Below are 72,089 nucleotides of genomic sequence, written 5' to 3'. Positions count from 1 at the left end.
AAAGATCTAGATCTAAAACTTGGAAATCATTAAAAGACAGTCAATGCTACAACTACCATGAATATGGGCATCTAGCAAACAAATGTCCTAAGAAGGACAAGTTTAAAAAGAAAGGTATGTTGGCTACATGGGATGAATCTTCCTGCTCTGTCTCTTTTGAGTCAGAAGATTCTGAAACCGAGTTGGCTAATGATATAAAAGCCCTAATGACTCTAGCCAAGTTCACTTTTTAGATAATGATGATTCAACCAGTGAAGAAAATCTGAATAGTGACCATGAAAATGAAGAAGATCTTCAAGATGCTTATGATGCCCTATACAAGGAAAGTTACAAAATTGTTGTAAATTTAAAACTTCAGAAAGAAAAGTTTTCAAAACTAAAAGAAAATTTTGATAATCTAGTCTTAGAAAAATCACACATTTCAGATTACTTTGAAAAAACTAAGTGCGACTTAGATTTCAAAACCTCCTAAGTTGAAAACATAAAATCTGAAAATGAAAAGCTAAAACTAGAAGTCTCTTCACTTTTAAGTTTGAAGGACATATGGAAGTATGCCCAAGGTGATCCTAAATTAGCAAAACTTTTATTAGGATCCAGAAAACGTGGCGATCGATCTGGATTAGGCTATGATAAATGTATTCCTCCCAAATATAAGAATACTCCATCTAAATTTGTTAAAGGGAAATCTTCTAACTAAAAAGGGAAAAGTTTAAATCAAAATTATTCTAAAAATTATAAAAAATTTCAGACTTTTAATCATAAAAGTAATCATATCAAATATAGAAATCAAAATCGTAACCCTTTGGTTGAGAAAATTGTTGATTTACTTAAGGAGCTCTTAAAATCTAACTCAGTGGGTAGGTCTTATAACAACTACAAACATAAGAAGACCAACTATACTCCTAAACCCAAAACTGTAATGAAATGGGTCCCTCAGGTTACTTATTTAGTTGCCCACACTGCTTTCAAAGCTTTGAGCCATTCAAAGTGGTGCCTAGACAATGGTTTCTCCAGACATATGACAGGTGACAAAGGTCTGTTCACTAATCTTAAAGACATGACTGATGATTCGGTCACATTTGATGATGGTAGCAACTATAGAATTATTGGCTAAGGTACGGTTCAACTCTTTAACCTCCCTCTATTTAAGAATGTTTTATATGTAAAAGGGTTAAAACATAATTTATTAAGCATCTCTCAAATATGCGATAATAATCATAGTGTAAATTTTACTAACCAAGGGTGTGAAATTTTAAATAAGAATGGTTTTGTAATATTAAATGGTCACAGAACTTCTGAAAACTGCTACATTGTTTGTGATTTAAGCTCATCTAATCTATCATGTTACATGGTCCAAACCAATGAGACTGAATTATGGCATAAGCACCTCAGACATGTACACTACCGCAACTTATATAGATTGAGAAAAAGAGAGTTGGTAAGAGGTCTACCTAAAGTAAAGAAAGTAGACAAAATATGTGGTGAATGCCAGATTGGTAAACAAACCAAGAGTACTCACAAAAAGGTGAACTCTAATACCACATCTAAACCACTCGAACTTCTCCACATAGATCTCATTGGACTAACTAGAATGGAAAGTTGAGGTGGTATGAAGTATATTCTGGTGATAGTAGATGACTTTACCAGATATACTTGGGCAGTCTTCTTGAGAGAGAAATCAGAAACTCTCGATAAAGTAAAAAGGGTACTTAAATGTATCCAAACTGAAAAAGAATAACAAGTCACTAAGATCCGTAGTGATCATGCTTCTAAGTTTGAAAATAGCAGTTTTGAGAAATTTTACAATGGTTAGGGAATATCACATGAATTTTCTGTGCCCAAAACACCACAACAAAATGGTGTGGTGGAAAGAAAAAATAGAGTGCTTTAAGAAATGGCAAATGTAATGCTAAATAGCATGAAGCTTCCTAAAAATCTTTGGACTGAACCCATAAATACTGCTTGTTATATAATTAATCATGTTTACACTAGAAAATCAAATAGTAAAATGACTTATGAAATGTGGTTTGATAAGAAGCCTACTGTCAAATACTTTTGAGCTTTCGACAGCAAGTGCTACATTTTACGTGATCAAGAAAATCTGGGTAAATTTGATACCAAAAGTGATGGAGGGATATATTTAGGGTATGCTCTAAATAGTTGACCGTATTGGGTTCTTAACAAGAGGACTAGTGTAATTCAAAAGTCCAGTAATGTGGTTATAGACGATCACTTGAATACACCTGTCTCAAGTTCAGAAAATGATGAAGTTCTTTTAATTAATAAACCAGACTCTTCATCAAGTCAAAATAATACTGAATTGAGAATAGTTAAAGACCATCCATCTAATCAAATCCTTGGAAACCCTCTCACTGGTGTGCGCTCTCATAAACAACTTGAAGATATGTGTAACTACGTGTGCATTACATCTCAGATAGAACCGGCTAACGTAAAAGAAGCTCTTATTGACGAAAACTAGATTGTAACAATGTAAGAAGAGCTCAATTAGTTTGTTAGAAATGATGTTTGGTATTTAGTTCCAAGACCAAAAGATAAACACATTATCAGAACAAAATGGATTTTAAAAAATAAGTCTAATGAACTTGGTGATATGATAAGAAACAACGCTAGGCTGGTTGTATAGGGGTACACTCAAATTGAATGCATCAATTATAATAAGACCTTTGCCCCAGTAGCTCGTCTTGAATCAATCAGACTATTTATATCCATTGCGTGCTTTAGAAAATTCAAAATATACCAAATGGATATAAAGAATGTGTTCTTAAACGGTGACTTGCATGAAGAAGTGTATGTTGAACAACCAACGGGTTTTAAAGACCCTAAGCATGCTAATCATGTATATCGCCTGAAAAAGGCACGTTATGGTTTGAAATAAGCTCCCAGGGCATGGTATGAAAAGTTGACTAAGTTTCTACTAAGTCATAACTTTATAATGGAAAGTATTGATAAGACATTGATTGTAAAGAAATATAATAATCACATACTAATAGTACAAATCTATGTTGATGACATTATCTATGGATCTACCTATGCTAACATGACTGTTGAATTTGTAGATCTTATGAAATCTAAATTTAAAATGAGCATGGTTGGAGAACTAAACTATTTCTTAGGGTTGCAAGTCAAATATCTCCCTGATGGTTTCTTTATCTCTTAAACCAAATATGCTCTGAACTTAGTTAAAAAGTTCTAATTTGAAAGTGGGAAAAATTTTGATACTCTAATGAGTACTACTCTAAAACTCTTTAAGGATTCAACAAGTAAGAGTGTGGATCCTAAGTTGTATCACAGTATGATAGGTAGTTTACTTTATTTAACTACAAGCCAACCTGATATTGCATTTAGCGTCAGAATTTGTGCTAGTCACATCTGATAGCTGTTAAGTGCATTTTGCGATATGTTGCTAGTTTAGCTAATCTTGGTCTCTGGTATCCACATGATACTAGTGTGCAATTAGTTGGTTTCACGGATGCTGATTGGGCTGGTAACATTGATGATCGTAGATCGACTAGCGGTGGTTGTTTCTATGTTGAGAACTATTTAGTTTCTTGGCTAAGTAAGAAATAAAGTTCCGTATTGCCCTCCACAGCTGAGGCTGAATTTATTGTTGCGGGTAATGCTTGCACTCAGCTTGTGTGGATGAAAAGAATGTTAAGCGATTATGGAATTATGCAAGAATCCATGGTTTTATATTGTGATAATTCAAGCATAATTAATATCTCTAAAAATCTAATTCAGCATTCACAAACTAAGCATATTTACATTAGATATCATTATATTCGTGAACTGGTGGAAACCAAGACAATTTCTTTGGAATATATTCCGATCGAGACTCAACTTGCAGACATATTCACAAAACCACTCGACAAAAACAGGTTTGCAAAATTGAAATTTGATCTTGGTATGTGCAATATGAACTAATGATTAGTGCCTTTCTATATCATAATATATATGTTTATTATTTTAAAATTTTTAAATTCAAATTAATGAAAAATTGTAAATTTTCTAGGCTGCACGACCAGTCGAGTACACACTCTACCAATCGCGGCTTGACTGGTCGAGTATGTACTCGACCAGTCGTGAAAGTCGGGTTTGACCATTTATTTAGAGAAAATCTTCTTTTTCTTCATTTGAGTCTTCTTCTCCAATAAGCCCTACCACGACTGGTCGAAGCCATCTTCGATTCCTCTATGGTTAGTGCATTATTTTCAATTTTCTTCTAGATTTTAGTCATCTGCACTTCATTTTCTTCATTTGTGTGGTTTATATTCATGTTTTATGATTATTTTGAAGATTTTCTATTAGAAAATCTGATCTACTAGAAACCTTCTTACCTCTTTTGCAATCTCTTTATTCTTTGATTTCTTTATTGCATTAGAGGGTAGAACCAAGAAGAAAGGATCTCGTGGTCTCTCTTCTTCTTGTTCGGTTCCTATCACCGTGTGCCATTTTCGGTCACCCGAGGAAGATCCCGAGTTTGTGCGCGATATTCACTTGCGCAATGTGATAGCTGAACGGACTGTTAATGTGATAGTTGAACGGACTGTTAATTCTGATCATTTGGCACCATTTAGCATTATTCCTCTCCTTCAATCTGTAGGATGGGATAACATATTACATTAGGGTGGACCGACATACTGCTCCATTACGCAGGCTATGTATGCTTACATTAGTGACTTCTCTTCTGAGAATCTGACGTTTACAATTACGACTAGAGAAGGTCCAATTGATGTAGACCGTCATCTTATTTCTATGTTAATGGATATACCTGTCAATGATGATGGTATTCCCATTAGTTCTCTTGTTGCAAAACCTTCTGAATCTGAAAAGAGAATGCTCACTCAAGTTTTATGCAATATGGATGTGGAATAGAGTACTGAGAATGCGCTCACCTCTAAGTTTATGTTACCCAGATATGGGGTTCTCCATCGGATTTTTATTTCAAATGTCTACCCTCGATCGGGTAACAAAACCGAGTTTACTACATTCATGGTTCGTATTCTTCATTCTATCATTTCTGGAGTCTCTGTGTGTCTTCCTTCTCTGATTTGTTATATCATGATTCAGTTTTGTCTCCACCCAGGTTACAGTGACATACCCTTTGCTTATTTTGTGACTGTTTTAGCCACCCATAATTTAGTGCCTATGTCTATTGGAGAAGCTCCCATTCACCATCTACCCTTCAACAACTCTAACATTAACAATATGAATTTGAAGTTGGCCTTAGGCCAAGTTGATGTGGGTGCTAGTGGAGCTGCTGAAGCAAATGAAGAGGAGGGTGATTTGCCTCCAAATGATATCAATATGGATGACCTCTTTGATGAAATTAAATCTGATTCTATTGTTGATCCTGATTATCAGCCATCTGATTTTGATGTGCGTTTGTACTCACTTGAGGAAAAGGTTGAAGGTATGCATGTGTCCCAAGAAATGCAATTTAAATATATGCACAAATATCTTAGGCGCATTAACAAGGGACTTCATCAAATTGATCCTTCCATACCTGTTCCTTCTAGTTCAGATTAGCTTTGAGAATCTGCTATGTAATAACTTTTAATACTTGAATTTCTTCTTGTGATTGGATATGTTTTTAATGGTTAGCTTGTCTCTGTGTTATCTTAACCTTACCTCTCTCAATACTCTTGTGTTTCCATCATAATTTATCATTTCTTTCCTTTGTCATATTGTGATAAAAAGGGAGAGAATTTATTTTGAAATACCTATTTCATCATGATTCATTATGATAAATGTGGAGAATGAATGTGGAGCTGCGGAGAATGTGATTAGGTGAAGGTAGCAATTTTAGCAATTTTTTCTCCTCTTAGATTCTATGCAGTATGGTATTAAGGGGGAGTATTGATGAGTATTAATTTGACCAGGTTGTAACTGGTGCATGATTCTTTAACCAGGTAGTAACTAGTGCATGATTCTTTGACCAGGTTGTAACTGGTGCATGATTCTTTATTGTGTGTATTATGCTTATCTTATTTTTATTTATTTTGTTTTATCACGAATTTGAGAAAGGGGGAGATTCTAAATACTATTCTATCTAGCTCCTATGATTGCCAAATTTTGTAGTGTTAAAACCTCTTGGAATCTGTCTCTTGTGTAGCTCATCTTCATATTCAAGATCAAACAATTCAAATACAAGTTCAAGATGTTTCAATTCAAGATTCAAGCAGCTCAAGTATAAGAACAAGAGATTCCTATATAAGTTTAAGTATAACATCAAGTGATAGATCAAGCTTTCAAGCTTCAACTATGTCAAGATAATGTGTTTTACTTTGGAACTCAAATCTCAAGTAATCTTCTTAAGTTGGAACTCAAAGTTACAAAGTCACTACTTCAAGCACATCTTCGAAAATACAAGCTTCATGTACTTCAAGATAAACTATCAACCGAAGCAAACAATGTTTCAATGTTCAAATCTCACTAATAAGGTATGAATGACCCTAGATTGACCATAGGTTAGGTCATATTGATTGCATACTTAAATTGGGTTACTATATAATTTTATAGGCTTTTTCTCGACTAGTCTTAGCCTATGTTCGACTAGTCCTAGTACTGGCTCGACTAGTCCAAGAATTTTCTCGACCAATCCAAGGTTTGTTTTGGATTTTTTAGATTTTTTGTTAGAGCCTCGACTAGTCTTGGAGACTGCTCTACTAGTCGAGTGAACAATGCTCGACCAGTCGAGCAAGCTCGACTCAAATTCCAGCAATCATTTTTGGTCCCACTCGACCAGTCGATTGCAGGGCTCGACCAGTCGAGTAGGCCACTCGATCGGTCGTACCAACTACTCGACCAGTCATGGACCTATCTTATCTTATCGCGCCTGAAATTTTAAAAGTTTGTTGGTCCTTCGAGCAATCGAATCGACCACTGGACCAATCGAGTGAATAGTAATTTTACGTATAAATTAAGCACGATTTTCAGAGTTTTGTATTCAATTCAAGTAAAATCAAGACACTACTCTGAGAGATAAGTTTGTGATATTCTTAAGCTATTTAGTGCTCATTTAATATTCTCTTTAATTTAGCTTTTTGCATTTAATTTTGAGTTTTATATTCCAATCTTATTTGAAGAAGGGATTTAAGTTTTTCCCTTTCTTGGAATCAAAATCAAATCAAGCTAACCTAAGGTTATTTAATCTAAAAATTGTTTAGAACCCTTTCATAAGTGAGTGTGGATATTGAACATCTACTTCGAATTGGTTCTACCAGACTTCATCAAAGGAGAATATCCAGATAAGTATATTTACATTTTTTTGTAAATCTCTTTTTGGTTTTTGAGGTTATGCCAGGAAAAATCTCTTTTTGGTTTGTCTAAGGTGATCTAAAAAATCTCAGAGTGTGGGGTTTTTGAATTGTGTAAGCCCATTTGAAAGACACAATTGTGAAGGTTTTAGGTGAACCTTGAAAAACCTATTTCATAGTGAACGCCAATATCCACTGTGTGAGGATATTGGGAGTGGAGTAGTTGTGTAGCTATGTTTCTAAATAGTTGGTGTGCACACAAGCGAACCACTATAATTTTTGGTGTTGTGGTGGATGGTTGATTGTGGCCTTCTGTGAATGTTATAATTTCTTTTTAAGCCTTTGTGGAGAAGTTGTAATCTCTTTTATGCAAGTGTGGGAATGCTGTAATAGCTTAGTTTATTTTCTTTGCTATTTTTATTCTCCTCTTTATTGGTTTGGGATTTTAATACAAAGACCATTCTAGAAATCAGGTTGTCCTACCATAAGCAATTGGCTTTTGGTGTAAGGTTGTCCTTAGAATAACATCTGTATCAACCTCTCAATACTTGTACATTTGAGGTTGCTATTCATTTATGCTTTGTGGAATTGTTAAGTGCTATCTTTATTTATATCTGTCTAATTCTGTATTAATTTCTTTTTAATTTGGCATAGTCCTATTCACTCCCCCTCTAGGACTCTTAGCTTGGCCTTTTCAAGTGGTATTAAAGCTTAATAGCTTAATTTATTTTTGTGCTGGCGTGATCTAAGCCCTCCGCCTGAGTTCCATGAATGATCTCAGCCCTCCACGCTAGGGCAACCACTGCTCTAGCCTTCCTCCCCGAGAAAATCTCCCTCCATGCGAGAAAAGAAGCTGCGATAGAATTTCTCTCAAGTCGTTGCACTTGGGTGAAATGCGATGAAGTTAGTGGACCCCAAAATGATCAGTGGTCCCATCCAGCCCATCCAGATGGCTTGGATGGACATCTTAGACTGATGATAACTTGCCATGAGAGGCGACTCCATCTTCCTCGTCCAGCTGGGAAACCCACTATGATGTTGCATGCCCTAATTTAAGATCTAAGTCATTTATCTGGTGGCTCATAGTGTCAGATGATGATCCACGACTATAAATTCCATCCATCTAAGCCAAAACGATAGGTGTGACTGTACATTCGAACTGCTTATGGTGTGAGATAAATGGCTGTTGGGTGCGGTTAAAAGCCTACCCTAGCCTATAAAGGGTTGCATTCTTCTCAGGATTGTAGCCAAGAATCCCTGGAACAAAGGAGAGAAAATAGGAGAGGATGGTGAGAGAGAGAAAATCAGCTAGTGGCTGTGTACCACACCACATCGAGTTGACTGAACAGTTCGACTTGGGCTGAGTCGAGGCGCAACCAGTAGCCCTGAGCTCTGGAAAAGAGAGGGAGAGAGAAAAAGAGAGAAAAGAGAAAGAAAAAGAGAAAGAAAAGAAGAGAAGAAGAAGAGAGAGAGAAAGAGAAACGAGGAAGGGATTCGTTGCTAGTGCAAGCTGCGTCTGTCGGGTTGGCTCGACTCACTGAGTCAACTCTCCTAGCTATCAGTTCACAGCAGCGGCTACAGCCACTGAGTTGTTCATGCGCCCTCCTTAGACTCAGCACAGGTAAGTTCAACTCAGTAACAATCAGTTCCAGTTAGCAACCGCAAAGCCCAACTTGATAACTCGTTGAGTTTTAGGTTGCCTTAAAGGCGGGCTCAACTCGAACATTAGCAACTCCACCACTCATTCCTAACCCAAGGCCCGATCTCCTAGTTGGGACACCATTCCACCAATTCGTGGCTTCAACTGAGTTGAACTAGAAGAATGACCTGACTCTAGGGTTGACTCAGTAGGCCATGCCCATGTGGACAGGGCCAATTAACCAGAGATCAGATCCATAGCGACATTGGTTGGCTCCATCCCAATAGTTCAAGTACAACAACAATGACCCAATAAGCTAATGGCTCGCCTGAGTCAACTCGGATTGGCTCGGTTAAGTCCCTCTTAATCAATTCATGAAAGGGGAATTCATCGAGATTTGGAATCATGCCACCATTTAAACTAGTAGATAATCGGGCCAGGCAACTTCTACTCCATAACCTTATAGCTAAGTTTCTCTTAGTTTTGGAGTAGAGGGTTGTAGGTTTCGTTCACCCTTAGTATACTAGACTTGCGGGTTAGTGATGATAACTCTCTAATCCTTTATATGGAATTGGTTGAGACGCAAGCCTAATGAATCCTAATTTTACTCGAATGATAGGTGATCGAATTTTTCTAAACTCTAAGTACCTTGGAACTAGAAGCTTCCTTTGTAGAGGTGATGATTTCTTCCCCTTAAGCTTTCCATTTCTAAATTAGTTTAAGAAATAGTTTTTTTTTTTTTTGGAATTACAAATGTATCTTATAGCATGTGGACACTTATATTAGTTATCAGCTCTTAAGGCATGACTTACATTTGAAATACAGTTGATAGTTGTGAACCATAAATCACATGCAATAGTTACTTACATGATAGCTTCCATCTAAATTTCAATTGATAGTTTACATGTTTGATTTATGATTTATTGTAATAGTTATGAACTTAATGTTTGACGTATATCTTGCATGTTGTAACCATACATCTTCATATGTCAATGAATTGTTGTAAGTCTCTTGCAACTCATTTCACTACACCTACTAGTGGAAAAATTCCACTTGTGTATGTGAGCCCACGCTTAGGGTGTAACGAGACAGATTGTGCAAAAATAGATCCTCAACTTGGAGGTTGCTTTGGTGGTGGGTTATTGATGTGGGTTTACCATTCATGGGATGTTTTCGTCTACATGGCCTTGAGATGAATTCTTTATCGCCTTGATTTAACGTTGTCCTACCATCTCAATTAAGTGTTTATATCGTACGTCCTTTTTCCTCTACCGATTCATTTTATCCCAGGATTTGGTATTTGCCCTTACGGCTTCGATGATTCATTCCCACTCAACCATGCAATGGTAATTTCCTCTATATTGAATTTGATTTACCACTATTCGATGGGTTCTATTAAACATCCTAAGTTGGAAAACCTCATGTGTAGAGGATGGTGGTCATGGGACACTATGCCCGAGCTATCGGCCTACGCTAGGTGACGAGTGATGAGCCCCCCCCCCCTAATGACCATTGAGTTACTTAAATCGGCTAATTGTAATTGGAATAATAATGGTTCGGCTAATCATGCATTCATAGCATATTGGCGATGACGGGTGGCTAATTTTGGATGTTGTAGCACATGGCCTTAGTTTAGTAGGGTATCGTTTCGCTAACTACCAGACTATCAACTATCGACCTACGTATGTGATGTACGATGACTTGGTCGCTATGCTATACAAGATATGCTACGCTGGTGACCATTCTTATGCATGGGTGACGAGCCCAAGTCCGACTGGATGAGCATCCCCAGGTAAATGCGCATTCACGCATCCATGCATCTAAACAAGACTGCATCATGTATTATTTTAAATATCGTGTTGTTTTTAATTATGCTTAGCTTGAGGGGAATTCACACTGAGATGGCCACTCATCCATCAAATATATAATCGTACAGGTAGCACATGTGGCTTAAAAGACACTCATGTCCAAAGTGATAAAGTACAAGGTACAATTATCAAGGATGCATGGTTCTATTTGATAGGAGAAGCTGCGCAATCTTGCGGCCTAAGTTTATATGCATTTTAATATTTCTCTTCTATAAATTATGTAATCCTTGTATCTATTAATATTGAGACATTGGTTTGTATAAGTCGTTATGGGCAACGACTTGTATATTCTTGATGTAATGCAAATTTTTCTTTATGTTTTAATTTGTCCATCTTTCGCTAAACTGCTAACTCTTAAAGAAAAAGAAAATAAAAAGAAAAATACCGAAACTTGACTATCTTTAAAGGTTAACACTCGAGTTTTTGGACGGCGAGTCATATACTCGGGTTCTGAAAATTTGGGGCGTTACAAGATGTTTCTCTAAAAATGACATGGAAGGGTTTATAGATATCCTTAGTGGAGTCGCCATTTTTATTGGAGAAAATTTCTATTTTTATTTTTTATTTTTTTTATTTTCTTGTGTTTGTTTCATAGAGAATCAAGTTACCTGAATTAGAAGTAGTATTGGTTGATTAGGAGTAGTGTTTTGAACTTTCTTTTACTCTCAGGGCATTTTATATCTCATATAGTCATAATTGGTGTCATGGGCTGACCATGAGAGGTAGTAGCATCAAATATCCACTTAGTTAGGAAGGGTGGGAAGGGATAATTTATGATAAAAGATTTCAGAGTTTCTTGATCGCATCGAGGAGTTATTGTTGTCCTTGAATGATTATTGGGTATTTTGATTCTTATTTTCTCATGAATGTGGGCTTTTATTAAATTTTGGGGTCTTTACATTCTTAAGCCTTGGTTTGGCATGGGACTTTAATTACGTCTATGTGAAAACTCCTTGATTAAAAGGTAATAAGAGAAGAGTCTCCTAAGGGGGACCTTAGACGTGTCTAGATGCTTGGTTCTTCGTCTTTTAAGTGTTTAGAATAAAAACAGTAGTGATGCTTGGTTCTTCATCTTTATAGTGTTTAGAATAAAAAGAGTAGTGATGGCCTTGGCGTACATGAGCAGTTATCCTAATAGTGTTGTAGGGGATCACATGTTGATGATGAATAAGAGGTCGCTCTCTATTTCTCACCATGGGGTGATGAGGTCATATGCACTTATTGTTGGCTTTAGTGGGAGGGTATATGCCTGACTCGGGGCATGGCCATATTAGAGGGTTGTTGTGGGTTGCCTCGCCCTATAGCCGTCTTGCAGACTGAAGAACTCTATGCCTATGCACATATGTTGTTGGTCGATCTACGACATGGTGAATAACTGGATCCAATAGCACATGACGCTTGTCATCGAGGCTTACATTGTGAGGTTCTAACATGTGGCGCAAAAGCTTATCCCTTCATTAGGGTCCCCAGTGCATGGCATAGGCCCATCCCAGTGAAGGGGCCAGAAGTTTAGGCAAGTGAGGCTCACGTAGTGAGCATCTATGCCTAAAAGTTTCAATGATCAAGTCTTGCTAAGTCCTCTTATCCTCGCATTGTAATGTCATCTTTACCTCTCAGTTTTCTTTGTCTAATGAGTGCTAGTAGTATTTATAGGTGTGTGGGCCTTTTATTCTAGGCGCCTATGGGCGTGGTTCTTTGCACTTTCCTTGGCAGTTTGGGCGCAAAAATCTCTGCTAGGTGGAGATCCTTTCATTGGTTTTTTACTTCCTTGTTGCAACATGACGACGTCATCATTTCGTGCAGAGTTGTTAGAGCTAAGTCGATGTGATGCAATAACACTATTGGATGCGTGTAGGCTCGCTTTGGCTAAGTACCAAAATTCACGTGTCAATGGACACATGATGAGAGCTATCCATTGGGTGGACGTTACATGTGTGGGCGTGTGGATGGAAGGGAAATGATGAGGAGATAGTTTTTACCTCTCTCTCTCTCTCTCTCTCTCTCTCTCTCTCTCTCCCCCTCCCTCCCTCTATCTCTCTCTCTAAAGGTGGTGATGCCTGAGTAGTAGAGATGCATGGGATTTTCTCTTTCTTCCTTTGGGATGGAATCTATAGATAAGGAATTAATGTTTTAGGGAGAGATACCAAGTATGTTGCTCCACCATTATATAGATTTTACTGTGCCTTATTAGATTTAACGTATACAATCTTACTTGTCTATGTGTTCATATTCACCTAATCCCTCCATTCACATAACCACCATCTTTGGCCCAATATCCCATGCAAGTCTAAGTGATGGATCAATAGATCTTGAGCATTAGATGTCCACCAAGATTGATTTAAAATAAACCCATGGTTAAAACTAAATTTCTATGGTTGAAAAACCTTAATTAACAATTAGAAAACATAGATACACGAGTCTTCTAAGAAAACACTTGATGAATGGTCCAAATCAAAAGATTAGTCTATAAGCATGTCATAGGCAAACAAGTACATCCCATGTTGAATCATACAAATCTTAATTAGACCCTCACTATAAGAAATTAGCCTTTTACCGACGAACTTATCTCTAACGAAATGTATTTCATCAGTACACATAACTTTCCCCGACGAAATCATATTTCATCGACAAAAGATTCCCACCACGACCAAATATGTTCCCTCCACCATTTACAACGACGTCCTGGAAACTTTTCTTGACGACATTATGTATCGTCGGTGAAAACTATTTTCCTGACAATTATTTCATCGGTAAATGTAATTTTTCCCGACGAACCAAATAGTTCGCCGTTAAAAGATCCCTTAGGGTCCTTTCCAATGACGGAGAGGCTATTTTTACTGACATGATAAAATAGTCGGTAAAGGAACTTTTTACCGACGAAATAGACACATTGTCAAACAAAATGAATAGTGGACATATTATTTCACTTTGTGTGGTTGATCATGGATGTTGATTTGTAATTTTTGCTTTTGGTGTAGCTAATAATTATATTTAAAAACATATGTTGGGAGTGCATCAGGCTGATAGAGCATGGGTGGGTCCAAATATTTTTGAATCTTTTTACTGACTAGTTGTTAGAACTATCACCGATGAAAATTTTTGTCAGTAATAATGTTATGTTTTAAGTCAAAACGACTCTAGCGCCCATCCATCTCTCTCACTTTGCACTCTATCTCTCTCTCGCTCTCTCTCTCTCTCTCTCTCTCTCTCTCTCTCTCTCTCTCTCTCTCTCTCTCTCTCTCTCTCCTGCCGTTACCGCCGTCTGACAGTCACTGCCTTACGTAGTCTTGCCGCCACCCAAGTCAAGTCCGGCCGTCACTGCCTTACGTCGCATGCCGCACGCGCACGTCCGACCATCATCACCTCCGGTAACCCCCCTTTATCTCTCTCTTCCTTCTCCATCTATTCTCTCTCTCTCTCTCTCTCTCTCTCTCTCTCTCTCTTGTTGTCCATTTCTTGTGGGGCCCACCACCGAAATCCATTACCTATGTGTCGCACCATCGCTGTCCATTGCTTGTGGGGCCCACCGTCGATGTCCAGTGCTTATGGGGCCCACTGTCGATATACAGTGCTAGTGGGGCCCCTGTAGATGTCCACTATTTGGTGGGGCCCACTGATTTAGTAAATCGCTAATTAGGGATTTTAATTTTGAAATCCCTAATTTAGGAGTTTCAATTTAAAGGGCTAAAATACTTAATTTTGGGGCCCACCGTCGTTGTCCACTGTTTGCTGGGACACACTGTTTTATAAATCCCTAATTAGGGGTTTCAAATTTTTAGAAATTAAAATCCATAATTTGGGATTTTCAATTAAAATCCCTAATTGTGGGGCCCATCATCAATGTACACTGCTTGTGGGGCCCCCCATCACTGTCCAATGTTTAGTAGGGCTCACTGTTTTGTAAATCCCTAATTAAGGGTTTCCAATTTTTTGAGATTAAATTCCCTAACTTCAAATTTTCAATTAAAATCACTAATTGTGAGGCCCACCATCGTTGTCCACTGCGTGTGGGGCCCATCGATGTTCATTGCTTATGGGGTCCATCGTCGATGTCCACTGTTTGGTGGGGCCCATTGTTTCAGTTAATTTGTGGGTCGTACAATGATGTATATATGTGTTATACACCTTCCATCCACTTTACCATCTCATTACAGAGCATGAGCCATGATGGGGTGCACAAAACAACCCGAATTTGTCCATCCATTTTGACAGATCATTTTAGGTCATGGTCCTAAAACTTAAGCAGATCCACATCTTAGGTAGTGTACCATACCACAAAAAATAGAGGTTATTGACCATTAAAAACTTCTTGTGGGCCACCAAAGTTTTGGATCAAGTTGATATTTGTTTGGTCCCTTCATCTAGGTATCAACAGGTTGGATGGTAAATAAACATTCCTATGGACCCCAAGGAGTTTTTAATGGTGAGTTTTTAATCACCACTAGTTCCTGTGGTGTGGTCCACCTAAGATTTAGATATGCTTCATTTTTTTTGGAACCATGACCTACAATGAGCTGTTGAAACGGGCGTGGATGTAAGGAAAATACATCATAGTGGGCCCCACACTTAATTGTTCACAATATAGTCTCTCAAGTTTGCAAACATCTAATTAGGTAAGTGATTAGACTTGATTCATGATCATGATGATTCTTCCATTTTCATGTGCTTGTGTATTTGGAATTGTTAGAGCAAACCCGGATGTCCGTCGGAGCTATCCGAATGTTGAGCGGGGGTCCCTGAAAGGTGGGAACCGCTGTTATGACCATGATAAAGCTGTCCATTTCCTACAGAAAATAATATGGGTGGCCTGGTCATTTGGACAGGCCCGTGTTTATGTATTAGCTCAGAATTAATAGAGCAGATCCGGATGTGCATCGGAGGTATCCTGATGTTGAGTGGGGGTCCCTGGAAGGTGGGAACCGCTGTTATGACCATGATGAAGCTGTCCATTTCCTATGGACAACAATATGGGCAGCCTGGCCATTTGGACAGGCCCGTGTTTATGTATTAGCTCGAAATTGATGGAGCAAACCCTAGTATAACCCTAAACCTAAACCTACACCTAAACCTATTCTCAAATCCGTAAACCTAAACCTACACCTAAACCTAAACCTATAACCCTAACCTAAACCTAAACCTAAACTCGAAAACCTAAGCTGAAACTCGATCCCGAACCCGAACCCGAATCCGAATCCGTAAACCCTAAACCTAAACTAAACCTAAACCTATTCTCAAATCCCTAAACCTAGCCCTACACCTAAACCTAAACCTATAACCTTAACCTAAACCTAAACCTAAACTTAATTCACTTAACTTAAACCTACACCTAAACCCAAACCAATAACCCTAACCTAAACCTATATGTATTTGTGCGTGGATGAATGGCTAAAGGAAACAATTTCCTCCCTTAATTTACCTCTCTTTCTGCAATGGCCTACTATGGCCCCCCACAGCCTCCGTAGTACCCCATTCTCAGCTCCCAGCGCGCATGCGCCAGATTCCGATCCTGGGATCCTACGAGGAGGATTTTTCTAACGTGCATTTGTCTCATAAGAAGCATAACCACAAGTATACCCAAATCACAAGAATAACATCATCATCGCATATCCACTAATATAAACATTTGAATACAATGCTGAAAGGGGAAATACATATGACAAAATCAAAACTCCAGAAGTCCACTGCACGCTCCCAAGCTCAACGCTGCGGCAACCTAACGCCACCTGCACGCATCTATCGTGCATAAGCTTATAGAAAGCTTAGTGGGTAGTGAAAGTGTGTGTACAAGGTAAGTGCCAAGTATTCAATACAATGCCATCATCACATAATATCGAAATAAGCGCAAGGTCCTGAATCATATGTTATCAGAGTAAGCGAAAATACTGACAAGTCCATGAGTTAAGCAATATCAGAATACGCAATACAAATCAATTATACAAATGAGGAACAGTATCAGAATACGCGATACAGATCAACTATACAAATGATGAGTCATAAAGAGTCAAATATCAGATGTCGTATCTAAACCATATGAATGCAGAAGCACAGGTAACCCACAATGTCATATGTCGCGAATGCAATGCAATATGCGGTGCGAATGGAATGACCATGCTGGAGTGTGAAATCGGGATGATAGTACGTAGTATCGCAGGCTATAGGGTCCATCACAAGGGACTTCTATCCAAACCAGTCCCATACCTAAATTTAGATAGTCGGACTCAATGTGGTAAACCCCTGATCTCAGGTTAGTCGTGCGCCCCAACCGAAATCCTGGCCATTGCGAAGATACACGTAACAAATAGTTGCGCACCACCAGCCCGAGTGGATAGTGAATGAAATGAATGCATGAATATGCAACTCCTACTCAATAAGTCCACATATCAGTACGGTTCCTCTCTGGGAAATCACCGGGGTCTATTACACTCCAAACCAGATTGCCGCCCCATCGCGCGCAACAAGGTGAGTGAAAGAGACCTCACTATCCGCCTGCCAATATCGGGCTCGGCTCGTCAATAGCGGACCCATTCCTCGAGCTGGTCAGACTCAGCCTAGCATTGCCCCCTCCTCTCGGGCAGGTAAGGCCATACCCCCTTCCAACCGACCACGACACAGTGGGAGACGCGGCCTAATGGTATACGGCCCTCATGCGCTCATTCATCCACTCGGTCTAGACGTTGGAGCAACCTCTGGAACCAAGAGAGTTTAGGGACTTTCACCCAGGGATATCTATAGCACCCCATGTAGAATAGATTTCCGGTGTCTCACTAGCCATCCACGAAATACCTGTGGAGGCTACGACCCTGATGTCGCTAGGGCGTACAATAATCACAACACATAATGCATGAGTCATACAATCCAGTCATGCATCAATCCTGTGCATACCGTGCGCTCATGTGAATAACCTCCGCCTATCAGGGAGTCTCATAACAACCTGCCCAATGACGTATGCAATGATCAACCACATCTCATAACAAACATGCAGATGATGCGTATGGGCATGTATCATGATGCTATGTTGTCACATACTCATAAATCAGTATCAATAACCGGCATCGACAATCGACCTGTACAATGTGGACATTTAACCAACATTGCCTCCAAGGAAGGGCCCACATAGAGCCTAACATATAGTGGACCCATGACCTCACCCAAGGACCTAATATACAACATAATAGGCCTTGCTCAAGGCCACATATACACAGCAGCTGGGCCCTGCTCATGGCGAATACATCAAATGGGCCATGCCTCATGGGCCTATTATATATCACAATGAACCTCGCCCATAGGCCACGAATACATCACAATGGGCCTTGCCCATGGACCTCAAATACATCACAATGGGCCCCATTACATAGACCTCTTACTCATCACGTTAGGTCTTAAACACGGGCTGCACATACATTATACAGGCCGAATACGCATCTCAATGGGCATCAACTACATGTCGCATATACATCATATAGGTCTCAACAGTAGGCCTTGGCAATCGAAATCGACCTATACAATTGGCCTCGATAATCAGCCTAAATACTCGGCCTCGACAATCAGAATCAGCCTATACAATCGGCCTCGAAAAATAATCAGAATCGGCCACGATACTCGGCCTCGACAATCGGAACCAGCAATCGGTCACGACAATTTTAATCGATAGATAATCAGAATCGACAAATCGATCACATCAATCGGAATTGGCAATTGGTCATGATAATCGGAATCGGTGAAAATGAGCCTAATCAAGGCCTAAGGGAAGGTCACAATGTGGACGTTCAATCATCATTGCCCATCAATGTGGACATTCAACCAACATTGCTCCCAAGGAGTGGCCCACATAGGGCTAAACGTACAGTGGGCCCACGGTCTCACACAAGAGCCTAATGTACATCATCATGGGCCTCACTCAAGGGCCCAATATACCTCACACTGGGCTATAAATACATCCCATCGGGCCTCATCAGTGGCCACGATTACATCAAGGTGGGCCCCATATAATCTCAATGGGCCACCTACAATCATGATGGGCCACATACGATCTCAATGGTCCTTACACAAGGGTCTCATACATCAAGTGGGCTGCATCACATGGACCTACTACACAACACTATAGGTCGTTCACATGGGCCTTCTACACAACACTATAGGCTGCTCACTTGGGCCTACGACACGTCACTATGGGCCGCATCACATGGGTCCACTACACATCCCTATGGGCCTTGCTCATGGGCCTTAGATTCAAGCAGGTGGGCCCCATCATATGGGCCTTAATTACAAGGCAGGTGGGCCCTATCATATGGGTCTCAAATATACATCATGATGGGCCTCAAGTACATCAAATGGGGCCGCACGACATGGGTTACACAAATATCATATTGGGCCATATATATGGGCCAAGAATACATCAAAATGGGCCTCGTGGATGGGCCGCACCCATGGGCCTCAAGTGAGAGCTTGGATTACACCAAAAGTCACTTTAATAATTGTAGGTGTAACATATGTGTCACTGTACACTATCATTCTATGGGCACATGGCTCACTAATGATGATCAACACTGCTCAAACATTATCCATGTAAATCAGGACTATCCAAACATTGGACATGTAAATCAAGACTGTCTAAACATTGTCCAGCACCGTCCAGCATAATCTGGACGGTGTGGATGAAATGAATACATCAAGGTGGGCCCTACAAATGAACAACGTGGATATACATGCATTAAGGAGGGTTCCCATTTATCAGGGATGGATGGTATGAATATATATATCATATGGGACCCCACGTCCCGGCCCATGTTCAGTATGGGAAAGACACACACATCAAGGAGTCCCACGTGGGACCTAAGATCTGGACGGACGACCTGGTTATACAATACACATCATGAGGTGGGCCACACGTCCAACCTGATGGATGGCGGATATAGGATACATGCATCAAAGGGCGCACTGCCCCGGGCAGATGGACGGTGTGGATATAATAAATACACTAAGGTGGGTCTCACGTCCCTGATGATGGACAGACAGGATAAAATACATATACCATGATGGTCTCACGTCCCACGTGGATGGCAGGGGTGAAACACGCACATCATGGTGGCCCCCACACTGGGTGCAGCACGTCTGCAAGAGAATCCCACCATCCCAGACTGCTGGGCGGTGGGGATAAGACCCATATATGTTAAGGTAGGTCCACGTCGGTGTGGCCCACTAGATATTTGAATCTTCTCCATTTTTATTTTTTATTTTATCTCAAGCCTGAGAACGAGCTCACCAATTGGATGAACGACATAGATAAAATACTTACATTATGGTGTAGCCCCACCGTCCAGTAGTCTGGACGGTGGAGATAAAACACATATATCATGGTGTGGTCCACTGCACGGACGGTGCAGATGGAGCCCATGCATCATCGGCTGGCCCCACTAGTGTTGTTGGATTAAGACCAGCAGCCTTGAGCTGCATGGGACCCTACCATCTGGATGGACGGTCTGATACAACATCAAGATGGGCCACACCCCTGACACACGTGCAGGGTGGGTCCCATGTAAACCATGATCACCCAAATGGCTGAACGGTATGGATTTAACGCATACCACATGACAGGGCCCACGGAATTTGATGACGCCGGTACAGCAGCCATCTGCTGCTGTAAGATGTATGGACGGCATGGCTCCATACGTCAGGTGGAGTCCCACCCTGGGATGGACGGTACGGATCCAAAACAGCAACGTGGGTCCCACCGTCTGAAAAATGTTGAATGGTGTGGATAAATCACGTACGTCAGGTGGGGTTACACCGTCCAGAGCCATGTATGGTGTAAATGAAACACATACATCTAAGCTCCACCGTCCACAGCCGTGGACGGTGTGAATGAAACACATAATTCATGGTGGGTTCCACATGGGGCCCACCACAATGTCTATTTGCAATCCAACCCGTTAATATGATCACACGGCCTGGATAAAAAGGAGAAACAAATTTTCTATTAATCCAAAACTTTTGTAATACCCAAACAGGGTTAACATGGCTGACCTTCAATCCTGCCATTTCCTATGATGTGGGCCACCTGAACTCCAGGTACAGCAGATTTTGAGGTGGAGCTCACAGCAAAAAGGGGCCCACCTTATGCACGGTGGGGATGTCCAACACACACCATGGTGGGCCCACGTATGGGACCCACGTCCCTGCCCGTCTGCATCCAGCGCAGGCGCAGGACGCTGCTACGTCCTGACGCTAGCAGCAGAGGTGCTGCATACCTCATTATATTTTATTTTATTTTTATTTTATTTTTAGGTTTTTCTAAGGTTTTTCATAGGTGGGGCCCGCATCAACAAAATCCACCCTGTCCATTGATTCTTACTAGTCAAGACAGACCAAACGACTCCAATATTGAGCATGTTTCGGGGTACGAAAACAGCAGGGTGATTTTCAATGGTAACAGAACTATTTGCTATGTTATGGTCCCCCAGAACCTCGGATTGACTCCATGTTTTAGCTCAACGCCTATAATGAGGTAGGAAAGGGGGTGGACGGCTTGGATTGAAATATATGTCAAGGGGGGCCCTACACAAGTGGCCCACCCAAATCCTATTTTTTTTTTTTTTTTGGTGCATCAACTGTTAGCTCACACTTAAATGTGAAGCCCATCCAGCGTCCGGGGGACGCTGGAAGGCTGCCTATAACAAATTTAAGGTGGGTCCCACCCATAGACGTGCTACTAGGGTGGGCCACCAAACATTTGGATGATGTGCATAAGACACACATCAAGGTGAGGTCCATTTGATGAACGGTTTGGACATCTCACAACTCATTAAGTGGGCCACATAATTACATCTTTACACACAAAACAAATGAAAAAGAGAGGGAGAGAGAGAAGCACACACCTTCAAAACTACTACTCCTTCTTCCGCACTAGGGCAATGTAGCTCCAAGGAGAAAGAATCAATGGTTGAGATTGGATTTTAGAGGTTGGATGATGGAGTATTAAGCCTCATGGTAGGTGGAAAAATGGAGGAAGGTTTGGACGTGAGTTGCTCTCATGGAGCTTGGGAGAAATGAGGAAGAGAGAGAGAGAGAGGTGATAGGTGAGAGGAGTGATGGATAGGTGTACTTGATGGGTGGAGAGAGAGTGTGTTGACTTTAGGGGTTGGTTGGGGATGGGTGTTTGTACTTGACATGATGGGATGAGTACTTGACACTTGATGCGATTGATGGGACATTCCCATGGGATTGCAACGCGCAGCGTTTCCCTCGAAATGAACACGGGCCCACATCTCCTGGCTCGGGTATCATCTCGGCGCGTGAGATGTGGCATCGGAACCGCGGCGACGGCGCGGTCGCAGGGATACAAGTCTCGGGTCAAGCCGACTTTGGAAAATGGGATACGAGCTTGGGTCGCGCGCAACTGCCGATTATAGGTCGCGAGCTGCCGGAATTCGAACGAGAGGACCGCGGAACCCTACAGAACGGTATGGGCTAGGATACGGGTCAAACAATTTCCTCCCTTAATTTACCTCTCTTTCTGCAATGGCCTACTAAAGTTTTGAATCAAGTTGAAAGTTGGGTCTCAGGGGTTTCATGGGTGCCACATCACATAGACCAGACTTTGGGCCTATAATATATATATATATATATATATGAGTAATGCTCACACACAACTAGTTGGACATTACATTTTCATCCAACTAGTTGTGCATTTAATGAAAACTTTCTTCCTAATTAATGTAAATGCTTCCATTGCATGCTAATTAATGTAAACCTAAACCTATTCTCAAATCCCTAAACCTAAACCTAAAGCCGATCCCAACCATAATGAAGCTGTCCATTTCCTATGGACATCAATATAGGTGGCCTAGTGTTGAGGGTCGAATATTGCATATCAGACGCCAGTTATTGCCAGAATTTACAAACATAGTATTGTTTAACGGCCCGATTTAATCGTGTTTATGATACAGGGTGTATTTACAAGCTTGGACTGAAACAAGGTGCTAAAAGTTGAGATTTAACGATCTGAAATCACCAAGGCAAGCGACGGACCCTAGAAGACCAAGATCGACAGATTTGCATGCCAGGGATCCAAGAAAATCGAGAAATTGAAGCTCAAGTGGCCTGAAAAGTGTCCAGAATGCAAGATCATAGGGTTCCCACCATCTGATCAGTTTAAAACTCCATAAGTGGCCTGAGGACCATAAATGAACTGTACACGTAAAATTTCATCCATTGGATCACTGTAGAAGTGGCCCAACGGACAGATCAGCCCATAATTTGCTGATCTGGGCCCACCTGATCTCTGGATACACCTCATCTTCGGTCTCAACGCCTTAAATCATGTGAAGAACCAGATGGACGGTGCAGATTTCTCGCAAACTTCATACGTGGACCCCATATGAGACGAGTGTGCATGGTGTATACGTGCACTAGCCGTGTACAGCAACGCAGAGCTCGGTCAAACCGTCTCTTGACCGAGCTCTCCCTCTCCAATTCGAATGCTTTCCAGCGCGCAAACAGAGCTCGCGGTTGGGTGAAGTGGGCCACCATCTTGATTCGGCGGTCCAATCTGGACCGTCCATAAGAATTCTACGGCCCATATCACCAAGACCTAGGTGGGGTTTTTCCTGAAAAAACGTGGATCAGATTTTAACAGTCCAAACGTAGGATGGACGGTAGGGAGAAAATTCGGTGGGCCACACCGAAATTAGCCCAAAACTGACCATTCCCAACCGGTTTTTCGAGGGGAGATTAATGGACGGCGTAGATTTCTCCTCCGACACCGATCATGGGCCCACTGCACTTCACAGCGCAAGAAATTCGCAGGCCTGTGTCCGAGAAAATCAGCCGCTGTTGGGCCGTTGTGCGATCATGCTCGTGGTCGAATATGTGATCCGGACCATCCAGAAGAGACACAGGGAGGCCAATACCTTAGCCAAGCTTTCAGAATTGATAGGTAGGTCGATATCATGCCGGAAATACGCTCCAAACACAAGTCGTTTTGTGCTTTTTCTGCGCATACGAACTCAGCTGCGTAAACGGAAGAGAAACCAACTCCGACTCCAGGACGGACGGCAACACACCTCTCCAGGGCCTGCTTACCTATAAGAAAATGAAAGAAAGAAAGAAGGTGGGGTGGCCGAGACGTGAGGAGCTAGGTTGGGACGGAAGAAAGGAAGAAAAAGCTGCTGGACCGTGGGACTGGACGTGGCTGGAGTTTTTTGTTTGGCTGGGATGCTGGCAGCGTGTGGAGAAAAGAAAAGGAAGAAAAGAAGAAAAAGCTGAGGAGAAGCTGGAACGAAGAGAAGAGAGGAGCAGGACCAGAGATGTTGGAGATGAGAAAGGATTAAGGAGGTTGGCTGCCTTATTTTCATCTTTTTTTTTTCTTATTATCTCTTGGCTGTTATTTCTTTCTTTCCTTATGAAGCCTAAGGATTTTAGCCTAATCATGGTCAGCTAAACCTCTTAGCTAGGGCTAAGAGGTGAAGCCTGTAGCGAGATGGGAGAGTCTATTCTATGCATTTAATTTAAATTTCTGAACTTAATTTGATTTTTAAGTTGATTATTAAAGGAATATTTTCTCAGTCCTTAATGGTCTGTTGTGACTGAAATTACAATGGGTTTGCAATGGCTTTGAATATTTCTTTTTCTTTTTTAATGTTTATGACGTCAGGAGGCCCTGTTGTTCACCATCGTCTCCTAGGCATGGTTGGATGATAGTACCCTTCCTAACTTCCAGGCACTGTTGATTGGTTGGTAATTAGTTTAATCCTGTTGTTTACTTTTCTCCTGGGCATGGTTAGATGATGGAATCCATTCTAATTCATATACCTTTCATCTCTTGAAAACCAGATCAAGTAAGTTCAACTTAATTCCATAATCCTTGATGCAAGCATAAGATCTCCCTGATCTCTACAAGTGGATCCTCTGAATCCCTAGTTTCCATTCCTTGAATTGTTTAAAGTTTTAGATAATTATTCCACAATTATTCTGAAATTCTATTTGATTTAGATTGCATCTTAGGCTAGTTCTATTTCTATCTAGTTTCAAGAAACGTACAAGTTTCAGTCCCTGTGGATTTGACCTCGGTCTTACCGAGTTTATTACTATATCACAACCCTATACTTGGGGAGTGAACAAGTTTTTGGCGCCGTTGCCGGGGACTGACGGCTACGCTTTTCTGAAATTAATTAGTTTAGAATTAGGTTAGGATTAAGATTTTACTTACTTTAGGATAAAAGTTTTTATTTTATTTTATTCTATTGTTTTTAGAACTTAACCTGTTTTCCTGTTTTGTAGGATCCTGACATAAGTTCTTAAATTGGTAATTCCTTTCTAATTTCTCTACTTTTTCTGTTTTTAGAATTAAGGTTTAAATCTTAGAAATTTTCTAACTCTAGTATTTCTCTATTTGTAGGAAATAGTTTATTTTTAGAAACTTTCCTCTTTTGTTTTTAGAAAATAAGTTAGTTATTTCCCTTTTTAGAGATTAACCTTCTATTCTTGTTCTCTAGTAACTTTCTAATTCTAACTCTCTTAGAATCTAATTTGTTTCCTAATTTATTTTTAGAATTTTTGTTTAGAAACTAACCTTCCTATTTTGTAGGCCGTTAAAATAGAAATTTCTAATTCGGTAAGCTCCTTCTCTACTTCCTATTTTTCAGTTCTCTTTTAGTAATTTACTTTCTAGTTTAGGACTTTCCTAATTTATTTTAGAAGTTTCCACTTTCTTTTAGAAATCAGTTTACTGCTACCTTTCTTTTAAAGGATTGTTCCTCTTCTTTTAGAATCTAACTTATTTTGTTTTATTTTGCAGGTCCTTAACTTAGGGGCTTCATTTTGGTAATTTCCTTCCAACTCTCCCTCTCTTTCTTTTTAGATTTTCTTTTCCTTTCTTAGGATTAGGCTTTGAATTTGATTGAAGGCTACGAGTGTTTTATGCCCAAGTGGGCCCGTGACAACACTCGACGTCTCTTGACTGAAGGAGGATTGGTTGAGGGGTTGACTATCCATCGCAGGATTAGACACCGCTCGAAATCCCCTAAGTTAACTGAAGTTATGGCTGAAGACCAACCTCCTCTACTTCCACCCAGGGTGGAGGATACCCAAGATGAAAATGAGGTGCAACAGGCACCCCCGCCTCATACTTTATGAGATTATCTACAACCGGCGGGAGTGAGTATGCCCTCATGCATGATTTTCCCTGAAAACACAGGACAAATGGACATCAAGCCAGGAGTTATCCAACTCCTTCCCAAATTCCATGGACTTGAATCAGAAAGCCCATATTTACATTTGAAAGAGTTCGATGAGATTATAGCTACATTATGTTTTCCTAATGTATCTGAGGATACAATTAGGCTGAAACTCTTTCCTTTTTCCTTAAAAGAGAAAGCTAAGACATGGTTACATTCACTGCGTCCTAGATCCATTGGCACATGGAACGACATGCAGAGGGAATTCATAAAAAAATTCTTCCCACATCATAAAACGATTACCCTCAGAAAAGCGATCATGAACTTTGCCCAAAAGGAAGATGAAACATTCTTCCAATGTTGGGAAAGGTTCAAAGATTTGGTCAGTTCATGCCCACAACACGGATTTGAAACGTGGCGCATTACAAATTTTTTCTACGATGGACTGACATCTTCCATGCGCCAAATGGTCGAGACAATGTGTAATGGAGAGTTCATTAATAAAGATGTCGACGAGGTATGGGACTACCTCGACAGTTTGGCTGAAAAAACACAATCTTGGGACTATTACCCAAAATCGAACACCACGTCTAGGCTGACTCAATTAAAGGAGAAAGGTGGATTATATCTCTTGAAAGAAGAGGATGATCTCAAGTGTAAAGTGACTACGCTCATAAGGAAAGTTGAGGCCATGGAAGGAAAGAAGGATAAGGTCAATGAAATTGTTTACGGCATCTGTGATTGCAACATTCACACAACTGAAAACTGTCCTACAATACTTGCCTTTCGAGGAGTGTTGAATGAACAAGCCAATGCCGTAAACAACTATCAAAGACCTTTTACTGGACCTAACTCCAATACATACAATCCTGGCTGGAAAAATCATCCAAACTTTAGTTGGAGGAACGGACAAACGGCTACTCCTCCAGGTTTCTTCAATCAAAATCCAAATCAAGTGAAACCTCAAGAGGAACCGGTTCAAAATTCCATACAAGAGCTGGCTCAGGCAATGTAGGGAATTACAGATTCTATGCAAAAGATAGATTCTCATATGACGGTTATAGAAAAAGGGATGCTTCCTGCACAACCTCTCCCCAATCCTAAACCGCCGTACGAGATTAATGATCCCAGCTCTTCAAATCAGATGGGGCACGCTAAATCCATCACCACCTGGCCATTTGGACAGGCCCGTGTTTGTGTGGAGCAGACCCGGATGTGCGACGGAGCTATTAAGTTGTTGAGTCTCCAAGACCTAAACCCTAAACCCTAAACCCTAATCCTAAACCTAAAACTAAAACTTAAAGCTAAACATCATGGTGGGGACAATGCCCTCGACTGTTGATTCCTTCCTAGGACCCACCATGATGTTATTTGAGATCCAACTTGTTGGTAAGTTCACACAGACCTACACCGGAAGAAGGGATGACACAAATATCAGCTTGATCGAAAACTTTTGTGGCCCCAATTAGTTTCGAGGTCCACTTGAGTTTTGGATCTACCTCATTCTTCAGCTCATGCCCTAAAATGGTCTCTCCAAATGGATGGACAGTTGGATACAACATATACATCATGGTGGGATCCGAATCTCAGGTGGACCATAATACAGCAAACAATGGTCCATCGTGATTTATGTATTTCATCCACTCCGTTCATCCATTTTAACAAATAATTTTATGTCTTGAGATAATAAATGAAGTATATATATAAAAATGTTAAATAGACCACATGTACAGGAAAGAATGTGAATTGAACTTGTTCCGTTCAAAAATTCTTGGGGGGTTGCGGAAGTTTTAGATCAAGCTAATATTTATTTTTTCCCTTCATCAATGTCTATGTGATCTTGTGAATAGGTTGGATGATAAATAAACATCACTACAGGCCCTAGAAAGGTTTCAATGATGGAAATCATTATACCCATTGTTTCTTATGGTATGGTCCACCTAATTTTTGGATATGATTCAATTTTGGTTTCAACCCCTTAAATGATCTGGAAAAGTAGATGGACGGTGTAGATAAACTACATATATTTATAGTGGGCCTAACTAAGCGTACTGAGTAACATAGGACGCAAACCGATTTCAGGCGTAACTAGCTTAATGGGTTAGGCCTTGACCATGGGACCCAACTCGATCTATATGTTGTACATCTACATCATCCATCTGCATTTGCAGCAGCTCATTTTAGAAGATGTCCCAAATTGAGGCACATCCAAAGATCAAGTGTGGATCACACCACAGGAAAACAATGGTGATTGAATGCCCAGCGTTAAAAACTTCGTAGGGCCCATTATAATGTTTATTTGGCATCAAACATGTTGATAAGGTCAAACAGATCCTAAACCTAAGAAGGGAAAACACAAATATCTAATTGATCAAAAATGTTTGTGGCCCTAAGAAGTTTTTAATGGTAGGAGATCAATCCTCACTGTTTTCTTTGGTGAAGTCCAATTGAGCTTTAGATCCATCTCATTCTTTAGCTCATGCCTTAAAATGATCTCTTCAAATGGATGGATGGTGTGGATGCAACACATACATCACGGTGGGGCCTGCATAAGTTGGTGACGTCACATCAATAGCCAATAGCCAATAGCCACTAAACTTGTTAGTAGCTAATCCGCGTCTGGATACAGCCAGTTGCGACCCTGACCTACACATTAACCTAACCCTAAACCTACACTTTAACCTAACCCTAAACCTACACCTTAACCTAAACCTTTAACCCTATTCTCTAATCCCTAAACCTAAACCTACACCTTAACCTAAACCTATAATCCTAACCTAAACCTAAACCTAAACTCAAAAACCTAAACCTAAACCCGATCCCGAACCCGAATTCCTAAACTTAAACCTAAACCTAATCTCTAATCCCTAAACCTAAACCTACACCTAAACATAAACCTATAACCTTAACCAAAACCTAAACCTAAACTTGAAAACCTAAACCTATAGTCGATCCCGAACCCGAATCCGAATCCCTAAACCCTAAGCCTAAACCTAAACCTAAACCTACACCTTAACCTAGACCTATAACCCTAACCTCAACCTAAACCTAAACTTGAAAACCTAAACCTAAACCCGATCCCGAACCCGAATTCCTAAACCTAAACCTAAACCTAAACTCGAAAACCTAAACCTAAACCCGATCCTGAACCCGAACCCGAATCCGAATCCCTAAACCCTAAGCCTAAACCTAAACCTAAACCTAAACCTACACCTAAACGTAAGCCTATAACCTTAAACTAAACCTAAACCTAAACTTAATTCACTTAACTTAAACCTACACCTAAACCCAAACCTATAACCCTAACCTAAACCTAAACCTAAATTAGAAAACCTAAACCTAAACCCGAACCCAAACCCGAATTCCTAAACCTAAACTCGAAAACCTAAACCTAAACCCGATCCCGAACCTGAACCCGAACCCGAATTCCTAAACCTTAAGCCTAAACCTAAACCTATTCTCAAATCCCTAAACCTAAACCTACACCTTAACCTAGACCTATAACCCTAACCTCAACCTAAACCTAAACTTGAAAACCTAAACTTTAACTCGATCCTAAACCCGAATTCCTAAACCTAAACCTAAACCTAAACTTGAAAACCTAAACCCGATACCGAACCAGAACCTAAATCCGAATCCCTAAACCCTAAGACTAAACCTAAACCTAAACCTATTCTCAATCCCTGAACTTAAACCTAAGCCTATTGAAAAGGCCAAGCTATATGTCCTAGAGGGTGGGGGGGTGTGAATAGGACTATGCCAAATTAAAATGATAACAGCGAAAATTAAAAAATTAAAGGAAAGATACACTATAATCAATTCACAATACAGAAATGTAAAGCAACCTTAAAATTCTAGTATTGAGAAGTTGATACAAATATTGTTCTAAGGACAACCTTGCAATATAAAAACCAAGGGATTATGGCAGGACAACCTTATTAGAACGATATAAGCATCAAAAACTCAAACTAAAGAGGAATAAAAAGAAATAGCAAGAATTGAAATCTTACACTATTACAACATTCCCCACAATGCTTGAAATGTAAATGATTACAACATTCACATCCACAAATACATCCCACAAACTGGAATGATAAAAGATATAGAAAATAAATCACACATCCAAACACAAAGAATTATAGTGGTTCGCTTGTGTGTACACCAACTGTTCAACAACAGCCACATAGCTACTCCACTCCTAATATCCTCACACGGTGGATATTAACATTCACTATGAAAATAGGTTTTTCTCAGGTTCACCTAAAACCCTCACAATTGTGTCTTTCAAGTGGGCTTACACAATTCAAAAACCCCACACTCTGAGTTTTCTGGATCTCCTCAGATAACCAAAACAATGAGATTTTTCTGCTTCAATCTTAAAAGAAACCAAAAGTAGAAGATTTACACAAATGTAAAATACCTAGATTTCTCCTTTTTGTTGTAGCCCAAAAGAACCAAGATGGAGTAGAAGTTCGAATAGAAGATCAATGTTCAATACTCACTTATGAAATGGTTCTAGGTTCTAATTGATTTTAAATCAAATCAAGTTGGGGTAGCTCTATTTGATTTTGATTCCAAGAAGTGAAATATCAGAATTCCTCTTTCAAATCAAATTGGAATGTAGAAACAAAATCAAATACGAAAGCTAATAAAAAGAGAATATTAAATATGCACAATCTAGCTTAAGAAGATTACAAACTTATCTATCAGAGTGATGCCTTGATTTTACTTGAATTGGATATCAAACTCTAAAAATCATGCTCTATTTATAGTTACAGAAATCACATCTACGACTGGTCCTGTGGACACTACAACTGGTCGTAGGACGAACTGATTTGTGAAATTTTGAGCGTGATTAGATAAAACCGTTCCATGACTGGTCGTAGGACCTTCATGACCGGTCGTGAGACCTCCATGACTAGTCATGACTTGTCCACGATTGGTCGTGAGGAGCCAGGAATAGTTGTTGGAGTTTGAGTCCTAGCTGATGGACTGGTCGTGAACGAGTCGTGCACTATTCACATGACCAGTCGAGTAGACTCCAGGACTGGTCGTGGCTTAACAAAAAATTTTGAAAATTTACAACAACATAGGACTGGTTGTGAAATTTCTTGGACTGATCGAGCCAGTGCTAGAATTGGTCGAACAGAGTCTAGGACTAGTCTAAGAACTGACTTAAACACTTATAAAATAAGCAATTGACTTATGTATCCGAAATGACCTACCCTAAGGTCATTCTAAGGTCTTTCATACCTTAAACATGAAGATGAACATTGAACCTTCTTTTCTTCAGATGATGGATGATCTTTGATGTTCATAAAGCTTGAACTTGAGATTTTTAGAAGCTTGAATTCATAGTTCTTGAGTTGTACTTCACCTTGAGTCTTGAACAAGATCTCACCTTTCGATGCAGCTTTAAAACTTTGAAGCTTTCAGAAGAGAACAATGTACTTGATCTTGCAGTTCTTGAAGTAGATCTTTGTTCTTGACTTAAAGCATTGTCCTTGAACATGTGATGCATTGCCTTGAACATATATATCAATGTGCTACACAAGACATAGACTGAGGTTTTGGCACTACAAAATTTGACAATCAAAGGAGCATGAAACCATAACACTTACAATCTCCCCCTTTGTCAAATTTGTGACAAAACACACTCAAAAAATAAGAGAAGCATCTCAATAAAGAATCATGCACCAGTTATAAAAGAAAACCACTTATAGCATGGTTAAAGAGTCATGCACCAGTTATCATCAACTTAAACTAGTCAAAACACCTCCTTACTTACTCCCCCTAAGTAGCACACATATATCCATAAAAAAGTACTACTATCTAATCCATTTCCATACAAGCATACCAAAATATTGTCCCCCTTTTTGTCACAATATGACAAAGGAAGCAACAAAGATATGGAAGAGGAAAAGAAAGAGGAATGAGGAAGCAAACTAGTCAAGTTATGAAAGAGATAAGCAAATTCAAAGATCACATATCATTAACCAGCATAAACCAAATTCATCCAAAGTCAGTCTAAAAAAAAGAGTTAAGTATCACAAGAGTTATTACAGCCTAAAAAAAAAAAAAAAACTTAATCAAATCTAGAAGATGGTGTAGGAATAAATGGATCAATTTGGTGTAAACTCTTATTTAAGCGCCTCATATATTTACGCATATAAGCAAATTAAGAATCTTGAGTTACACGAATCTGAGCCACCTGTTCCTCAAGAGATTGTAATCGCTCAGCAAAATTAAAAGGTTGATAGTTAGGGTCAGCCTCAGAATCTGATTCAATCTTATTGAAGATATCATCCATATTTATATCATCAGGAGGTAGTTCGCCTTCTTCTTCATTCACTACTTTAGCTCTACCACCACCATCCACTTGGTCATCGCCAACCTTAAATTCATCTTGTTAATATTGGAGTTGTTGAAAATAAGGTGATGAATAGGAGCCTCTCCAATAGGCATAGCAACTAGCATGTGAGTAGCTAACACAGTCATAAGATATGCAAATGGAATATCACTATGTCCAGGATAGAGACAAAATTGAATGATAGAATAACAGATCAAAGAAGGAAGACAGATATTTGTGCCTGAAATGATGGAATGAAAAATTTGAACCATAAAGGAAGTCAGTTCTGTTTTGTTACTAAAACGTGGATACAGATTTGAAATAAATATTCGATGAAAAACCCTGTATTTGGGTAATAAGTACTTGGAAGCAAGCACATTTCCATTTTGACTCTATTGTGCATCTATGTTGCATAATGCTTTAGTAAGCATGTGTTTTTCTGATTCTAAGGGTTTCTCAACTAAAGTGTGAATCGAAATACCCTCGTCATTAGCAGGTCTATCCATTAGAGCCGAAATCAGATGATAGTCAATTTCAAATGGGCCATCTCTAGTAACAATTTTAAAAGTTAAATTTTCTGTAGAGAAATAAGAAATGCATGCGAACATAGCCTACGCAATAGACCGGTATGCCAACCCACCCCAATGTAGAATGTTAGTCCATCTTACGGCTTGGAGAAGTGGAAGGAGACCAAAAGGAGCAATGTGTTCAATATGCATAGGTCGCTCAACAATAACATTACGCAATCTTAAATCCCCACATATAAGGGATCATCTTTGGGTAACCGAAAATGACGCCTTGTTAAAAGTGTCGATCTAGATGAGGAAGCACCACGGGAAGTTTTCTTTTTACCTATAGCATCCATTTACAACTAAGAAATGAGGAATTAAGAAGTTGTAAAAGATGTAGAGTGGGTTTCTTCAAAATCAAATTTTAGAGAAGAAAACTCCAAAAACTTCAAGAAAACTTGAAATCAAGCACTCCAAGGAAGAAAATGAAATGATTAAAGCTTGAAATTATAAGAAAAACTGAAATAATGCACTAACCTTAATGAATCAAGAAGATGGGTACGACTAGTCGTGCTACGGCCCATTGGAAAAAAAAAAGAGGAAATGAGGAAGAAAGGGTTTTTTCCTAAATTAAAAGATCTAGCGCACTACACGACTGGTCGAGTATGTCCTTGACTAGTCGTGTATCGACAAAAATATGCATTTTCTCATAAATTTGAAATTTAAACAATTAAATTAACAAATATATAAACTATAATATAGAAATGCATGAATAATCAATTTAAATTGAACATTCCAAGATCAAAATTTTAATTTATTAAACCTGCTTTAGTTGAGTAGTTTAATGAAAATGTCAGCAAGTTGAGTTTCGGTCAGAATGTATTCCAATGAAATTATCTTTTCTTCCACTAATTCAGGAATGTAGTGATATCTAATGTCAATGTCGTTGGTTTGTGAATGCTGAATTGGATTTTTAGATATATTTATAGCACTAGAATTATCACAATATAAAATCATTGAATCCTGTATAATTCCATAATCGCTTAACATTCTATTCATCCATACAAGCTGAGTACATGCATTTTCAGTAGCGATGTATTCAGCCTCAGCAGTTGAGAGTGATATGGAACTTTGCTTCTTACTAAACCAAGAAACTAAATAATTTCCAATATAGAAACAACCCTCACTAGTTGATTTCCTATCATCGATATTACCAGCCCAATCAGCATTTGTGTAACTAGCCAATTAAACACTAGTATCATATGGATACGAGAGACCCAAATTAGCTGAACTTGCGACATATCGCATAATCTGCTTAACAACAGTTAGATGGGACTCTTTGGGGTCAGATTGATATCTAGCACAAATACCAACACTAAAAGCAATATCAAGTCTACTTGCAGTTAAGTAAAGTAAACTGCCAATCATACTACGATATAATTTAGGATCCACATTTTTACCTGTGGAGTCATTTGAGAGTCTTAATATTGTACTCATAGGAGTATCAAAATTTTTCCCATTCTTAAATCCAAATTTTTTAATTAAGTTCAAAACATATTTGGTTTAAGAAATAAAAATACCATCAGGTTGTTTTACTTGCAACCCTAGGAAATAATTCAATTCCCCAACCATGCTCATTTCAAACTTAGATTTTATTAAATCTGCAAACTCAACAGTCATGTTAGTACAGGTAGATCCATAAATAATATCATCAACATAGATCTACACTATTAAGATATGATCGTTATGATTCTTAACAAAAAGAGTTTTATCAACACTTCCCATCTGAAAATTATGACTTAGTAGAAACTTAGTCAATTTTTTGTACCATACCCTGGGAGCTTGTTTCAAACCTTAGAGAGCCTTTTTTAGGCGGTAAACATGATCAGCATTCTTAGGGTCTTCAAAACCCGCTGGTTATTCAACGTATACTTCTTCATGTAAATCGCCATTTAAAAAAGCACTCTTTGCATCCATTTGATATATTTTGATCTTTCTAAAGCATGTAATGGATAGAAATAGTCTGATTGATTCAAGATGAGCTATTGGGGCAAAGGTTTTATCATAATCGATGCCTTCAATTTAAGTGTAACCTTGTGCAACCAGTCTAGCCTTGTTTTGAATTATATTACCAAGTTCATCAAACTTATTTTTAAAAATCCATGTAGTTTCGATAATATGTTTATCTTTAGGTCTAGGAACTAAGTACCAAACATCATTTCTTATAAATTGATTAAGCTCTTCTTGCATCGCAACTATCCAGTTTTCATCAGTAAGAGCTTCTTTTACGTTTGTCGGTTCATTCTGAGATGCAAAGCACACATAATTACATATATCTTCTAGTTGTCTATGAGTGCATACACCAGTGAAAGGGTTTCTAAGAATTTGAGTGGTTGGATGATCTTTGACAGTCCTCAGTTCAGACTTATTTCGACTTGTTGAAGTATCTGGTTTGTCAATTAGGAGAACTTCATCATTATCTGAACTAGAGGCAAGTATATTCAAGTGATCACCAATGACCACATTGATGGACTCTTGAATTACACCGGTCCTCTTATTTAGTATTCGATACACTCGACTGTTCAAAGCATATCCTAAAAAGATCCCTTCATCACTTTGGGAGTCAAACTTACCCAGATTTTCACGGTCTCGTAAAATATAGCAGTTACTGCCAAAAACTCGAAAGTATTTGACAGTAGGCTTCTTCTCAAACCACATTTCATAAGTAGTTTAATAATTTGAGTTACTTGTATAAACACGGTTGATTATATAGCATGCAGTATTCACAGCTTCAGCCCAAAGATTTTTAGGGAGCTTCATGCTATTCAACATTACATTAGCCATTTCTTTAAGCACTCTATTTTTCCTTTCAACAATTCCATTTTGTTGTGGTGTTTTGGGTACCAAGAATTCATGTGATATTCCCTAATCGCAACAGAATTTCTCAAAATCGCTATTCTCGAATTCTGATCCATGATCACTACGGATCTTACTTACTTGAGAACCTTTTTCAGTTTGGATCCGTTTGAGAACTCTTTTTTACTTCATCAAGGGTTTCTGATTTATCCCTTAAGAAGGCTATCCAAGTGAATCTCATAAAACCATCCATGATTATGAGTATGTATTTCTTGCCACCTAGACTCTCCGTCCTAATTGGTCCTATGAGATCCATGTGGAGAAGTTCGAGCAATTTAGATGTGGCATTGGAGTTCACCTTTTTGTGAGTACTCCTAGTTTGCTTGCCAATCTGGCATTCGCCACATATTTTGTCTAATTTTTGTAATTTAGGTATACCTCTTATCAATTCTCTTTTGTTCAATCTATACAAATTGAAGTAGTGTACATGTCTGAGGCATTTATGCCATAATTCGATTTCATTGGTATGGACCATGTAACACGATTGATTAGATGAGCTAGCATCACTTACGATGTAGCAGTTTTCAGAAGTTCTGCGACTATTTAATATTACTGAACCGTGTTTATTCAAAATTTCATAGCCAAGATTGGAAAATTTTACACTATGATTTTTATCATATATTTGAGATATGCTTAACAAGTTATGTTTTAACCCTTCAACATATAAAACATTCTCAAATAAAGGGAGGTTAGAAAGCTAAACTGTACCTTGGCCAATAATCCTGTAGTTGCTACGATCACCAAATGTGACTGATCCATCAGTCATGTCTTTAAGAGTGGTGAACAAACCTTTGTCACCAGTCATATGTCTGGAGCATCCATTGTCTAAGTACCACTTTGAATGGCTTGATGCTTTGAAAGCCGTATGGGCAACCAAGCAAGTAACCTTAGAAACTCATTTCATAATTGTTTTGGGTTTAGGTGTATAGTTGGTCTTCTTGTATTTGTAGTTGTTGTAAGAATGACCTATTGAGTTAGATTTTAAGAGCTCCTTAAGTAAATCAACTATTTTCTCAGCTAAAGGATTTTGGTTCTGATTTTTATAGTTGATATGGTTTTAAGGATTGAAAAGTTTTAGCATTTTTAGAAAACTTTTGATTTGAACTATTCCCTTTTGAGTTTGAAGATTCTCCTTTCACAAACTTAGGAGGAGTATACTTTTGTTTATGATGAACATTTTTATCGTAGCCTAAACCGGATCGGTCGCCACATTTTCTTGATCCAGACAAAAGCTTTTCTAACTTTGGATCACTATAGGCATACCTCCATGTATCCTTTAAACTTAAAAGCGAAGAGACTTCTAGCTTAAGTTTTTCATTTTCAGATTTAAGATTATCAATAAGGGAGGTTTTGAAATCTAAATCACATTTTGATTTTTCAAAACAATCTGAAATGTGGGATTTTTCTAAAATAAGAGAATCAAAATTTTCTTTAAGTTTTGAAAACTTTTCTCTTTGAAGTTTTAGTTTAACAGCAATTTTACAACTTTCCTTGTATAGGGCACTGTAAGCATCTTAAAGATCTTCTTGATTTTCATGATCACTATTCAGATTTTCTTCACTAGTTGTATCATCATGATCTGAAAAAGTAAACTTGGCTAGAGTCATAAGGGCTTTGACTTCATTACCCGACTCGGTTTCAGAATCTTCTGATTCAGAAGAGGCTTCAGAGCCAGAAGATTCATCCCAAGTAGCCAACATACCTTTCTTTTTAGGTTTGTCCTTTTTAGGACACTTGTTTGCTAAATGCTCATATTCTTGACAGTTGTAACATTGACTATCTTTTAAAGATTTTCAAGTTTTAGATTTAGATCTTTTCTTATCATTAGATTTTTAAAAATCAATCTTCTTTTTACTTTTGAAAATTTTGTAAAACTTTTTAGCTAAGAGGGCCATATCATCTTCGGAATTTTCTAAATCAGAATTATTATTTTCTTGAGAAACATTTTTAGAAGATTTAAGGGTAATTGATTTACTTTTAGGAGCTTTAAAAGATAACTCATAAGTCTGTAAAGAACCAATTAGTTCTTCCACCCTCATATTGTCTGTATCACGAAGTTCCTGGATCGCAGTTACCTTAGAATTGAATAGTTCAGGTAATGAGCGTAGTATCTTTGCACACACTTTATTTTTTAGGATTTTATCGCTAAGACCCCACATAGAGTTCATAATGTCATTTAATCTTGTATAAAAGTCTATGAATATTTCATTTTCCTCCATATGTATTTCCACAAATTTGGTTGTGAGGATTTGGACTTTAGATTTCTCAACAATTGATGTACCCTCGTGTGTCATTTCTAAAATATCCCAAGCTTGCTTTGCAGTATCATAGGATATAATTCTTTTGAATTCATCCGGTGATAGTGCGCAAGTGATTGCAATTAGTGCTTTTACATTGGCACTACTCTCATTTTTCTGAAGAGTGGTCCATGAGAAATAAGGTGTTACTCTCATAGATTTTGATCCATCGACACCAGTCGCTTCAGTGGTAAGAGGGATCCATTCAGTCACTGTGGCTTGCCACACGCTCTAATCCACGGATTTTAAGAAAATTCTCATCCTGGCTTTCCAATAGGCATAATTGGAGCTATCAAATGGTGGAGGCCTAGTGACTGAAAGGCTATCAAAATTTGACATCTTATAAATAGCTTAAATTGATTAGCTTAAGAAATAAATCTAAAAAGAAATAACAATTAAAATGAGTTGTTAGGCTCTGATACCACTTGAAAAGGCTAAACTATATGTCCTAGAGCCGAGGGGGGGGGAATGAATAGGACTATGCAAATTAAAATGATAACAGTGAAAATTAAAAAAATAAAGGAAAGATACACTATAATCAATTCACAATACAGAAATGTAAAGCAACCTCAAAATTCTGGTATTGAGAAATTGATACAAATATTGTTCTAAGGACAACCTTGCAATATAAAAACCAAGGGATTATGGCAGGACAACCTTATTAGAACGATATGAGCATCAAAAACTCAAACTAAAGAGGAATAAAAAGAAATAGCAAGAATTGAAATCTTACACTATTACAACATTCCCCACAATGCTTGAAATGTAAATGATTACAACATTCATATCCACAAATACATCCCACAAACTTGAATGATAAAAGATATAGAAAATAAATCACACATCCAAACACAAAGAATTATAGTGGTTCGCCTATGTGTACACCAATTGTTCAACAACAGCCACACAGCTACTCCACTCCTAATATCCTCACACAGTGGATATTAGCGTTCATGATGAAAATAGATTTTTCTTAGGTTCACCTAAAACCCTCACAATTGTGTCTTTCAAGTGGGCTTACACAATTCAAAAACCCCACACTCTGAGTTTTCTAGATCTCCTCAGATAACCAAAACAATGATATTTTTCTGCCTCAATCTCAAAAGAAACTAAAAACAGAAGATTTACACAAATATAAAATACCTGGATTTCTCCTTTTATTGCAGCCCCGAAGAACCAAGACGGAGTAGAAGTTCGAATAGAAGATTAATGTCCAGTACTCACTTATGAAATGGTTCTAGGTTCAAATTGATTTTAAATTAAATCAAGTTGAGCTAGCTCTATTTGATTTTGATTCCAAGAAGTGGAATAACGGAATTCCTCTTTCAAATCGGATTGGAATGCAGTAACAAAAGAAAATATGAAAAGCTAATAAAAAGAGAATATTAAATATGCACAATCTAGCTTAAGAAGAATACAAACTTATCTATCAGAGTGATGCCTTGATTTTACTTGAATTGGATATTAAACTTTAAAAATCGTGCTTTATTTATACTTGCAGAAATCACGTCTATGACTGGTCTTATGGACACTACGACTAGTCATAGGATGAACTGATTTTTGAAATTTTGATCGCGATCGGATAAAACCATTCGATGATTGGTCGTGACCTATCCACGACTAGTCGTGAGGAGCCAGGAATAGTTGTTGTAGTTTGAGTCGTAGCTGTTGGACTGGTCATGAACGAGTCATGCACTATTCACACGACCGGTCGAGTAGACTCCAGGACTGGTCGTGACTTAACAAAAAATTCTGAAAGTTTGCAACAACATAGGACTGGTCGTGAAATTTCTTGGACTGGTCGAGCTAGTGCAAGGACTAGTCGAACAGAGTACAGGATTAGTCTAAGAAACAATTGTAAATTAAGCAATTGACTTATGTATCCAAAATGACCTACCCTAAGGTCAATCTAAGGTCTTTCATACCTTAAAAATGAAGTATGAACATTGAACCTTCTTTTCTTCAGATGATGGATGATCTTTGATGTCCATGAAGCTTGAGATCTCGACACATGATGAAGCTTGAACTTGAGATTTTTGGAAGCTTGAATTCGTAGTTATTGAGTTGTACTTCACCTTGAGTCTTGAACAAGATCTCATCTTTCGATGCAGCTTTAAAACTTTGAAGCTTTCAGAAGAGAACAATGTACTTGATCTTGCAGTTCTTGAAGTAAATCTTTGTTCTTGACTTGAAGCATTGTCCTTGTACATGTGATACATTGCCTTGAACATATATATCAATGTGCTACACAAGACATAGATTGATAGTTTGGCACTACAAAATTTGACAATCAAAAGAGCATGAAACCATAGCACTTACACCTATAACCTTAACCTAAACCTAAACCTAAACTTAATTCACTTAACTTAAACCTACACTTAAACCCAAACCTATAACCCTAACCTAAACCTAAACTTAAACTTGAAAACCTAAACCTAAACCCGATTCCGAACTCGAAACCAAACCCGAATTCCTAAACCTAAACTTAAACATAAACCTAAACTCAAATCTCTAAACCCAAACCTACACCTAATCCTAAACCTATAACCCTAACCTAAACCTAAACCTAAACTTGAAAACCTAATCCTAAACCTACTCCTGAACCCGAAACTGAATCTAAATTCCCAAGCCTAAACATAAACCTAAACCTAAACCTACACCTAATCCTAAACCTATAACCCTAAACTAATCTTAAACCTATTTTCGTAAACTGAATCTAATATTTTCATCATAGAGATGGATAAGAGTTGGATGTGAGTTAAGAACAGGTTTGGCCAAGAGTATAAACAAGGGGTTCAAGAGTTCATGGAATTTGCGCGATATCGGACAGATTCATGCAATAGAATTAGGTGTCCATGTCGAAAATGCAAGAATATGTTCATAAGACTTTGAATAAAGTAGAAGACGATTTGTTCATAATTAGGATTGACTAGGGTTACACTTGGTGGATCCATCATGGTGAAGAGTTCCATCAAAGAGTTGAGGCCACGGAAGTCCTTGCTGATGCAATTGTGCTGGATGATGAGAATGAAGACGTTCACGAAATGCAATATATCATAGGGGATGTGTCCAGGGAAACAATTACGGATACTGATTTTGCAGTGACAAGTAGTAGCCAAGATATTCCTCCTATGGGTGATGTCGAATCAGAAAAGTTTAGTAGGTTGTGAGGGATGCAAACGTCTACTTTATCCGGGGTGTGAGAACTTCTCCAAGTTGAATTTTCTTACAAGGTTACTTCATTTGAAGACAATAAATTGATGAAGTAACAAATCGTTCAACATGTTGCTTGACTTGTTAAAAGAAGCATTACCGGACGGTGAGACATTGCCTAAGTCTCATTACGAGGCAAAATCCTTGATGCGAGACTTGGGCCTTGGTTATATCTCCATACATGCATGTATAAATGATTGTGTATTGTATTGGAAAGAACATAAAAATGTTGAAGAGTGTCCAGAATGTGGAGAGTATAGGTGAAAGTATGATGAAGCCAAGCGTAAGAAAATCCCACAAAAGGCATTAAGATACTTTCCATTGAAACCCAGATTGTAAAGATTGTTTACGTCTCGTAAGACAGCTGAAGATATGAGGTGGTATAAGGAGAAATGTGTCATGATGATAGTATACTGAGGCACCCTGTGGACTCTAAAGCCTGGCAAAATTTTGACAATCAATAAGACTAGTTTGCAGAGGATTCTCGCAATGTTCGACTAGGTCTTGTAAGTGATGGTTTTAATCCATTTGGTAATATGAGTAGCTTGAACAGTATGTGGGCGGTGGTACTTATGCCCTACAATTTACCTCATTGGTTGTGTATAAAGGAGTCATTTTTCATGATGTCATTGCTTATTCTTGGACCTATGTCACCCGGGAATGACATTGATGTGTATTTACGACTGTTAGTAGATAAGTTAAACGAGTTATGGAGTCAAGGTGTACAAACATAAGAGACATTTGCAGGACAGACATTTCGCTTGCATGCAGCGGTCTTATAGATAATAAATGACTTCCCTGCATATGGGAATTTGTCTAGGTGAAGCACGAAGGGAAAGTTGGCTTGTCCTAAATATAGTATTGAGACTTGTTCATTGTCATTGAAGCATGGTAAAAAAAATGTGTTATATGGGCCATCGTCGCTTCCTTCCAAGCGATCATAATTGGCACAGGAAGATGATGATCTTTGATGACAAACAAGATCATAGCTACCACCGAAAGAGCTATCTAGAGAAGATATGATACAGTAATTGAGTAACATTGGAGAAGTTAGATTTGATAAGGCACCTCACTTAAAGAAGAGGAAACATACAGTATTAGAGTATAACTGGAGGAAGAAGAGCATTTTTTAGTTACCCTATTGGAGTGATCTAAAATTATGACACAACTTGGATGTCATGCATATTGAGAAGAATATATATGACAATGTCTTCGGAACATTGATGAACATAGAGAAGAAAATAAAAGACAGTTTCAAGGCTCGATTAGATCTACAAGCAATGGGTTTAAGGAAACAGTTGTGCTTGCAACCATATAAAAATTCATATACTACACCAGCAGCCTGCTACACATTGACAAAACTAGAGAAAAAGTATTTATGTGAATGGTTGAGATCGGTGAAGTTTCCTGATGGGTATGCGTCAAATATATCTCAACGCGTAAACATTACGGACTGTAAGGTAACAGGAATGAAAAGTCATGATTGTCATGTCCTTCTACAACGTCTACTACCGATTGCGATTCGTGGATTCCTAAGCAAGGATATCAGTGCGACGCTAATTGGGTTGGGGATATTCTTTAAGGATTTGTGTTCGAAATCGTTGAATGTAGAGGTTATTAAACAACTGGAGAGGGACATTGTCGTAATCCTTTGCAAACTTCAAAGAATATTTTCACCTGCGTTTTTCGATGTCATAGTACACCTAGCCATTCACTTATCACATGAGGTGAAGCTTGCAGGCCCAGTACGATATCGTTGGATGTATCTGATTGAAAGGTGGTAGAACCTATTAAAATTTTCATTCATTCCATAAACTACATATATCCATATTTTTATACGTATTGTGTACAGATACCTTCACACATTAAAATGATTTGCGAAGAATAAGGCACATCCAAAGGGATCCATTGCTGAGGCGTACATTGATAATGAGTGCCTGACATTTTGCTCCATGTATTTTTGTGGCATAGAGACTAGATTTAACCGAGAAAATCGAAATTCTGACGAAGGGCGGGAGCATGAACAAGGACTCATATCTGTATTCGCACATAACATCCGTCCTTTAGGATCCCCGACGTTTTAGGATATGGACCTTGGGGATTAAGTAAAGGCGTGGTGGTATGTGTTGCATAATTGTAAATAAATAGAGTCGTACTTAGAGTAAGTCTTCCCTCGATAATTGTATCTTTACATATGATGATCTTAATATTTCTGACTGATGACGTGCCAATTATGTGTAGCGACAACATCGAGGAGATAAAGTCTCAATACCTGAAAAATTATGATCAAATGCATCAGGATTAGTTTCTAGAATGGTTCATAAAACGTGTAAGATTTCACCTTGTATCTCACCACACTTAGAATTTCGTTGTATTGCATAATATTTAAACCTAAGAAAATTCCTAAATAATTACATTTGTACGTGATAGATGAAGACGTTGCGCGCTAGCAACTCTGCGGATGCGTATGATGCACTCTACTCACAGGCATGTGACCCTAATAGATATGTATCTAGATATACAGTTTGTATTATAAATGGGATTCGATTCCACACTGAAGCGTAAGAAGTATAGAACCACACAAAAGAGTGAGGTGGTTGTGAAGGGAACGCATGAGGAGATAGAAATTAATTTTTATGGCGTTTTAACGGATATTATTGAGTTGAATTATTGTATGAAAAAGCGGGTGTACTTATTTAAATATGATTGATGGGACATTGGAAATAAGAAGTTGGGAATACAGACTGACAAGTACTTTATGAGCATAAATTTATCTTGGAAGTGGTTTAAGGATGACCCATTTGTCATCGCCAAGCAAGCCGAACAAGTATTTTATCTCGCTGACACGAAGTTAGGCGGATCTTGGCACGTGGTACAGAAAATAAAACCCAGGAACGTATTTGACGTTCCCGAACCAGACGTTGAAGATAGCGAGGACAGGGGAAATGAAATGTCTAGGGTTGATCAAACATATCAAGAAGACATGTCATCTAGGGATAAAGGGACTGAACCAAATGTTGATATTGATGTGGTGCAATTGGACAAAAATAATGTGCCACCTGATCATGATGATGCCTCAATAATACATTACATTGTTAGAGATGATAGCGATTTCATTGATGACGACGTTGTAGACGATGAAGAGGAAATACTGATCAGCGATAGTGATGGTGAAGAAGAAATAGTCCTAAGCGATAGTGATACAGACGACGATTATTAAATGTACACATGATTTATATGTTATTTTTTTAATTAGAATAATTTGATTATTACATGTATACATTTTGACAAGTCATGATTTATTTCTTTAATTGACTTGTTTATAATCCACATTTGCAGTTGAGTCAATTTCTGATTATGTCCTCTTTAAACCGGAGTGTAGCGGAAGCACGCAACATACTTCTTCAGCTATTGCAAATAGACTTTCTGGCCCTATCTTCTTCTGGTAGGGCCAAAGAGATACCCGGTCTGGTCGATGAGTGTAAGGAGGAATATATTAATGATGACTCAAATAAAAGATTATACAATCTCAAAGAAATTTCAGACTTGATGGAGAAATATAACCGTGGGAAACCTCGTATGGAAGATGCGGTTTTGTCACTTGCACATCTAAATGGAGTCCCGAGAGACCAGATTTCTCCTATTATGACTGGCACGTTAGCTGTAACAATGTTGAGTGCTTCACACAGCTTGACATATACTTCTGCAGCGTACGATAACTTACGCAGGGAGTACTTCGGATAGTTGATCCGAAGTTGATTCGTATTGCAATGAAATACATATATTTAATATAGAATGATAATATGTAATGGAATTTTTAAATTTTACTATGGTTTTATTATATTATGTTTGCATTATAGTGTAATGGTATAATCATATTTTAATCATCTCTCTAAGTATAAACATAAATTCATTTTACCATCAACACTACTTGTATAATGTTTTAGTAAATTCCACTTGCACTATAAAGTTTAATGTGTTTATTATATTGATGTTCATACACTTGTACTGACATTGTTTAAATTTATAAGTTCGTAGTTCGCACATATTCAGTCATGGCACCATGTGGGAGATTAGGTTGTTCGCGCACTGGATCTACCCCTTCTACCCGTGATGCGACGAAGACAGCATTGACGTCGCATGCTGCATTACAGGCGTCTGAGCCCTCGGTTGAGTATACACCGGGCACTGCATGTAAGTCTAAACATATATTTATTTAGTGACTTTTGTTTATGTTTAGACTTAAATATTTCTTTTATGACAGCATCGTCGACCAGCTGATGAGGATGTGGACCCACACGTGGGTTAGTTTTAGAGCGACTTACATGTAAGGGTAGGGTGACGGTAGAGTTTCCACAGGACTGCCTTAGACCTGTTGGGGACAATGCCACGTTGTTTATGTCAAAGGTCGGTGTCCTATGCCGATCTCTGATCCCCACCACCATCCCCTGTTGGGTAGACGTGATAGATGATGTATGGCAGCTCATCCGTCAGCACCTTCTGGTAAATTTTATTAAATTTTCTTTTGTGAAAGTTCATTTACAGTTAAGTTATTTCCTTAATAAGTTTATTGCCTTAATCTATTATTTATGAAACTGCATGATAAATTTATCTTAGATTTGAGTGTTCCTTACATTTCCCATGCCATCGACGACATGGTCAGGAAGCGGTTCAAGGAGTGCCGCAGAGAGTTACACCAGCAGTACAAGCAATGTAGGACCCACGATGAGGCAGTACTGTCCGCATTGTCACACATGACTATAGACGACTGGCGGATACTTTGCGAGAGATTTTCGTCCAAGGCTTTTCAGGTAATATTTACATATTTATGATATCTTAAGGTAATAATTAAATTTGCAATTAATAACAATGTATTATGAATAATCTGTTCAGAAGAGGAGCAGAATAAATTCTGCGAATAGGGAAAAGTTACAAGCAACCACATAGCTAGTTCAAAGTCATTTGTACGACATCGTTACGACATGGTAAGAAATTATTAGTGATTATTAAGTTGATATATTCGTTCCATGCATTTATATTAACTCTATTGTCCTTTCAATTGCACAGCGAGATTCCATCACCTGCTAGGAGCCTGGACCAGTAGACCTCTATAGAGGGACTCACTGTCGGCAGGTGAAGGCATCTTGGGTTCATCCTAGAGCCAGCGAGAATTGGGTAAAAATTCTTATATTGTAAAATTTAATTACATTGAATTATAATACTGTCATTTGTTAAGAAAATTCATATATTTTCATTCTAAGCGGCCATGGATACTATACGCAGTCAATCCACTCCCGATGGTAGTCAGCGGAGTGAGTCAGATATCCTGAGCGAGGTGCTTGGCACCCGTTCTAGCTATGTGCGTGGGCTTGGCTATGGTGTCAAGCTCATGGCACCCGCTAGAGCTGCCTCCAGCCGATCACGGAGGGAGAGGTTTAGCAACTATGGGTCGTCGTCAATGAGATCAAAGAGCAACTGGAGAGGAAGAGGGAGGAGGAGCAAAGGCGTTGGGAGGAGGAGGAGCAAAGGCGAAGAGAGGAGGAGAAGCAATGGGCGGAGTAGGAGAGGAGGATGGAGGAGATGGGGGTGGAGCATGAGCGACGGATGTAGGAGATGTTTTAGGCTCTCGCTACACGCTTTGCCACTGATGTCCCACCACCTCCGCCTTCATCTTCGTGATTTTTATTTTATTTTATTTATGATTTATTTATATACAAATGTTAAACTTATATATACTTGTGCGTGGATGAATGTGGGTTGTATGTGGATGTGGATAGGATTGTTTGTGTATGGATGGATGTGGTTTGTGTTTGGATGGATGTAGTTTGTGTTTGGATGGATGTGGATATGAATATGATGAAAATGTATTGTAACAGGTATATTTACAGGTTTATATCAAGAATTTTTTCCTGAATTTTGAAAATAAATGAAACTGGGAAGAAAAAAACTATTACCGACGAAATTTTTCGTTAGTTGTAGTAGGTCCAAAACTTATACCGACGAAATCTTTCGTAGGTAAAAATCAATACAAAAATTTATACCAACGATCTATATGAGATATACCGACGAAAAAATTCGTCGGTAATAGAAGGCTTATGCCGATGAACATACTTGTCGGTAATGTCTTTAATCCACAGTTTTACCGACGAAGATATTTGTCAGTATTTGTCGGTATAAACTGTGTTTACCGACGAAATATATTATTTTTTCCAACCAAAAGTTACATGGTTTGCCGATGATTTTAATTGTCGGTATTTGTTTTATCATTGCTGACGAAGTCATATTTCGTCAGGAAAAGCCTTTAGCCACGGTCTTATTGCAACGATCTTTCTGACGACAGATTTCGTCAATAATAATCATTACCAACGAAAAAAGATAAAATATTTACGAATTATATTGTTGGTAAAAGAGCAATTTCCTGTAGTGCCTGATGCATGTACCCAATAGTACCAACATATATCTGCCACCAATGTAACTTCACAAAGTGAGCCAAAGTTCATATCACTAAGACCTTAAACTTCTCACACTTATTCAAGTCCGAGGATTAGATTTTTCATTGTTAATACATTCCCAAATCTATCTAGTCTGGGCATGACGACTTCTCCTGGTCTAGACACGAAATTGATCCATCAATGAAAGTTCCCAACAAGTCCAACACACCAAGAGCCTATTCCTATGGCACACTCATGTTACAATGTGAGGTAAGGCAATGACAGGCCGACTCATCATTTTGCACTATGATAAATCCCTTCCATTCCAACTTGTCATTGGTCTCTTCTTACAAGATGCCACATTACAAATGAATAGCCATAGGTTCATGTAAGGCAATGACACATGGACTCATCATTTTCATCTTCACAGGTTCTCAAACAGGGTACTGAGATCCATGGCCCACCTCTTCCTTCCACCATGGCCACTGTGTCCAAGTTCAAGTTTCCAAAGATAACAAGATTAGCCCCTCTTTAATACGTACAAATATCACAGACCAAGTTCCATAGACATGCTTATGAAGCAAATGAATGAATCGTGCTAAGATAAAAGGACGAACCCAACTCGAAATTTAGGCCCACTGTCCGGCCAGGCTAAGGGCCAACGATGAATAGCCTAGCCTCACTTGACCCTTAGTCCTAGATGTATATAGTAACCATGTAAGTAATGAATGGAAATTGTAGAATGTAGCATGTAGATACTCTGGCAGAGAGTGGTGGCTGAAACACAAGCACTCATGAATTAATTAAAAATCACTTCTTTTGAATACGAGTAATTCAAATTAGAGTGACCAAATTATAGACCTTGTTTAGGAATACCCAGAAAAAATATACTAGTTTTATTAGCTAATAATATAATTTGTGGATATTTATTGGATAGTAAAAAAAATGAAAAGATCCAAGTTTCCTCTTCTAACCAACAACTGTCCACAAATCAGTGCTTAGCATTGGTTGACCAATCTGATTTTTGGAATGGTGACTTAGAGATAGTAGGTCCGGCAGTTTACTCATTTTCATTTGAATTATTATCTCCCTAGTGTACAATTTCTAAGAGCCTGTGTATCAAGCAGCACACGCATAGAGAATATAAATCTTTTATACAGTTATACACACATCAACGGTCACTTGGTGGTGATTCCATGAAGGACCATCATGTGAGGGCCCCAGCACACCGTAGATATTTGATAGGATAATTCACCTATCAGAGATCCAGACCATTTGTTGGGTAGTGGGCACTCTGAGCATATCATATATATCCTAAGAGTCATTGTAGCAAACTCATCAAGTGAGCCCACATGTTGATAAATGTACCCAGCTTCTATATATATATATATATATATATATATATATATATATTTCTTTTTTATCACTCTAACTTACAGGGCTTTCCCTATCTTACCCTGGCTCAGCCCGACCCTCAAGGGCCAAGGCCTCTTTGGTCTGTTAGGAACAGGACCGTGCTTGGGCTCTGGAATCAGGCCAGGGCCAATCTGGGCCAAAGCCTAGCCCAGCACATTGCCACTCCTGGTCACTATACATTACTCAAGGAGCGAACAATTAATATTTTGCATATATAGTTTGATGAATGGTTTACATAGACTTGGAAATTTCACAGAACTTGAATAGATGGTATCAAATAAAATGTTTGGATTTTCCATGAACCAAGATTTACTCTTGATTTTATTATCTGACCATCAGATTGGTGGAAATTTATTGGACAGTCCAAAATGAAAAATATCCAATGGTCCTATTAATACGTGGACATGTTCCATGGTAATAGTAATGTTGATTGAATAAACTAGATATTACCGGCGTTGATGAGACATACATCGGTGGGCCCCACACAATTTTATGACATGAATAAGCTATATGTATGTCAAGGTAAGCGACGGGACTTGCTACGCCCACTAACACCAGGTAATGACTGGTGGCCAAAGCTCTGTGGGCCCCACCACAATGTATGTGTTTCATCCTTGACGTCCGTCCTCATTTGTGCATCGTTATACAGTGTGATTTAAAACATTACATATATCCAAAAGTCATGTGGACCACATTACAGGGAAGGAAACAGTGTTGATTGAGGGTCGACCTTAGAAAACACCAGTGGGGTCCACATGCAGTTAATATTCTTTGATATCTATTTTATAGCTCCATTTAGGCCTGTATGGCATTCATGAACAGATTTGATGTGAAATTATCTGGTAAAATAATAGGCTTGATGCTATCTATTAATGTGGTGTGGTCCACCTAAGATATATAGCCCTCTAATTTTTGGGACAATGGTGTAAGATGTCATGTCAAAATGGATGAAGGGCGTGGATGAAACATTTTCATAATGGGGTGACGCAGAGAGCACGGACTCCCCTACCACGGAGTTGATGGCAAGACACCAATGCAAGGGAACGAATTGGCTACTCCCCCTGACACCAGTTTCAAAACTAGTGGTCAGTGCTCTTTGGAAACCATTATGTATGTGTTTCATCCTTTCCGTTCATCCATTTTTACATATCATTTTATGGCTTGATCCCAAAAATGAGAGGTATATAAATTTAAGGTGGACCACACCACATGAAAACAATATTGATTGGACAATACATCATTAAAATCCTCCTAAGGCCCATTGTACTATTTATTTGACATCTAATAGGTTGATTAGGTCATACAGCCCCAGATGAAGGGAAAAAACAAAAATGAGCTTGATCCAAAACTTTTATGGCGCCAAAATGTTTTTTAATGGTCGACTCTCATTCAATATTGTTTCCTGTAATGTGGTCCATTTAAGATTGGGATATAACTTATTTTTGTTCTCAGATCGTAAAATGATTTGTTAAAATAGATGGACGACATGGATGAAACACATACATCATGGTGGGTCCAACGAAGCACTGACCAGGGGGAGTAGCCAATCTGTTTCCCCAATGCAATCCGTCCATTGGCGGGAGATGGTTATAACCATCCTTTCCAAGTAATGTTGGCACAGGTAGATGAATCCCATGGATGGCATACAATCCCATGCCGGTCCGAACACAATCACTCCATGCATTCCAATGAGCCGTCCGCTCGTCCAAACACGTCATAGCTGGGCCGCTAGCTGGATATGAAAATCCAGTGGGATTGCATGTCCAACCTAATACAACCCAATCCCATCCAGGCCGCCTGTCCAAACAAGCCCTAAGGTTCTAACATGTTTGGAGCTATTTTTGGGATTGGCCTCAACTTAAAGCCTTTTAAAAAATAAAATATAAAAATAAATTAATTAAACAGACATCTTACACAGTCCATCAATGAAAAACCTTATCTACTTCAATTGATTTTCATGGAATATGTGACATCCAAACATGCCCTGAAGGGCACCTGAAAGCCTAGTCTAGTTTTTAGGCTGAGTTTTCGATACTGCTGCGATACGGTACATGTGGCATGTATGTTCTAGAATAGAAACCATCAAAGCTTTAGATAGGGAAAAAATCAGCACTGTAGATGAGTTCGTACAATACTTTTTTTTTCGCTACCCGAAAATTTATCCTATGATACTCGATTTTTAGGGCACGGATGTTAGTTTTTTTTTATGAAAATAACACTTTCTGTTAGGGTAGAGTACCTGAAAAAAGTATAGGTATTTTTATCTTTTTGGGTTGGTCCGTACGAAGAAAGGTCTACTTTTATGTTTAAGGATAGGGCATGCTTCCAAAATACGATACATTGAATCCTATCCGCTGATTGATAGAAACTTAGTCTCTGGAATTCTGACCGTTGAATATTTCTCTTTTTAAACGTCCAAATCCATCGGTAATTTAGGGTTAACCGTTCGTGTGATTTTCAGCGATGACCTATCTAATGACAGGCCAAAATCTTAGAAGGTTTAGAACAAGGCATGTTATATGCCACGGGTAAATTAAATGCATGCAAGCGTACAGATCATCATACTCCGCCAGTATACAGCTTTTCTCTTTTAAGGGAAATATCAAATATGTAGGCCAACCGCCTCATGGGCAACTGTGTGTGTGAGAGAGAGAGAGGGAGACAGAGGTCCGGCTGCCGTTGCATGTGCAACTAATGACCGCGTGGATATGGAAAGTGCAGCTTCGCATGAGATGGACGGATAACTTTCCAGTACAAGTTAGCATGCGTGCTTAATCCGGACCATTCATTAAGTAGGACTCACTGTTAGTATTACCAGGTCCAGAACTCAAGATCGTCAATTCATCAGGTGGGACACACTTGCACGAGAGAAGTAGACGAACACTCATATTTAATATATTCATATGGGCCATGTTATTAGTTGGCCAGCCTGGTTTTTCATCCGTGGAATGTTTTACAGTGTTAAATACCTGATGAATGGTTGAGATCTTAGAAAAGCATATCATATTGGCACACGCGATGCCAAGACAGCTATCCATTATCCAAGCGAGCAAATCAGCATTCATAGTTTATGATGTGGCCCCCACCCCACGAGCCTGGACACACGAGCCAACACCTATCTTTCTTTTTGGTAAGAGAAAAACTCCAACTGGATAAGGCAACCGAAGATCTATGAGGAGAATCGCGCGCGCGACGGGAAACTAAAAGACACTATTCATCACGCGCGGCAACGTGGCCACACGTGTGCAGGTCCGGTGCCTGTCCACGACATCCCTTGGTCACAAAAATCAAGTTGCTTTTCTTATCAAGTGGACAACACTTACACGTAGAACATGGACCCTTGATCAGTTTCCAGAAGTTACTAAGCACTTGGACAGTCGATTCGATCAATCCGAGCCGTCAACTAGGTCTAACATAGATTCTTCCGGCTGCCATGAAAATCCACATATGGCTTTAGATGATTCAAGCCATCCGTAAGTTGGCTTTCTCTTTTACAGCCTTTTTTATCTTTCTCGTAGCCTTAACGTTTTCCGGTCGTGTTGGAAGCGGATTGGCTGGTGTACCACACACCACTGATGTGGCTGGTGTGTTGACGTCACCAAGTTCTTTGGGGAGGTATGAGTTATATCCAAACCGTACGTACACTTGGTGAGATCGTCTTAACACTTGATCCGGAAAATAAGACAGATCCAAAAATCAAATGGACCACACTGTAAAAAGCAATGGAGGATTGAATGCCTGCCATTGAAACCCTTTTAGGGTCATAGAAATTTTGGATCAATATGATATTTGTTTTTTTGTTCTTCAACCAGGTATTTGTGACCTTATGAACAGATTGTATGGAAAGTAAACGTTATGGTGGGCTTTAAGAATGTTTTAACAGTAAGAATCATTGTCCCACTACTATTTGTGGTGTGGTCCGCTTGAGATATAGAAATTATTCATCAAGATCTAAAATGATCTCGCCAAATGGATGAACGGTGTAAATATGATAAATACATCATTGTGTGGCCCGGCCCATATAATTTTGATCTCCTTTGAACCGTTCGTCCAACTAGAAGAGCTCAAGTACCGTCGGCGCTCGTCCTCGCACGACACGTACCCATACCAGCTAGGTTGCAGGTGTGTGGTACACCAAACACCAGCCAATCCGCTTCCTGGCTAGGATTGTGTCCTTTGCTCAACTGGGTCACGATTAGCTTCCTCATGAAGTGGACCCCACCTGATTATAAACCTTTTACCATTTACTACAAGTTACCGAGCCCGATTGCGTCATGGACCCGCCTAAGACCTACACAGTAGAGGCAGTGGATCTGTGAGGCTTGTCAAACAACTATTTGCCCTAGGTGCTTGAGCGGTTAGATAATAGTGTATAATGTATATCACCTGACCTTAATATTCCTCACACGTGTAGGGTGGAAGTCCGCAAGTGACTTTAATACTCCCTGTATGTCTTGGGTGGAAGTCCGCAAGAGAGTACATTGGGCGAGCATGAAATGACACTCACAACTTACACCATGAATATGAATCCAAGTCATCAAATTGATATCAATCAATGAAGTGTTTTATAAGGTCAACCGTGACATATGAATTTTATCTAGGTAGTCCATCCATTTCCTAAATCATTTTCTGGTATGAGCCCAAAATTAATGTATAACCAAGGCTTAAGTGGACCACACATTTGAGATTGAAGGCCCAACGTTAAAAACTCCTTGGAGCCACGGAAGTTTCGATCAAGTTCATATTTGTGTTTTCCCTTTGTCGAGGTCTATGTGACCTTATGAATAGGTGGGATGGGAAAGAAATGCAGTGGACCTTAGGAAGGACATTTTTTTTTTAAAATTAACACAGCTGGCACTCAAACCGAACACACCCACCCACTCACACCATAGTGGGAATTCACCACAGTGGATACTTGAACCTATGACCTCATGTTGAAACTCTTGTGAGTCAACCACCGAGGAGTGTTCAACAGTGAGGTATCACCACCTCTTCCCATCGTGTAGACTATTTGACCATGATGTTTGTTTACCATCCAACCTGCTCATAAGGTCACACAAATCTAATTGAAGGAAAGATGCAAATATTAGCTTGATCAAAACTTTTATAGCTCCCAAGAAGTTTTTAATAGATGGCATTGAATCCTCACAGTGCAGTCCACTTGACCCTTGGATCTACCTCGTTTTTAGGTCATAGTTGGAGTTGTACATGACTCGAGATAGCTATGTCAGATAGCTCGACTTGACTTGGAAAAGCTCGACTCGCCTCAGCTTAAAACTAGATTCAGATTAAGTCAAGCTGGTTTTTGGAGCTCGAAAAAAATTTCGAGTCGAGTTTGAGTTTGCCCGATCTCGACTCGACTCGGCTCAAACCCCAACTTGAATCGACTTGAATCGACTCGGATCTCGGCCATTTTGATCGTTATGTTAATTGTCGAGTATTTGATGAAATGTCTCAATGAAGTATTGTTTCTTGTACTGCCCTCATATAAGGGTATTCTTGAAATGGCCATCCAAGGGAAGACTGAAGAAACAAATTCCCATATATTAAAATAATAAAATTAAAAAAAAACTTTATATTGTAAACATACCATCATATCTTGATCTTGATGTTGCTCGCTAAGTATTTGATGAAATGCTCACAAAGATACGTTATAAATTTGCATTCGAAGCGTTGGAGATTGAACATGCAGTCTATGTTTGAAAAAATGTCCTATACTGAATATTTGTAGGAACCGGCCATTCTCTGATTGCCTTCACCTTTTCCTCATCCACCCGAATGCCCGTGGATGTGACAACAAAACCCAGGAATAGTTTATCAATCATGAAGCCGCACTTTTTTAAATTGAGATGGAAATTTTATAAGATAGCTAATAGATAAAGGACCTTCTTAAGGTGTTCCATATGGGTGGTTTGGTCTTGAGTTCACTGCAACACAGGTGGAGAGTGCAATCTACGAATTCAAACTGCCAACTACGTCTATACGTATACTTTGTTTAAGCCAGAGTAGTAAGAAGATGTGGCCTTCCAGTCACTTCCTTAAATGATTTTTTTTTTCACACAGGTGGCCCACCTTCTATTAGGTCGATCCTGATTTTCAGTCCACTGAGCATATGACACCAGGTTGGCTTGATGAATGGCCTCGATCTAGATATTGCATGCGAGATTGGGTCATGATAGCATGGCAAGGAAATTAACGACATAAGAGAGAGAGGCTTCGAAGAAATCCTTTAGCCAAATGTTAGAAATTGTAAAACAATCTCTTGAAATCTTCTTCCAAAGTAAATAGAAATCAAAACCAAATAAATTATATTTCAAACCATCGTCATAATCCATTGCATCTACACAGTAGAGCCTTATACAAGCTTAAAGAAAATTAAGAAGCCTTAATAACAAATAATGGGCCTTATGAAAATAGGTCATAACTCACTTAAAACGGCCACAATTTTTCATATCTTGGGCTCATTTAAAAGTTGATTGTGTTGTTAGATGTCTTTAATCTGTCTACAATTAATGCATAAGTCTGTTCTGTTTCCTTTGATTCTTCCACGAAGTCCCGTATGGTTAAGAGAAAACGGCCCTCCACTTTAGAAGTTTCAGTTGGTCTTTCCTTGCTGGACAATTTTTGGGTTCAAATCGATCTAATCGAAGGTGGCTTCGATCTCATTGATGGGTCATTGATGGTATTCGATATGATTGAAGCTCTCATCGACCGACTTGTACAGCTTTGTGGAATTATGGGTTTTGTTTCCTAATTCGGTTTTAATCATTTTTAAGGGTTTGTTGCACCGTCGATTACCTTTGTTTATTTTCTTGATCCAAGATTGTATATGGAGAGGGTATGTTAGGCTGTTTAGGATCAATTGCAATTTTTCCACCATGACCTTGGAGACGATGTTCTCGCTACTCCCACTATCAATGATCACGTCGCAAACCTTTCGATTCACCGTACACCTAGTGCGTAAGATATGCCACTGTGGATGCACTTCTTTTCTTAGCGCATATAATAGCTGCCTCACGACGAGCAACTCGTCGTGATCTTATTGAGCCCAACTTGAATCATTCGCCTCGTCCTCGGTGGTATGCTCCTGCTCTTCGACATCTGGATCTTCATAGGAGTTATCAACACTACCATCATTAATGGTGACATTCGCCACTTTTCGCTGGGGACAAATATTTGATAGGTTACCCCGTTAGACACAACGATAGCAGTTGTCGGGCGAGAGAGAGTTACGTTACCTAAATCATGACCCAATTTCGACTAATGAAATAATTAAATAAGACTTATGAAAGTGATGACTACGCTATTGATCCAATATAATTTACAATGTAAGTTGAACATTTATCATTTTAAATTGATCAACATATCATTGATTTTCTTTCCATCATCAATGAAGACAAATTAAACAGTTGGATTATTTAGATCTTACATCAACCAGCTTATGTGGCAATTTGATTGCATCAATTGTGGTACCAAACCGAATTGAAATCAACCAAGTTGGAGTTTATTCAGGCAAGCCATGGAGAGAGAGAGTGAATTCTAGTTTGGATTTTGCTGATAAAAATACAGTAATGGGAGGAAAAAAGATGCTACTCTTGTTGAAAAAAAAAAAAATAATTCCACATGGAAGCGCAATTAGGTGTAAGCGCCTTTTCAAGGAAGGTGGGTGAATACCCATGTGGAAATAAGGGATCACGTGCTCCTTACTATAGTAGTGTTATCATCAAGCCTTGAGTTCGTATAATTCCGCGTCATGCTTGGTAGTGCTTATGTGTTCACGTTAATAGACAGGACGTTCCTTGATCATCCACCATTCATTAGTAGTGGGCCAGAATCCTATGCACATTTAGAAGATGATTCTGCCACTTTTAACTAGGTGGGTGGAAAATGCAGGGGGCGATCGTGACCATTGTTCGATGATGAAGATGGGAGAATTTATTTTTTATTTCTTTCGTGACTCACAATCTCGTGTGTCAATTGGAACGTGCGATCTTTTGTGTAATAATAATGTCGGAAAGGTGGATGCCGTCTCAGATCAGGCATGCATTTTTAAGTGCAATACCTCAAAATCCACTGGCAGAGCATGTGGAAACAAGGTAATATGTGTGGAAAAATGGAGCTACTCATCAGGTTTTACCCCCACCAGTTGGATATGATATGATGGGGACATCAGGTGAACCAAACATAAAACAGATGAACGGCTAAGATGCACAGCAAATGTGCCCTAAATTCTATTCAAACATGGTGCCCATGATGGTCAGATGGCCTGTTAGTTTAGACATGGTTGCAACTACACCGGGGTTTAAAAGCTCAACTGGATTTGACTCGACTTGGCTCAGGTCGAGTGGCATAACTCAGTTGATTTTATTTTTTCTATTTTTATTTTTTTTTCTTTTTGGTTTATTCAAAATCATTAAATACATAGAATATAATAAATCATGAATGTTGTAGAGTTGGAGTGACTGAGTTTAAGTTTTCATTTTTGTTTTTTCTGACTCTATTTTCATTTTTTCACTGACAGGTGGGAGCATACCACTTGTAATTTATTCAAATAGAGATAAAACCATTATGCTCGAAATGAGATAGCCATGACCAACTAGCCCCTCTGATTCAAATACCTAAGCCAAGCAAGCTGTGAGGAAAGAAAGCAGAAAATAGAAATAAATTCTAATAAATTCGAAATTGATTGATGAATTATTAAAATCGAGTTTACAACCCTTTAAATAAGGGTATCAAGCAATGGGAAAGAAATCATAATCAAACTACAACTCAAACTCCTAGAATCCGCGACTTACTATAAATAGTAAACTTACTATTTATAGACGGTCTGATGTCTACTAGTGCAAGTTTTCGGCCAATTATGGTAAGTGTCCTATGTGGTTTAACCACGTTCTTCTCCTAATTATTCTAATCACTTTTTTTTTTCTACAACACTCCTAAAGCCCAACGGATGAAGAGTTACAATCAAACTAAAACTTACTATTTATAGTAAAAACGAAATTAAAACAGGAAAACGACCGTCAATCAAGGGGTTTTTCGCAATTCCGGGCGGCGCAACCCGGCGTAGCTGGGTTGGTTGGCTAAAGTAGCTCGTTCTACCCCAAAATCATATATTTTACGTCGATAACTCATTCCGGATTCTTTGCGAGATACGCCTCTTGAACTCTTAGCATGCATCACTTGCCATTCCTTAGGACAATCCTATAAATAAATAAACAAATAAATAAATAATAATAATAATAAACATCTACAATTTAACAGTACTAGTGACAGCACAATAAACACAACTTCAATGGATTAGAAGCAAATTGAGAAAAATACCCAAATCACAAGAGAAACTGAAAGAGATGAGAGCAGCTGCACCTATATGCTTATATTAAATCATCTGCCAAAGAGCAAGGAGGATTTTCTTCTGCTTCTTTTTTTCTTTCTTATTTTATTTTTTAGTTTCGACATTTTCCTCTGATAAAATCTGGCCGAGTTGAGGCATGTAGAGATCAACAGATAAGCAGGTCCAATCCCACCTTCCTAGTCTACACGACTGAGTGCAGTTATCACTTCCCGGATGTCCCACGTGAGGACCTCCAGGAAGGTACACTGCACCACTAGGATCCATCGATCATGCCAGCATATATAGGTATTTAAAAAGCAACTTTCCACTTGCATTGGTACACAGAAACATGTGTGATAAAACATTATTCTTTACTATTACAAAAGCTACTTGGCTGCATCTATACACATTATTCCAAAGATCCCAACAGAACAATAACCAGTATTTTATGTACAAAGATGGTAATCCACTGACATACACTTATATAAATTGCTGGGAAATCCCATGGAAAGTCCATGTGAGCCATCTGATCAGATGGCATGGTATACTTCATGTGATCCATATCTTGTAATCCCTACAGTTTTTATGGTATCAGAATCCCTTTGCTTTCAATCGAAATATCTATGTTCTTTACATGTATCAAGCTTACATACATATGAAGTATACCAAGTTCAGGAAATGCTAAGATCTCACTCGGTGAACCCTAACAGGTAGACCCCCACTCAATGAAGCAGTAAGCCCAGGTGCGAACTTGGGCCTGTAATACGGGTCGGACACATCAATCTTGAACATGCGAACGACAGCAACTGCGACGCTCTTCATCTCCATGATCGCCATCTCCTTCCCTAGGCAAACCCGCAGGCCTGCCTGGAAGACCGGGTACTTGAATGGGCTAGCTGGAGTGAAGATTCCATTCTTCAACCACCGCTCCGGGTTGAACTCGAGGCAATCGCTTCCCCACACCTCTTCCATCCTCCCCATTGCATATGGATGGTATGTAACCCTAGTTCCCTTAGCCACAAAGGTGCCGTCTGGGAGAACGTCGTCGTCGACAGCATACTTAGAGTCGAATTGCACTGGTGGGTATAATCTCATGCTCTCATATAAAGCAGCATGGAGGTAGTGCATCTCTTTTAGCTGCTCAAAGATTGGGACTTCTTCATCTTTCAACTTGGTCTGAGCTATTTCATCTCGAACCTTACTTTCAATGTCGGGGTGTTTAGACAGCAACCAAAAGAAGCTGGTAAGACCAGATGCTACCGTGTCGCGGCCGGCTAGAAGGAAGCTGATGACTATATCTCTTAGGTAGTTATCATCGCTTTCGGTAGCCATGAATCTAGAGAGAAGGTCATGCTGGCCTAAATATCCCATCTTCCTCCTCTGTCTAATAATTTCCTTCGCGAACGTATTGACCAATGTCACGGCTTCCTTGAGCTTCTTCTCAGAGCCCAAGTTCAACAGCCGCTTGATTTTCCAAATAATCGGAGACGCCATAGTAGCCCGCCTTGCCGATAACCTCGAAGCGAGGTCGAAGGCCACAGCAAACTCCGACATGGGAAGTGAGAGCTCCAGACACCCAGGATCAAGCCCAAACGAGATTTTGCATATGTTGTCAAACGCAAACCTTCGGAAAACATCCTGCAAATCCAAGACAACGCCGTCTCTATCGGCAACAGATGCCAAAAGGGGAAGGAGTCGGTTGCTGATCTCGTTGCTGACAATCTGAAAGGCATAAGACCTAACAGACACACTCCCAAGCTCTAAGCTCGCCATCTTCCTCTGGAACCTCCATGGATCACCGTCGACATTGAAAATACCGTTGCCAAGGAGGTCTTTGAGGATCGTCGAGAAGGCCTTCCCTTTCGGGTAGTTCTCGAACCCCGTCTTGAGTATGTGCTCAACGTTCTCTGGACTGGCTGTGACAGTATTTCCGAGTATATGTATATGGATAGTCTTCGTAGGAGATTTTCGGAGTAGGTGTGTATACCAATCACATAAATTACCGAACTGGCTCGTCCAGCTCGATGTTAGGAAGGTATGGCATACGTCGCAGTTGCACCAGGGTCGAACCCTGAGAAGGAGGAGTAGAAGAGAGAGAAAAATGAAAATGATGGTAAAAGAGAAGAAAAGGAAAGAGAAGGAGGATTGAAGAGAGTGTAGCAACCAAGAAGCTTCTCCCTCCATGGATGAATACAGGTAAGGTGGAAGATAGACGTGGTGGGCATTTTATAACACTAGCTTTGCCAATATCTCTTCCACCTCCTCCCACTCACTTCCACACGCAGTCCCTCATGCCAGCTTGGCATGCCTTTAGAACATCCAAACCATGCATTGAGTGGCCCACATATTTTAAAATTACTAATACACTAATAAGGTCATTTAGATCATATGATGGATTACTCGATCATAAATGTGATGAAATGATAGAAAAAAAGTTTATTGATGTTCTACTTTTGATTTTCATGTGGGGTCCACCTGAAGTATTTGAAATGATCATTACCAGATTGGGCCTTACCTTTTTCACGGTTCAGATGTGTTACTAAGATGGAAGTTTGGCAGGTGGGGGAGTGGGTAGTGGTGCATGTGGAGAGGTGTAATGTCGATTGGTGTTATATCTTTCTTTCCACCTAATGCAGTAGACAGCCACATAAAAAAAGCATGGATAACGCGTGCGCTAAAAAGCCCAAGAAAAGTCAGGCGTTAGACGCATATCTAGACGTCATGTATTAGGCACGTGCTCTTAAGTGATTTCTGATACGTGGCCTGAATCTTCACGCGGTGTATACACGCCTTCGATTCTGGCGACTGCGGCCCGTGGTTTAGTAATCCAGACCGTTGGCCTGTTAAGAAAATGTGATCTGAAAAACAGATGTTAGGAACTTTCTCAGTGAATGTTTTATCCCTCATACTAACCGCTTATCAGGAGGCCAATAATCCAGAGTTTAAAATTCCCTATTAAGTAGATGTCCTAGGCATAGCCTCGTCACGGTGGGACACACCAGATAAACGGAAACCATGGGACCCACTTGTCAGCACTGGAAATCCATTATTTGCAAATGGGTCACATGTGATAGAATTCTGATGTAGAGCGGGTCACGGACATGGACAAGAAAAGGCCCGTTAGTGAGCGGAAGTGATCCGGACTGTTGGGACCTTAAATCCGACATATCTCATAATTTGGAACGAGTTATTCGATATATCATATATGATTTTAGGGCAGAACGAGCTACTTTAGCGAACCAATCTTGCTATGCCGAATTTGCAAAATGCCACTAGATCGACAGTCGAAATCCCATTTTAATTTATTTTTTACTATTTATAAAAAGTTTTAGTTTGATTATAACTCTTCATCCGTTAGGCTTTAGCAAAAGTGCTTAAAATAATTAGGAGAACATCATAGTTCGGACAAACAGGACACTTAATATTTTTTGCCAAAAACCTTACGCACTAGTGGAAATCACGACCATCTACTATTTATAGTAAGTCACGATTTCTAGGAATTTAAGTTGTAGCTTGACTTCGAAACTTCTCTCATGACTTAGTATCCCTATTTAAAAGGTTGTGAACTCATTTATTTCATTCATCAATCAAATTACGAATTTTATAGAATTTATTTTTTATTTTCCTTGTTTTCTCTTTGTGAAGACGAGGAGTTTCTATGAGGAGTCAAGAGAAGTTCAGTGGATTCAGGGTAGTTATCCTTAAGGAAGATGATGATCGACCTCATCATGTTCATCCCTACATCAATTACTTATGTAGAGCAAGTCGTGGACAATTTCATGGCCAAGATGGACTAGAAAAGGCTCAATCGCAAGTAGAAGTGATCCAGACCGTCAGGACTTTAAGTCAGGTGTATCACAATCCAGACCGTCTAACATCTGATGACAATCTGTGTATAAGTAGCATGAAAATACCATGACCATCTGTATGTAAGTAGCATGAAAATACCAATGGTGGGCTACCTACTGACGAGGTATTTCAGCCAATATAAATATCAAGTGGGGCCCACTTGAATTACCCAGACCCAATCTGGGGGAGTGGATAAGGTGATACCCGGGTAACACCTTAATGGGTGTTATCCTGACCGTGGGGCCCATCTTGATGATATTGTATATCCATGTCAACCGTCCATCTGTATCTCCAGCCCATTTTAAGATGTGGTCTCAAAAATCAAGCAGATTCAAATCTAAGGTGGACCACACCAAAGGAAATAGTGATGTTTGAGTGCTTCACCATTAAAATTTTCAAGGGACATCATAAAGTTTTAATAATGTTTATTTGCCACCAAATCTCTTGATAATATCAAGAAGACCTGCTTGTAGGTACCACACAAAGTTTTTACTAGTAATTTATCACTGTTACTGGTGGTGAGGTCTACCTGAGAATTGGATCTTCTTAAGGTGTTAATAGGGTAACTGCTAGTCCGCTTCTCAATCTGGTGCTCACGTTCGGGTACGTGCAGAGACTAGTCATCCACAGGACTGAGTGTTTTTTTTTTTTTTATTGTCTATCCTTTTTGGAGTGCCGATCAACAGTTGTACGTACGCGGAAATTTAGTCTTGTCGCTTGTCACTGGTCCATGTTATCACTGACTTTGCTCACGAAACGCACCCATTTTCTTCCTCCCCATAGATTGCGTGTTAGAAAACATAATTTTAACATGTGAAATTTCTCTACCCCACCATAATTTGTGTTCAATCCACACTATCCATCAATCTTTCCCAATCATTTTAGAGAATGAGCCTAAAAAATGAGGCACATCTAAAGCTCAAATGTACCACACAATAGACAGCAGTGGGGATTGAACAACTACTATTGAAATCTTTTTAAGGTTAAGTATAAGGCCTATTTGCCATCTAACTTCTTTGTAATGCCACCCATCTAATTAAGTATTTGCCTGTGTCTCGTGCCTTAAAAAGATATGTAAAAATGGATGGATGGATGAACGATGTGGATATGATGTACATCATGATATGGGGCCACGAAAGTTTCACATGTCAACTCTTCCCATTTTTCAAGCAACAAAATTTGTTGACCTATGAGATTTATGTAAACCCCTACTATGATGTATTTCTTAGTTCCACAATATTCATTTTATTTTTTTTTTCATATCATTCTAGGATATGAGACCATAAACAAGTTAGATTCATAGCCTAAGTGCACCAAACCACATCAAACATTAGGAATTGGGTGCCTACTGCTCAAAACTTTTTAGGGTCACAGAAGGTTCTCATCAAACTGATGTTTGGGTACTGTTCATTCCGTTTAAGTCTATGTGAGCTTATGAATAGATTAGATGACAAATAAACCCCATGGTTTACCCTCATAAAGTTTCAATGATAGTTCATTCAATCCCCCACAACTTTAAGTGGCATGGTTCAATTGATATGTGAATGTGCTTCATTTTTTGGCTCAAGATCCAGAATGATATGAAAAAAAATTGATGGAAGTTGTGGATCTAACACATAAATCATAGTGGGCCAGAGAAGATCCACGCGTTAAAAGTTTTGTAGTGTAGTAGGTAGTTTGCTCGGTAGAGAAAATTCAATGAGCTCATATCGTCAACAATGTCATGTACTAATAAGTAGCGATGTCAGGATTTCCTGCTCGTGACACAAGGCACATGGATCTACTTGACCCTGGGTTTACCTGGAAAGCATTAGCTGAAGTTTCTGCACTGGAAACATAGGTGGGGTCCATTGTGATGTTTGTAAGAAATCTACCCTGTTCATCTGTTTTTTAAGATCATTTTAGAACGTGAGGCGAAAAAAAAAATAAAAATGAGCTGGATCTAAGACTCAAGTGGGCCAAAAAGATGAGGATTGAACGTCCACAGTTGAAATATTCATAGGGCCACGGAAGTTTTAAATTAGGCTAATATTTGTGTTTTCAGTTCATCTTAGTAGGAATGTCATTACGAAAGGTATGGATAGTATATAAACATCGTTGTCGACCCCAAGAAGGTTTCAACAATAGGAATTTTCCTACCTATCTTTTTCCTTTAGTGCGGCCCACTTAAGTCTTGGATCCTTCTCATTTTTTGTCTCAACTCCTAAAATGAGCTCACAAAACGGATAGATAGGATAGATTTTTCACAAACATCACAATGGGCCCCACCTAAGTTTCCGGCTAATGAACTTCCTGCCAAAGGCTTTTGAGTAAATCCGCGTCCCTTGGGCTGTGTAGGACCACATAGTTGTTCGTGACAAATCCATGTTTACGTTGAGAAAAATACAGAAATAATATTTTCTGTAAAATACGGAAACCCAAAAACCAAAATGATCTAAAATGAGGACAGGTTGAAGCACGTTTGGAATGCTGTCCTTAAAGCGTTATTTGCCCCTACTCAAGTAAATTGAGTATGCTGAAAAGGTTACAGGCAAATTGCTTCTATGATACGACGAGTCTAGTGTGGGTCTACGTTTAACAAACACGAAGACCCATTAATGGAACTTTGTTACACAGTATCTGGTAGAAAATAAAAGGAAAAATCCCAGCAAAGAAAAAAGAAGAAGAAGTTTGAATTAGACCACTGCACTGGTCTGTTCTTCAGCTAATGGTTCAGATAAACCGTTCTAGACCACACTGCTGGTCTGATCTTCAAGCAATGGTTCAGATGAACCTTGTTCTCTTGCTGGAATTTCTGGTCTATTGGAGTAGCTATGGTTCATATGAGTCTGCTTGAGTGTGTTGAGATGGATTGGAAACTCATCCAGGCTCAATTTATATAGGCAAAGGTGGCTAGGGGTTATGGTCCAGGGAAATAAATCTCATTGACCTTTCTAGCTGTTGGAGAAACTAGCCGTTATTGGCAGTTTCTAGCTGTTGTGCATATGCTATAACAGTTGCTACATGCTGATTGTTTCTGATCGTTGTGAGACACTAACTAGCCATTTCTAGCTGTTGGGCTAGCAATTTCTGCATGACAGCAATCAAGTGCATGAGCAATTACACCTCCTTGCAATAGCTCTTTTCCCAGCCTCTACATATACTAAGGGACCTCATTCAGTCCTCCAATCTTCCAGTCAGCCATCCGCCTTAGCCTCTTAGTCGCACAGCGACTCGCACACGTGTCACGTCGGTTCGCGTAAGGTCGCGAAGGAGTGACCCGATGCAACACGAAACAAAGTGTGCCACTAGCGCCTCTACAGTCACACTGCCTCACATGCCCATGCCCTCGTACTGAGCCCTCGCCCATGCCCGAGCACGCGCAACATTGGAACACGCAAGCTCAATTCTCCTTGAACTAGGTGGGTAAACATTACAATACTCCGCCATTCTCATTTAAACCAAAAAAATTTCTTCTCCTTTTCCAGTGTGAGACTATTCCCAAAACCTATGAAAAAGGTATTTTACAAACATTTTTTATATTTTTATATAATATTTTATTATTAAAAATCAATATATATTAACAAATTATCTGTTTTGAAAGGTTTATCTGTTTCGAAATACAATAATAGGACAGATTCCAAAAATCAAGCAGATCCAAAACTCACGTGAGCCATATCACACGAAACAACGGATATACCACACAATACACGAGAAGTTTTGTATCTAGATTATATTTTTTTTTTCCTACAGTTTACCAGAGTGGCAATAACCCTATGAACCTTTAAGATGGGGAAACGGATTGGCTACTCCCCCTGCCACCATCCCCGTGGCTGGTGGTCAGTGCTCTGTGGGCCCCACCATGATGTATGTGTTTCATCCATTTTTACGGATCATTTTAAGGCTTTATCCCAAAAAATAAGAGGGATATATATATATATATATATATATATATATATATATATATATATATATATATATATATATATATATATATATATATCAGTGGATGGGCCATAACTACATTAAGATGGGCTTAATCATATGGGCCTTATATACGGACCACATGTATATTACAATGGGCCATAACCCATGGGCCGTGCACACATCACAATTCCAACTTGTTCATAACACTACTTGAAAAATGGAAGAAAATGACGAATTTAGAGATGGTTCTGGACCGTCTCTAAAATTGCTTGGTTTAAAGACGCTTTAAAGACGACCGTAAACTGTCTCTAAAATTTTAGAGAGGCCCTGACTGTCCTTAATATTGTCTTAAAAATTTGAACCATCGTTAACTGCAAATAAAAGACGGCCATTGACCGTCGGGAATAAGAGACGGTCCCTGACCATCTTATATGGCAGAATTTGAGACGGTCAAAGACCGTCCCTATTAGAGACGGCCATTGACCGTCTCTTAGTAGTACTTTAAGACTGTCAAGGGCCGTCTCAATTAGAGACGGTCGTTGGCCGTCTTTTCCTGTAAGAGAGACTGTATTAGGGACGGTCCTTAGCAGTCTCTATTTGAGACTGTCAATGACCGTCTCTATTAGAGACGGTCCTTAGCCGTCTTGTTATGATTATGTGAGACTGTCAAGAACCGTCTGCATTAGAGACGGTCCTAAACCGTCTCTAATGCTCAAGTCAAATAATAAGAACATAAGAAATTATGAATTTCCAAAAAAAAAAAAAAAAGTCAAAAAACTTAGAAATATGACTAACAATGTTTAAGAAAAAAATTTATATTTTGAAAAAAAATGTAATTTTATAAAAATCTAGATTTTGAAATAAAAATTAAAAACTTTTAATAATGTTGATAATTTTGAAAAAAAAAATTCGATAAGAAAATGATATTTTGAAAAAAAAATTTTTAAAAAATAAACGAAATTGTAAAAAAATTGTCAAATTGCAAAAAAAATATATATTTTAAAAAATAAAATTAGATTTTGTATTTTGAAAAGAAAAATTAAAAAGTTGTATAACAAAAGTGATATTTAAAAAATGATATTTTGAAGAAGAAAATTTAAAAAATTAAACAAAATTGTAAAAAAATTGTCCAATTGCAAAAAAATATATATTTTAAAAAATAAAACTAGATTTTGTATTTTGAAAAGAAAAATTAAAAAGTTGTATAACAAAAGTGACATTTAAAAAATGATATTTTGAAAAAGAAAATTTAAAAATTAAACAAAATTGTGAAAAAATTGACAAATTGTAAAAAAATATATATTTAAAAAAGAAAACTAGATTTTGTATTTTAGAAAGAAAAATTAAAAAGTTATATAACAAAAATGATATTTTGAAAAAGAAAATTTAAAAAATTAAACAAAATTGTGAAAAAATTTACAAATTGTAAAAAAATATATATTTTGAAAAAGAAAACTAGATTTTGTATTTTGACAAGAAAAATTAAAAAGTTATATAACAAAAGTGATATTTTGAAAAAGAAAATTTAAAAAATTAAACAAAATTGTGAAAAAATTGACAAATTGTAAATTATTTATTTATATATATATATATATATATATATATAAGAAAACTAGATTTTGTATTTTGAAAAGAAAAATTAAAAAGTTATATAACAAGATTTCAATAAAAAAATGATATTTTGAAAAAGAAAATTTTAAAAATGAAATGAAATTGTGAAAAAATTGTCAAATTGTAAAAAAAAAAATATTTTTTTTTTTAAAAAAAAAGAAAACTAGATTTTGTATTTTGACAACAAAAATTAAAAAGTTATATAACAAAAGTGAGATTAAAAAATGATATTTTGAAAAAAAAAAAAGAAATTAAACAAAATTGTGAAAAAATTGAAAAAATGTAAAAAAATATATTTTTAAAAAAAGAAAACTAGATTTTGTATTTTGACAAGAAAAATCGAAAAAAAAAAAAAAAGGATCTATACCAAATTGAATGGATGTGGCCTACAATACACAATGTGGGATAAAAAACAAGTAAACGTGAAAAGAAAAAAGAAAAAGAAAAAGAAGAAGAGTGTTAACTCGATGTTAAAAAAAAATATATACACGTTTAAGAAAGAGGAGTGCAAATCCAAGTTCCTCAATACCTTGGTAAAAAAGAAAATGGTCTAAATTCAACGGTAATATCAGATGGTTGAGATTATCCAATCATTATGATATTAAAACAAGTGTTCTACCCAACAGAATAGATGTGCCCTTCAACCCAAGTGCAGACCAAAGAAGATTGAAGCATATAGATGTTTAAAAAGAATAATACAAGTCAATGTTCCTCAGGATAGTAAAAAAGAAAATGGTCCAAATTAATCCAACGGCAATTTCAGACAGTTAAGATCATCCAATCAGTGTGACCTTTGGAGAGGGTACAGGTATGCCAGGGGTTGCCAACATTAAGAATTGGTACCAAATGCATACATTAGTATAGGCCATTCTCATGTTATCATTTTTCGGCTATTAACTCATCTCCAAAGCAATGAGATGTAAACTTGCACAACTTAGATATAGTTTAAGCTGCTTATTAATTAAAAAGGAACTGGAATATAGTTAATTAAGCCAAATGGAATCTCAAAAAAAGAAAAAAAAAAGACGACCAACATCCATCCAATCGTACCAAGTCCACCAATCAAGTGGTAGAGATTGTTCCATGAAAGACATTCACAGCTCTCCACCCATCCACAGTCGGCCCCCACATATTAGCTCCAAGGACTCCAAAATAGTAAAACATAACACATAAGTCTCACTAGAAATCCTAGAACTTACAGAAACACAAGACATTGACACAGACAAAATTTTTTCCAAATGGAATCAAATTAATATCAGAGGTTAGTTTCCAAACACCACTAGTAGAATCGAACAATCTTTAACAAGAAAACAAAATCAAACCCTACAACCCCTGGAATTCAACATACAGCCTCATCAAAACAACAAAATTCAAAGGTGAAAAAATCATTATAAGAGCGATTTCATGACCCACCTGAGATTATTGAGTTCTTATGATTTGAAATCACATCCTAAATATATGATGGAAAAATATATGGACGATGTCGATCTACATAAAATATATCAAGGTGGGCCATACACGGTTAGAGTAACACCTATGAAGGAGTTATCTAAATAGTGAAATGGTGCTATAAGGTCACCTCTTCGGAACTTCCCATGAGGTTAATCTGTGTGCGCCCCACCATGATGTAAGTAGAACATCAACACCATGCATTTGATGTGTCCCATTTAAGTCCAAAAATAGTCGTATACAAAACTCAGGTGAGCCATAGCATCTAAAACTATTTGAAGACATCCCTAAAACATATAAAAGCATTCAATTGGTGGGGCCCACATGAGTTTTGGATGTGTGTGAAACTTGGGTTGACTCCTCATCCAAGTGGGACACGTGTATAATGAATGGGTTGGATCTATGAACCACATCTAGGTGGGCCCAATAAATGATTATGAATGTTTTAATGGGAGGGTAACCCTCTCAACTATAGTATGTGGTGCGACCCACCCAAGTCATGGATTGACTTTATTTTTAAGGTCGTAGCCCATGATGGAATGGTGCATCTGACTGACAGGGCAGATCCAAAGTTCAAGTGGACCCACCATAGAAAAGAGTGGGATAGTGACACCCACTATTGAAACCTTCTTAGGGCCCGCCGCGATGTTTATTTGAGATCCAACCTATTTATGGGGCCCACATGAGTTTTAGATGCGGCTGAAAATTGGTCTGACCCCTCATCCAAGTGGGACACACATAATGAGTGGGTTGGATATGTGAATCACATTTAGGCAGGCCCAATATATGATTATGAATGTTATAAGGAAACCCCTCCATTATATTATGTGGTGTGGCCTACATTTAGACTGATGTTTGTGTTTTCCCTTCATTCATATTTTTTTTTGATATTATGAACATGTTGGATGACAAATAAACATTACTGTGGGCCCAAGGAAGGTATCAACGGTGGAAGTCATTATTCCACACCGTTTTGTGTGGCATGGTCCACTTGAATTATGGATTTACCGAAAATTTGGAATCAACCCACACCATTCATCTATTTTTCGATATCATTTTATAGAATTATCCAAAAAATGAATCATATCCAAAGATTAAATGGACCACACCACAAATAAGGGGAACGAATTGGCTCCTCCCCTACATCATCCAATGGCTTGTGGTTGGTGCTGTGTGGGCCCAACCATGATGTATTTTTACAAATACATGGATGAAGGGAAAAACTAAAATATCAACTTGATCCAAAACTTTAGTGGCCTCCCAAAAATTTTCAATGGTAGACGTTTAGTTTATATTATTTCCTATAATGTGGTCCACTTCAGATTTTTATAGGCCTCAATTTTGAGCTTATGTAATAAAATTATATGTTAAAATGGATGGATGGAGTGGATAAAATGAATAAATCATGGTGGGCCTCACAGGATTTACTTAGTACGCTTGGGATCAGATTGGCTGTTCGCCCAACACCTACCAATGGCTGGTGGTCGGTGCTCTGTGGCCCCACCATGATGTATGTGTTTCATCCATGCCGTCCATATATTTTTTCCGATAATTTTACATTATGAGACCAAAAATGAGATATATCCAAATCTCAAGTGGACCACATTACAGGAAACAATGTTGAATGAGCGTCGACCATTAAAAACATTTTGGTAGCCATAAAAGTTTTGGATCAAGCTGATTTTTGTTTTTTTCTCTTCATCTGATCTTTTATGACCAAATCAACAGATTGGATGTCAAATAAACAGTACAGTGGGCCTTTGGAGGAATTTAATGGTGGATATCCAATCACTATTGTTCTCATGTGGTGTAAACCACCTGAGATTTATATCCCTCTAATTTTTGGCATAAACCTCTAAAATGATCTTTAAAAATAGATGAACGGAATGGATGAAACACATACATCATGGTAGGGCCCACAGAGCACCGACCAGCGGCCAGCCCAAACTTGGGCGCGCGCTCAAAACAGACCGCGCGTGCGCCCATCTTTCATTCCCTCCCTCTCTCTTTCTCTCTGTCTCTCTCTCACCCCTGCTGTCCCTCGCCGCCCTCCCTCGCCGCCCTCTCTCTCTCTCTCTCTCTCTCTCTCTCTCTCTCACGCGCGCGCGCGCATCCTCTCTCTCTCTCTCTCTCTCTCGGTCCTCTCTTCACCGCGCCGTCTCTCTGTTTCTCTGTCTCTCTCGGTGCTCTCTCTCACGCATCCACACGAGGTATCTCTCTCTCTCTCACTCTCTCTCTCTCTCAATCTCAATACCGATTGAAACGATTTGGGGATTTGGGGATTTGGGGATTTAGGGATTTGGGAATTTAGGGATTTAGGGATTTGGGGATTTAGGGATTTAGGGATTTGGGGATTTAGGGATTTAGGGATTTAGGGATTTGGGGATTTAGGGATTTAGGGATTAAGGTGGGCCCTACTGAGTTTACTCAGTACAATAAGAGCGTACTGAGTAACTCAGTATGCAATCCGATTTCCTCTGCAGCATCACCATGATCTATGGCCCCACCATGATGTATATATTTTATCCATGCCATTCATCTATTTTTACAGATCATTTTAGGGCTTTATCTCTCTTGGAAAGCCTTTTGGAGGACATGTGTGAGATGGCCATGCATGCTTATGAGAGTATCAAAGTTTCTCTTTTGCAGGCCTGTTCCACGAAAGGGGTTTGATACTCTGGCAGAGTTTAGTGAATGATACACATGTACACAAACATCTTTCAAGTAGCAGATTTTTTCTGAAATTAAAAATTCTTAGAACTCTGTTGATGTGGCCACTGGCTTTAAGATGGAATGTAAAGATCAGAGATTTGGACATCAGCAGTATTTATGCATTGAATTAGTCGTAATCTTTG

General features: G+C 38.7%; 1 protein-coding gene and 1 non-coding gene across 2 annotated transcripts; both read right to left on the bottom strand.

The window, feature by feature from the left end:
• Positions 1-26,258: 26,258 nt before the first annotated feature.
• LOC131235950 (small nucleolar RNA R71) lies at positions 26,259-26,365 on the bottom strand. Its single transcript, XR_009166460.1, has one exon. It is a non-coding gene; the product is annotated as a small nucleolar RNA R71 (small nucleolar RNA).
• Positions 26,366-58,771: 32,406 nt separating this feature from the next.
• LOC131235108 (cytochrome P450 94C1-like) lies at positions 58,772-60,629 on the bottom strand. The gene has a single exon (XM_058232236.1). The coding sequence runs from the start codon at positions 60,601-60,603 to the stop codon at positions 59,101-59,103; it is 1,503 nt and encodes a 500-aa protein (XP_058088219.1). The 5' UTR covers positions 60,604-60,629; the 3' UTR covers positions 58,772-59,100.
• Positions 60,630-72,089: the final 11,460 nt, after the last annotated feature.

The sequence above is a fragment of the Magnolia sinica genome, chromosome 19 (assembly GCF_029962835.1).
Source record: "Magnolia sinica isolate HGM2019 chromosome 19, MsV1, whole genome shotgun sequence".
Classification (NCBI taxonomy): Eukaryota; Viridiplantae; Streptophyta; class Magnoliopsida; order Magnoliales; family Magnoliaceae; genus Magnolia; species Magnolia sinica.
The sequence above is the reverse complement of the archived record's forward strand: the minus strand, read 5'-3'. Positions and strand labels throughout refer to the sequence as shown.

Coding starts and splice junctions, on each gene's coding strand:
- LOC131235108 (XM_058232236.1), bottom strand. CDS start 60,603: ATGGAGGGAGAAGCTTCTTGGTTGCTACACTCTCTTCAATCCTCCTTC.